At 35.6% G+C, this 67229-nt stretch overlaps 2 protein-coding genes across 2 annotated transcripts; both read left to right on the top strand.

Moving 5' to 3' along the window:
• Positions 1-37347: 37347 nt before the first annotated feature.
• On the top strand, positions 37348-60784 carry LOC135209493 (uncharacterized). The gene is made up of 13 exons (XM_064242148.1): positions 37348-37429; positions 50403-50498; positions 50964-51094; positions 53131-53314; positions 53450-53518; positions 53689-53825; positions 54713-54776; positions 55006-55058; positions 55764-55886; positions 56330-56456; positions 57055-57324; positions 57658-57830; positions 59527-60784. The coding sequence occupies exons 1-13, from the start codon at positions 37348-37350 to the stop codon at positions 59737-59739; spliced, it is 1722 nt and encodes a 573-aa protein (XP_064098218.1). The 3' UTR covers positions 59740-60784.
• Positions 60785-63167: 2383 nt separating this feature from the next.
• On the top strand, positions 63168-66357 carry LOC135209561 (uncharacterized). Its single transcript, XM_064242221.1, has 4 exons — positions 63168-63440; positions 64037-64864; positions 65114-65269; positions 65541-66357. Exons 1-4 carry the CDS (start codon positions 63336-63338, stop codon positions 66069-66071), a joined length of 1620 nt encoding a protein of 539 aa, XP_064098291.1. The 5' UTR covers positions 63168-63335; the 3' UTR covers positions 66072-66357.
• The last annotated feature ends 872 nt before the right edge of the window (positions 66358-67229 follow it).

The raw sequence follows: 67229 nt of genomic DNA, 5'->3' as shown, positions 1-67229 counted from the left end.
GAAAATATCTTTAAATAATAAACGAATATTATAGTTTACCTTCAAAGCTTAAGATTTTGTTGTTGTTGCTTTCACTTTGCCAATGAGATGCTTAACGTACCCAACGTCCTTAAGGACGGTCTGCAGTCCTTGAACGTGTCCTTGTTATAGTGAGAGTATGATAGAGGGCACTGCTTGAGGGCACACAGCGAAGGGGGTGTTCTTGCCCCAGAGATAATCATATGCAAATAAAAAACTAGCTGAATTTTTCAACAGGACAGTTTCTTTCATTTGTTAATCTCTCATCTCATGAATATGTATATGGCTGGAGTTATGTAGGCCTAAACATGTGTCTGAGAGAGAGAGAGAGAGAGAGAGAGAGAGAGAGAGAGAGAGAGAGAGAGAGAGATATCTTTTTTTACCTCAAATGGTTTGATGTATACCTCTCGTTAAAAACCAAAGCCGTCTGAGAGAGAGGAGAGAGAGAGAGAGAGAGAGAGAGAGAGAGAGAGAGAGAGAGAGAACAACCTTCTGTTAAATACCCGTCACAGAAAACCGGACAATTTCTGCCCTTCTGTCTCCAAGACGTCACGTAAACAAATATTCCTCGCAGTAATTAAACATTCTTGGATGTGAAAACCCCCGGGGGAAGGCATAGCATCTCAAAGTCAAAGAACTCGAGGGCAATGTCCGAAGGTCACCTGTCCAGGTTAGGGTAACCGGGGCGGAGAAGGAGTTCCTCAGGAGCTAAGCTTACAACCCGGTGCCATTTACCAAGCACGTGAATTTCTGTTGTCTTTGGATTAAGTAGGTCGGGATGATAAATTTTCTGATTAGTGGGTATATCTTATCTGTCCTGAATATGCATTGGATGCTGATATGAATACATCATCTTCATGATTATTGAAAGTATTTGGTGTTAACCTTCTAGAAGCTGGGTTTCGTTAAAGTTTGCTAGAGCCCCGGCTATAATTGGCTCGCCTTACGTAGTTACAAATGACCTTTATATATTTGCTGATTAAGTTATAATATCATACTGAGTTTTGAAATGTAATTGGATACACGAATTCCATTTTGACCTACCAAAACGGAGAAAGAAAATCTCAGATGATATTAAATTTTAAATTTCAGCAATGTTCAGCCACACCAAGGAAAAAGGTCGAATTTGAATTTAAGGGTTTATTGATAACTCAGTTTTTATACGAGAAGTACTGGTCACTGCGGTTAACCCTGACATTTCATAGAGCTAAACTACAACCCATGTTTTACCTTTTTTTTACAACCTCAATAGCTAAAACATAGCTTACAGATTACGGTAATTGGGTTTATTGTATTTCATTAAAGCTAGTATAACTACTAATTCTGTATAGTGTCACAAATTTACCTTATTCTTCATCCCATTATTAATCTACTCTTGAAATGGTCTTCATCAACTATAGAAACTTAACTGACATCAATGTTTTGTAGTCTGAAATGTTCAGAGAGCTTGCCTCTCAACTGATAATTATTCCATTATTATGGCGTTGTGTCGTAAAAATGCTCAGAGAGAGAGAGAGAGAGAGAGAGAGAGAGAGAGAGAGAGAGAGAGAGAGAGGTGGGGGGAGGGAGAGAGAGAGAGAAAAAAAAAAATTGAAAATTAAGCCTAACAACGTTCATGAAAATGGAAGAAATCACACATTCATGTCCAGATCTGCACAGGAATGTGGACCCAGCGACCGAAAGCCTAATGGGCTCTTCGTTGGCCCGGCGCTGCCCCATTCACAGCCCAAAATTTCGTTGGACAAAAATGTCAGATTCACCCCAAGTTCCGCATAATAATTTGGATCGATTTCAAAACCTGATCATCTCTTTCATGGGAGATTGTCCTGGTCCCAACAACAACAACAACAACAAGAAAATCTAACAATTATTCATGAAAAGAATATTTGGGCCTAATAGGTTTCATGGTCTCCGTGACCCCGATAGTTGTGACGCCATGTAACTAGCTTTAAATCGGATTCAGGCTTTCATTGATGCTCAGTAATGAGAGGGATATTACTCTGATACAAATCTAAATCCATAACCTGATCCAGCATCCAATATTTGCTTGAAGTTCAGCCATATCTTTTGGACAGACAGACAGACAGACAGACAGACAGACAGACAGGTAGTTAGAGAAATTCACAGACAAGCAAATTAGCTGACAGACAGACAGACAGACGTATAAAAGCTATAACTTCTCGACTTCCAGCTGAATGTAGAGAAACATCTGTGATTTATTGAAAGAATGAACATGTATTCGGATCAATTTATTTCATTCGTCTTGATTGAAACTTATGTTTAGACAACAAATAACTAAGTCTCAGTAAATGGTCTGTTCATTAAAGATTAATTTTGAAAACAACAACAATCTCTACAAGTCAGTCTTACATAACAACTTCAGGAAAATTCCAAGCAACTTCAGGTAACCTCCAAGTAACCTCAGGAAAACTTCATGAAAGCAACATCACTGCTCTAATTTCTTTAAGGCTCTGCTGAAACGTTTCAAATGTTTAAGACCCAAAGACTCTGCAGAAACATTTCTAATAATTAAGACCCAGAGGCTGTGAAAACATTTCAAATATTTCAGACCCAAAGACTCCATACTTGAGGTTCCTCACCATCTGAAAAGCAAATCATCAGATCTTCATTGGTGACGAAGCACGCTGCCCAAAGAGATACAGAGAGAGAGAGAGAGAGAGAGAGAGAGAGAGAGAGAGAGAGAGAGACGTATGGGACAAAGCCAGTCAGTCTTTGTGAGAGGGAAAAGAAAGCAGCCTCTGTCTGCCTGACTGATCAAGCGCTTACCACGTGAAACTTCAGGCCAAACAGAATCTGGTACCCCGTCTCTGGGCCTCCAGAAAGCGCCAATGATTCCTTTCCAAACACCAGCAAGAAGGAGCTCATGTATTATGGAGTTGGTCCCGTTCCTATGTCGTTTTGTATATTCGGGATATCTTGATCTGGACCGATTGGGTCTTTCGTTGATTCGTGCCTTTTCGTCTGTCTGGGTCGTCGTACAGGTACGAGAAATTATAGAAAGACTTGATCGGATTTCCCATATCACCAAAATCACTGGAAGGACTTGATCAGATTTCTCATATCATCAAAATTACTAGAGAGATTTGATCAGATTTCCCATATCATTAAAATTACCAGAAAACTTGATCAGATTTCACAAGTCACCAAAATTACTGGAAAGACTTGATCAGATTTCCCAAATCATCAAAATTACTGGAAAGATTTGATCAGATTTCCCAAATCATCAAAATTACTGGAAAGTTTTGATCAGATTTCCCAAATCATCAAAATTACTGGAAAGAGTTGATCAGATTTCCCAAATCATCAAAATTACTGGAAAGAGTTGATCAGATTTCCCAAATCATCAAAATTACCAGAGAGACCTGATCAGATTTTTCATATCATCAAAATTACCAGAGAGACTTGATCAGATTTCCCAAATCACCAAAATTACTAGAAAAACTTGATCAGATTTCCCAAATCACCAAAATTACTGGAAAGACTTGATCAGATTTTTCATATCAAAATTACTAGAAAGACTTGATCAGATTTCCCAAACCATTAAAATTACTAGAAAGACTTGGTCAGGTTTCCGATATCATCAAAATTACTGGAAACACTTGATCAGCTTTCTCATATCATCAAAATTACAAGACCGATTAAAGCAATATCTGGTTAAAGCTCTCATGGAAATTACCTCGAATTCTACCAAGCTCGAAGCATCACTCTCTAAATAAACTGAGGCAAAATTTAAGCAGAATTTAGGCAAGGCGTACCTTAGACACGGCAAAATGTAGATACTAAAATGACCTCGAATTTTGCCAACTTCGAAGCCTCACTTTGTAAATTAATCTGGAGAAAGAAGTAAAGATATACCACCCCCTCAGACACCCAAGCTGTTGAAAATACCAAAATAGAATCAAGCAATCAGAGGTCATTAGCATTCTGGTGTCACACAGGAGAGGAGAAGAAGAGGGCGAACGTTTGCTCCTTCCAAACACAGACATATTCTTCTTCTTTATTTGGCGTCTGGAGACCAGCTAGGCTTAAGGAGATGGGGCAACGGTGAACTCTCCTGTGATTGGCTGGAGGCCAGTGACGTCACGGGTCGTACGACTTCTTGTCTGCTGTTTATCTCCCCTACCCCACCTTGCCCACAGTCAGGCTCTCTCTCTCTCTCTCTCTCTCTCTCTCTAAGTCAGTCAAAAAAGAGAAATGTTGTTTGTCAGGCAATTCTCTTTACAAAACAGACAAAATATATATATTTTTTTGTCCTACGTAAGAGTCTCTCTCTCTCTCTCTCTTAGTCAGTCAAACATTTTGTTCTACAAAACTAAGTATTGTTTTATACAATATATACGAGACACGAATGACCTGTGTAACTTGATTCATCTGGCCCTGTGAATAATACTTTGAGAGGATATTTTGTCAATAAATTCAAACAAATCAAGTTACAGCCACAAATTCAGGTACAGCGAACTTTCACCTAATTCTCCAGATCATCAAGTACCTGAACTATTATGGCAATATTTATTTAGTTGATAAATTATGGACATTGTTTATATTAGTCTACTAACAACAACTGTTCGAATATCTTGTGGATAGAACTGACGATTCCTGAAATGCTATGTGCTATGACCTCCTAAATCTACGCACGAACACACGCACTATCTCTCTCTCTCTCTCTCTCTCTCATACACACACTCACAAGATGTGTATGAAGCAATTCTACAGACACAACAGAGGAGAGCAGACTTGTGAAGTCACGAGGGGATTTTTCAGAGATTTACTGCCTCCACGGTTCACAGAAGTAATCCCCAAGGATTTGGGGCACCTGGTGTCGCCCATGTTACTGTGAGATAGAGAGAGAGAGAGAAAGAAAGAGAGAGGGATCTGCATCTACGTAGCATTGACTCTTTTGGGTCAAAGCAATGCCCGTTTAGTAACAAAGAAAGAAGCAAGTGGGTATGCCCCATTCTGTCGACTTGTCTATTAGTTTTAATCTGTGCAAGACTATCTTCTTGACTGGCTGGGTCTTCAGACTTCCTTTGCATCTATCAGCTGTTTGGAACCTTTTAGGGTTCTTCCTTTATTATTTGTCATCTTCGAAATTTACAGGTATGAAACCTGAATTATGGAGATGTTACGTATCAAAACAGCTTAAATACTTCTATTTGAACCTTGAAGGACAAAATTAAGATTCTGGAATAAGTCTAAAACTCATAATACTCGTAAATTTGCGTTCTTCTAACACAATAAAACATTTGATAGATGAAAATAACCCCAATATGATTTAATATACAACGTTTCTGTTAAAATATGAGGTTATTTTTTGTAACTTTTCATCAGAGTTCACCTATTCACTAAATAAACAAAATCCTGAAAATCAATGTATAGCCAAAACTTCGCTCAAGAAGTATAGAAAGAAGTCAACAACAGTTTTAAGGAAATTGGTTTAGAAGCAGCTAAGGATCTGAGGGTCATTCACTGGGAAAGTATATCAAAATTAATGTTTATGGTCATCGCTAAAATAGTACTCATCCACGAAATATATAAACAGTGAATCAGTGGTACAAATACGTGCAAATCAGAACCCAGCACTCATTTTTCATTTAGGTAATTCATCACACACAGATGTACATACCTCGTTATATTCCCCACCAACCTTTAATGAACCTGTTACGGGCACTGCTAATGAAATTGTTTTTGTATTACATTTGCAGTAAGATGGATTGTAACGGTGAGAAATGTGGAGATCTATTTCAGTGGTCAAAAGGATGGACAATGGTAGGAGATAGCTAAGATTATACTGAGATGTGTATCGTCATATGGTGAGAATTTGGGACGAGAGGCTGGTGAAGGGAAGATTTAAAAGTGCTATATAAGGGAGTGTTCAAGTGATACGGAAACTGGACCTCACACTCACTTTCTAAATATATATATAAATGATATCAGGAACGGCCATTTCTTAGATAGTGGCACTCCCAAGAGCTTTGGATGTTCGCTATCTGGAACTTATATTTCTCTGGGGTTCATTATCTTCAAGATATTTGCAGTCTCTCTCTCTCTCTCTCCTTTATGAAACCAGAGCTATAAGCAACATCACTTTTGGGGAATATTGTTGTTCCATATTTTTCATACAGAATAATTTTGGTCACGCTTTTCATATGCCTATATAGTCCCTTGGAACGGGGAATAAATTGTCATGTTTCAGGGCAAGAAGATGCGTGAAGTGCATTACTCGAAGTCTATAGGCTTTCCTTCGTATTTGATTACTTCAGTTTACTGTGAGTTTTATCTTTGTTACGACTATAATGTGGAATAGTTTGCCTACTGCAGTTGTGGAATCTCCTGACCTCTATATACTTGAAGGAGGTGCAAATTCATTCCTGCTTTATGCTGCTGACGTCAGCTGAATTCAGGTGCATCTTTTGTTACTATTCTCTCTCTCTCTCTCTCTCCAAGTGAATTTCCCCTTTAGGGTGGCCTCTTGGGTTTATAGGCTATAGACTCTGTCCACAAGAGTTTTCAGCTTAAAATTCAAAGAAAAAGAAAGACAGACGATTGTAAATTAGACTATACAGTATGTCCATAATTATTTTTGCACATAAACACTTATTATATCCTTCTGTGATCTTCCTCTGTGTACTTAAACCATCTTATTTTCAGGAAGAGTCTTTGTTTTATCAAATAAATTGCTGTCAATAGCTCTTATGCTTCAACTTCTGTAAGAAACTTCTTCATAAGTTCATTGACGATCCTCTTTCAGAGCTTATTCCATCATTAGCAAGTTTTGTAATTATTTCAGGTTGTAGAGATTTTTTTTAGAGCCTTGGTACCTTAGTGAAAGTCGAAATAAGCTTTAATTTATTATATCCTCTCTCATGAAAGTCATTTTTACGCTTCTGTCTCTTCAACATGCACATTTATTCTGATATTCAAAATATGGTTCTGCTTATAATAATTGATGATGGGATTCAGTCCCGCTCGGAGACATTTTACGTTTGAAATAAGTAAATTATTGACTAAAAAGTTCAGCTTAATAACAGAGTTATTCTGAATAAAACAGTAAGAGATAAACGAATTAGCATTTACAAAACATTTGTGACAATATTAACGTATTAGTACAGGAAGTATAAATATATTGGTTTACCATAGATTACAAACTGATACGTTTTCTTTTCATAAAAAGAAATGAGAAAACAGCTGTAAGGTAAACTCATCTATATGAATTGAACTCTACAATAATGTTCAATTATTATTCAGTGTTCAGCATACGTTGTTGATTATGCTTGCGAAAGACCTATGATAAAGTTTTAGGTAGATATAGGGTACTATTCCGTGGCGGCCTAGACTATGGCAGTTGCGGTTTTTCTATGCAGTTTTACCTCCTGAACAAGAATTTTAAGTAATATTTATTTGGACGACTGTAATTAACCCCCAGGGACCAGTACTAAACACGGCAAAATACATTGGACGCCCCAATCCCTAGTGGATGTCGTATCCGCGGTTACGTTCCTTGCAGTCGGTGTGGAACTCTTCTGTAGAATTACCTCAATATGAGGTACTTTATGATTATTAGACTTGTGCGCTGACTTAAAAAGTATTCATTCATTTGATTTCCAACTACCCCCAATGGAAGCATACACTCCAAATTTATCACCTGAACCACTGACTTTTTATACATTTTGTTGTCATAGAGAAGACAACTGACTAATATTTTAACGTCATGTGATGTCAAGCTGTCTTTAGTCTGGGAAACGCTTAGGTAGGGTTACTTAGGCGGGGCTTGAACGGAGAAAGGTATTGGATTAACTCTAAAAATTGGAAAAAGGCTTGGTTTTGTCGTTATATTAAACTCCTCAAATAATGCAATTAACAAGTTTATGTTGCATGCTAGATTTTATGGCTGGAGCTAGAAAGTTTTCAAAAGTAGTCAGTCATTTTAGGTTGCTTGCATAGGGATTATCACATAGGCCTACACTGCATATTCCTCCCTTATTGAGGCGTTTGGTTAGATTTTTCAGGGAACTTATATAATCGTTTGTAATTACCAACTCCAAGGAACAAGCCTTCCAAAACTAACCTTGCAGACCTTCTAGTGAATTATTTTTTATAAGCAGTTATTGTATTGTTTCACATATACCAATGTTTAGATATTTTACATGTCTGGTATATTCCCCCAATATCTTATGACTCCATATTTTGAGTTAGTATTAGAGAAGGCAAAATGCTTTTCATTCATTTCCCCCTCAATTCTTCTACAGGATTTCACTCAGTATTGAACGTTTGAGGAACTGGATGATGTTTAGCTTTCTTATTGTCCATTAGTTTTGGAGAAAGCTGCACACCTGTAGAACCGGAGAGCTGTACATCGTCCTCAAAAGGTTTCATCTCGATGGACATACAACCTAATAGCACCGAGGGCCATGCGGATATTCAGCAAGCTCCTTTTATAAATACAAAAGTTGCGATTTGAAGGGTAAGAAATTTTTCCTGAATAGAATATCATTGTATTTATGCAACGTTAATTGACTGTGATGCAGGAATTGGCAGTGCTTGGTAACACAAAGGTTCTTTGATGAAAATAAAGGATTTTGATCATATTGTGACCTGTGTATTTCGGATGTCCACAACCATGAAGGGAATTTGCTGTTAGTTTGTGCTCTTGTAATGTGTGTTAGGGAGGCTAGCCGGAGTGCACACTGTGTTCAGGATTATATGCTTGGTGTTTTAGATAGGTAACATCCTTGAAACAGTTTTGCTCATTACCAACAGTTACTCTTAGCTTAATTGGTCTTTTAGGATTTATGTATGCCACACCTTAGCTTCCACCAGCAGAAAAGGAATGTAATGGTTTTTAAACTCTTAAAGCTGAATATTAGTACTAATGAAAAGTGGGTGTTTGAGCTAGTATCCTTTTATTAAATTTTTTTTGTTTAAAGCTACTATAGATAAGGTTGAGTCATTAAAACAAAAATGTTTAGGAAAAATCAGATTTTTTTTTATCATAGTTGAAGAATATTTTCTAAATACAATACTAAGATGATGATACATTCCATCATTACGGAATGATCTGTGAACACAGAGAGCATCGAGATGAAAAACGTGAGTTTGTTTTGGACGCAAACAAAATTCTACCATTGATGCTGGCCCATTTAAAAGTATCATCGTTGCTATCATCAAAATTGTTCCTTTCCCTCATCATTGGTTGTTGGAATAGTAAGTTAAGTACAAGACCACTTAGTCACATTTGCCTCGCCCTAAGGACCTTTGAGAAATTAAAATTGGAGTTGGATCACTTAGAGGTTCACTAATTGTTGATTAAAGAGGCCTAGTCTAACAGGCAACCCAGAGCCTATAAGTCTCTCAAGGTGATCACTAGCATAGCCTTCTCTCTCTCTCCATTCCATCAAGTCATCAAATCAGAGTCGGAGCTACAAAAATATATGTTTGTTCAAAGTAAAGTACTAATTGAATGATTCAGGTTCTTACAGGATAATTAATGGAATGGTAATTCACAGATCAATTAACTCTGATAACCCCCCGGTATTTATATAGTCTTAATCAGTATTAGTCAAACACCAATTATCTCCTCTCCAAAATACAGTCCCCTCACTAGGACACTCGGTCCCCTCACTAGAACCACCTGTTTAAAAGACAGGAGAACACACTCGTGAGCACACACAATTGTAAAGACCAAGTCAAAAGATCAAATGAAATGGAACATCTTTACAAAATGTCAAAAATAGTCAACAAGCCATCCCTTTGGCAAAATCACAACGATTCCTACCCATTGCAGCCTTGAACGTCACACACAGAAACAAATATAACTTTCGCAAAGCTATCCCAGCATTCTGCCTTTTCTCCACGTAGCTGTCTCCCTAGTTCTTGGCTAAACCAAGCCCTTAAGAACAGACATAGTTCGTACACGTACACATGAATTCACACTCTTCAGTAAATGGTCACAGCCAATTTCAAAGGCACCTTGAACAAGTCCTCATGGCACTCACATACCTACAGAACGAACGTTGACCTGCTAAGTAAGGTAAGCATCTTAACGTCACACCATCCCAGAAAAAGAGATATCAGCTTTCTTAAGACGTCGCTCGGACTCTGTCTCCATGGGAAATTAAAAATGGTAAGTCTGCACATTCCTCCTTTATATATATATATATATATATATAATATATATATAGATATATATACATAGAAATATATATATTATGATATATATATATATATATATTATATATATAAATATATATATATATAGTCTATATATATATATATATATATATATATATATATATATATATATATATATATACATTCTACATATACATACTACATACTCGTCCCAGTTGCGGATATGGACAGCATGAACATTCTTTCTTTTTTCTTTTTCTTCCTTATTATAAAATGCTTTACATCTGACTTTAGAACCCAACATCCATATATTATATATATATATATATATATATATATATATATATATATATATATATATATATATATATATATATATATATATATATATATATATATATCTATATATATATATATATATATATATATATATATAATATATACACATATATATATATATATATATATATATATATATGTATATATATATACACACACACACACATATAGTATATATATATATATATATATATATATATATATATATATATATATATATTATATTTATATTATATAATTTGTTACCCTTTTAAATATTCATTAAGTTGTTTTCTTTACTAGCACACACACACACACATATATATATATAATATATATATATATATATATATATATATATATATATATATATGTATGTATGTGTGTGTGTGTGTGTGTGCAAAGTTAATAATTAACCTGAATTTCCTGAAACCCAAACATTTCAAACCCAAAAACCGATACCTAGAAAAACGTGCCAGATTCAACGCAAAGAAAATAACTTAATAAATATATAATAAATATATATATATATATATATATATATATATATATATATATATATATATATATATATATATATACATATAGTCAAAGGCATAATTTAATTTCTCACGATAAACTAACCCATAAAAAACTCTGACGATAAGAAGATTCCACCAACAACTCGCTGATGCCCCAAATAAACTGTTTTCAGTAAGAAATGGTGAACAGAAGAGCTATCCCCTGAAATTGTGTAATTTTAACGTGCATGCATATTGCAAGAGTGTAATGCAGTCCTCATCAAACAGCCACATGGCGTTAAAATCAAATTGTCATTGACTAACTATATATATATATATATATATATATATATATATATATATATATATATATATATATATATATATATATATATATATACCCCTGAATTTCCTGAAACAACAATATTTCAAAAACTGCGTAATCCAGCAAGCACACGAACTCATAGCTATACCAGTAGCATACATAGAAAACGCGCCAGATTCCACACAAAGTAAACGACTTCTGAAATATTTAAAAGAGTAACTTTATACAACTGGGACGAGTACCTATGTCAGCTCTCTGCATGCCCTACTCTCTGGCTTACGTTATTCTTAATTTCCAATTCATATCAGGGGTGCAATGGGCCCCAGCCTGGGGTCTATGGTTGCACCTCTATATTCCACTAGCCTTATATCCGAGGGCTCTTTTCAAGGTGTTTACCGTTCCTTTGAGGGCAGCAATCTGTACCTCATTTATACTTGGGCAACTTGGTACAGCCTGGAGATATTTTCTAAGGTTTTTCTTTATAAGTCGTGTTGCCCCTACCACCACAGGTATTATTTCTTTTTCTTTCAGTTCCCATGTGCTTTCCAGGTCATTCTTCTGGTCTTAATATTTTGTTATTTTATGGCTTTCAGCTCCATCGAGGCCAAAGTCACTGGGTACTGTCACATCTATAATCTTTGCTGTTTTTTTCCTCCTTGTTCCAGATCACAATATCAGGTCTTATAGCAACTCCATCTATATCTCCGGTATGGCCTGGGACATGTGGATTGAGTGTACCATGAACAAAGAGTAGCAAAATGCCAGAAATTTTAACAATGTGGCCCAGATTCTGGTAGCTCACAATGCTCTTGCCAACCGGAAGGAAATCAGGAGGAAGAACAAGGAATGCTTTCCGAGAAGGATGCGAGAAGGTGAGGAGTGCGTGCAGAACCTGATCGCATGCATGAATGTGTCGCGGGAGGATTTTTCCCTCACCATGACATTAAGATACGAGAATAATGAGAATATTATTACTATATATATATACACTGTTGTCAGTCTTCTTGCCTGGAGACAGGGGTCGGAGAATGGTACTGTGCCATAGTTGACACGGTGGGTATGAAGACTGACGTTTATGCTGCCTGGGAAATAGGGTAGGCCTATCCTACCTGCTATTACATGATATTCCTTGTGTGTATGGGTCTTATTACTTACAGACCTTACATCTTGTTCGGGTTGCCCCAGGTCCCTCAGTGTGAGGCACCTCTAATGTCTACCAGAGAGTTGCTAGTACATCTTCCGGTATATTTTGCATCTTCCAATCTTGGATGGTCTGGGATGCAGTTTAGATATTTGTCGAGCTTATTCTTAAACACATCTACGCTCACTCCTGATATATTCCTCAGATGAGCTGGCAACGCATTGAATAGACGCTGCATTATCGATGCTGGTGCGTAGTGGATTAATGTCCTGTGTGCTTTCCTTATTTTTCCTGGTATAGTTTTGGGCACTATTAATCTACCTCTGCTTGCTCTTTCTGATATTTTTAGTTCCATGATATTTTCTGCTATTCCTTCTATCTGTTTCCATGCCTGAATTATCATGTAGCGTTCTCTTCTCCTTTCTAGACTATATAATTTTAAGAATTGTAGTCTTTCCCAGTAGTCTAGGTCCTTAACTTCTTCTATTCTAGCTGTAAAGGACCTTTGTACACTCTCTATTTGTGCAATATCCTTTTGATAGTGTGGGTACCATATCATATTGCAATATTCAAGTGGACTACGAACATATGTTTTATAAAGCATAATCATGTGTTCAGCTTTTCTTGTTTTGAAGTGCCGTAACAACATTCCCATTTTTGCTTTACATTTTGCCAACAGAGTTGCTATTTGATCATTGCATAACATGTTCCTATTCATCATCACACCAAGGTCTTTAACTGCTTCCTTATTTGTGATGGTCTCATTATTAGGTCCCTTATATGCATATAGCTTTCTTTCTCTGTCTCCATAATTTATTGATTCAAATTTATCAGAGTTAAAATACCATCCTATTTACCTCTGCCCAATCATATACTTTGTTAAGGTCTCTTTGTAGAGCGTTCCTATCTTCATCACAAGTAATTTCTCTACTTATTCTTGTGTCATCTGCGAAACTACTCACTACCGAATCCTTCACATTATTGTCTATGTCTTCAATCATAATAACAAACAGTATTGCAGCTAACACCGTACCATGCGGCACACCGGATATTACCTTGACTTCATCCGATTTCTCGTCGTTTGCAATAACTATCTGTTTTCTGTTGTGTAAAAATTCTTTTAACCATCTTCCTACTTTATCCACGATATTGTGTTTTCTAATTTTCTTCGCTAATATATTATGGTCTACTTTATCAAAAGCTTTTGCAAAGTCTAAATAAACCACATCTGTTTCATTTTCCGCTTTTCAATATTTTTGCAATAGGTTCTATCACGGTGGACTAACAGTTGGGTTTGTGTACTTTTTCCGGGTACGAAACCATGTTGCCTTTATTAAACAAATTATTTTTTATTAAATGTTTCATAATATTTTTCTTCATTACCCTTTCATACACTTTCATAATATGTGATGTTAGACTCACAGGCCTATAATTACTTGCCTCTAGTCTTGATCCACTTTTGAAAGTAGGGGTAATATATGCTAATTTGTGCTCCTCATAAATCTTGCCTGTATCTACACTTTGTCTTAATAATATTGCAAGTGGCTTTGCGATAGAATGAACTACTTTCTTTAACAAAATAGCAGGAATTCCATCAGGCCCTGCAGCAGCTCCATTTTTAATTTCATTAATAGCCTGCACAATATCAGCTTCATTAATATCTATGTCAGCTAAATATTCACTATTTTCATCCCTTACTTCTATATCATTATCTTCATTATCTATTCTAGGGGTGAATTCTCTCTTATATCGTTCTGCCAGTATGTTGCAAATTTCCTTTTTTTCATTCGTTAATCTCCCTTCAATTCTCAGAGGGCCTATTTCTATTCTTCTTTTATTCATCTTCTTCGCATATGAGTATAATAGCTTGGGGTTTTGCTTGATATTTAATAGGGTTTTTTCTTCCAAGTCCCGTTTTTCATTTTCTTTTGATTGTATAATCTTTTGTTCTGCATTTTCTATCTTACTTTTTAGTTCTATAACTTTCCATGCATTTTTTTCTTTTGCAAGACCTTTTTTCCACTTTCTGATTTTCTGGAACAAGATCCTTCTGTCTCTTGGTATGCATGAATGATGTTTACTTTTCTTCTTCGGTATATATTTTTCCACTATTTTTCTCCAATATTTTATATAATATCTCCGTATTTTAACCCTTATGTCATCACTTACGAAAATGTTATCCCAATCTTTGTTTAATTCTTCATTAATTTCTGACCATTTTATATTTTTACTGTAGAAGTTGTATTTTCCAGGTGATGTCTTCCCACTGGGAGGCAATTGAAGTGCTGATTTCCATTTTAGGGGTGTTGAAGAAAATTCCTGGTACTCAGCTTGTTTCTTTATTACTCATTACATCATGCCAAATTCCTCCCAGGCCTAGTCTCCTGGACTTGATTAATTCACCTAGTCTTCAGAACTCCTGGACTAGATCCCTGGACTAGATTCCTGGACTAGATCCCTGGAAATATTAATTTTATTTAATTTTGATTTCCAGAAAACAACACAAGTGAGTAGTTTAAAACAATAACAAAAAAATAACTCTTTATATACTATATATCGACTACAGATTATGGGAATTGCTTTCCTCATAATAGGATAAGTATCAAACATGGAGCAGCCCTGGAATCAATTAATTTACAGTAAGGTGTACGTAGATCATTTGATACCCTACTCCACACAGTACTAAATGTTTGTACACAATATATGTCAATGGATAAGGCTACCTGAAAGATTTCTGAGTAAAACTTGAACTAAAATGAGGTAAAATCAGGCTAAGGTGCCTTTTAACAGGATATAGTCTAGCCTAGGCTTCTTCAGAAATCTTTAAGGATAGCCTATGCAAAGTTTACATAGCTGATTTTTGACTAGGTTACAATAGGCCACAAAGTTAGGTTAGTTTAATGAGGGTACAGGCTAAGTTCCATGTAATTAAGTTTTCCATGAATTTATATACATATAGCCTAACTATTTTTACTAAAAATAGTCATAATTCCTCATTCAAACAGGATTAGTCTAGGGTAGGCCTTCTTAAATTACTGTATAGCCTAGTCTAAGATCATGCTCGGCAGTGGAAATTTCCATGAGAGAGGTAGGGGTAACCCCAAGATGCCCTGTGGTACCCTTTGGCACTGGTATTTGCAAAAGCTTTATAGTACAAACAAAACTTATAACTACTTTATTTTTACCACGTTAAGGGGTTGCAATCACGTTTGACTGGGCATGTAACTGCACTTGAATCCTCGTCTGCTACTGTTCTTTCATGATGGTGATTTGTTCCAACTAATGATCTAACGATAATTTTACGACTTTAAAGCTTACCTTGCAAGGGATAGATAATCATTTGCATTATTAATTCGAACTGGATATTGGTACGGCAGCCGTACCCCGATCTCGGTAGATATTGGTACGGCAGTGAATTGCGCATGCGGGAACCCTTGTTTACCGCCTCACGCATATCCAAAGACTATATACTGAAGTATATACACAGTCTTTGGGCAGTGACAGCAAGAAAAATGGTGACGGAACAGCATGAACGGCGGAATAATACATTAGTTTTCGCCGAAAAACAGATGTTTTCAGGCTTTAACGAGCTGAAGAAAGCCATAGACATCTATGAAGACTCAAACTTTCAAAAATTGGGTAATTCATGGTATATACGTAGGTCACGAACGATCGAATCGGCCCTGAAAAGAATTCCGAAGAGGAGATTCAAAGAGGATTATACATAAATATACACTACCATCGTACCTTTGGTGACTTTCTCGGCCCTTTATTCTGCCCAACATTGGCAGTTGCAAGGGCCGTTATAAACTTTACAATATTCTTTTAATTCACTTCATTGGGTATATTGCAGCTGTCGGAGAAGACGATAGAATTTACCAGGTAGGGAAATGGCAAAGTTAAACACAATTTTAGCATTATTCCATTAAAATCGGGATAATGTTGTTTTTGTAGTACAAAAAAGCGGTACAAAATTCACAAAAGCTAAACAAACTAAAAAAGGGGGGGGGGGGGGGGGGGGGGGGACATTTTGCTAACAGATGTTCAAAAAGCGTGACTGTCCCACCTAAAAGCCGAACTCTGGTTTACATAATACAGTATGATTAGCAAACTGATAAACGGATACAGCTAACTGCCGTATCTACAGCAAGTCAAGAGCGCAAATACGGCACCAATGACAGAATGTGCCGTACCCTCACCGCACTATATTATTTGTATGGCAGGAAGTCTGAAATTGACGCATGCGCAATTCACTGCCGTACCAATATCTACCACGATCGGGATACGGCTGCCGTACCTATATTATTAATTTGGTAAAATAGCCAAAATGAAGAATGGACCGGTTGACGTCCTCCTCACACGAGAGCATTCGTGATTCTTACATGTGTCTTTTAGTATTACCAAAATGCAGACGAAAGATTCAGGGCAGAGCTACCACACTCAAAGTGAAAGGAAAACAAAACAAGGGACTGGCCACACTGCCACACTCGTGCCCACAACAAAAACGAAAACATTTCACAGTTCCAATCACTCTCACAACAGTTGTGCAAAGATATTAGGGGAGGATGATGAATCACTTCCTAAATAAATCACTAATAATTAAAAGAATATTTTTCCCATTACAAATGACTTGGACTTCTACCTATCTGACTCAGCCTCACCCTACTCCCTCCGCACCTCAAGGCAAGACCTGCTGAAACAGAACGGACAGCTCTTGAAGCTGTTATAGACTTGGTTGAGGTCAGTCAACTTGTTGACCTATCCGAGTTGCTGGAGCATCTGTTGTTCGAGGAAAGTGTGGCATTATTCAATTCCAACAGCACCTACAGAAAGAGTCAGAAGAGCCAGATCATCCAGAGGCTTTCTTTGCAACCTATAGATATGCAGGATCCCTACATTGCACAGTGGGCCAGAACAGTAATTTTTTGGACAAAATTATTTTTTGCTTTCACATCTAAGTATTATTTATTATTTTCTATTATAAACGTTTAGAGTATTGTATTTACAAGCATATGTAATAATATGAGTGATAAGTTTACCCATTTTTTGTGCATTTGGTAAAATATAGTTAGAACTATATAACCTTTATATCTGATACCTTTATTCAATGCAGAAAAGATAAAAATAAAATTATAAAAAAAAAAAATAGATTATTTCTATCAAATGCTGTCTTTGAAGATTTTACAATATAAATGGTTTAATGAACGTAAAGAATAACATTTTGGTTATATTATTATACCATAGTAATATGAATATAGAAATAAAAGCATTTAATCCATTAAAATAATCTAAAATTACAAGAAACTTTAACTCGTATTAAGACTACATGATGCAAATCAAGGGTATTTCGAACGATTAAATTTTTACTTTCTTCAGGTAATTCAGTTTTTACAGGTCTGTACTTTTCTTAGAGAACTTACCAAGGGATCAGATGGACAAAGTAATCTTATCATTAAATCTTCATTTGTCTTTCTTCGTGATGTTTTAATTGTGAAAGATTCCCCAAACTTCTTGAATTCTTTATCCTTTGCTTCTTGTGCCTCCTCAGATAATATGGCTATTGGTAGATTGAAGTTGCATATCACTGAAGCACATTGAATTAACAACCGATGCAAGCTTTGGGGCATGTAGTACCAGTTATATTTTTGTACATAACATTTGGCAGTATCCGAGCATAACCTTTCAAATTTATCTGCATCGATATCAAGACCAGATGACATTGTTGGTAAAATCAAATAAAATTTATAAACAAAGGATTGATCAAGGCCAGTGATTTCGAATGCAATTTCTGCATTCTTGAAAAACCTACGAGCAGTATTCCCATCATGAGATGTAGCATTCTTATAGTCTCATTTTTAGTTTCTTTTGAGAATTTCATTTATGGATGAGTAACGAGAAGTGAATTTCCATCACCAGAAAAACACTTCTGTGACTCTTCAGTGGAACCAGCTGGGATCGATCTCAGAATCACACGGTTGGCTTTTAAGTGCTTTGCTATTGACCCACCGATGATCTCTATCGCAAATTAGTAATTGTAGTATAAGCAGTAAAGATTTCCTTATACAATGGCTCCATGACTTTCCTAATTTACAGGTTCTAGATATTTTCCTGCCCTAAACCAAGGTAATCCTTTGAACAACCTTAAAATCCAAAACTACTAGCAGCCCAACCCCTTCAACCATTTAGGCTGGGATTTGCCACAAACCCCTTGAAAACACCTTGTAGTATTAAGATGATGAAGAACCTACTCGTTGGCAGCTCTTGTCATCTTATGTCGATTGGTTACTTAGACTCCCCGGTTGAATGGCGCCAAGATAGGGGAGGTAGCGCTTCAGTTATTTTGCCCACAAAGGCTCGAAGTGCAAATTTTGGTGCAAAGAAAACAAATATTTTCCCTTTCTACGCAAGTTCTAGTATAAGAAAATCCATAAGAGACACGAAGCAAATGCAAGCGAACAAAGTGCCGCATACTTGTCTTTGTTAAATCAAAAATATTTGAAGTACTTTTGTATATATCTGTATAACATGGATTAATTGCATGTTATGCACAATATTTGAAATGCTTAGTCACAGAAATAACAAGCAGTAAACTTGTTGAAACACTCTTATAAACTAATGAAACACAGACCTAATATCACAGATGGTACATGCACACAATTCTGATGTAGACTAATCACTAGCATACTGGGAGAAAATGTACTTAGCCGATTGCGTCTAAAAACCATAACGCCAGTCTAACCCATACTCCTTAATTAATAATACAATATACGGTTCCCTTTCTAAAAACTATTCTAATTCACGTTTTTAATATAATTTTGATAAAACTGAACAATCATTTTTTGGGGTTTTTGGGAATGCTCTGAAGGATGGCAATTCCATCAGCAAAAGATAGACAAACGCAAAATGGTACCCAATACAAGTGGTTAAACTATGTGCACAAGCTGCCATCCATTATCCTTGCCAGACATGGCAATGCTGAAAGAAATCATCTGTGTGAATGACCCATATAGAGAGGCAGCCCGGACCATTGAGATACAACGAACGAGATACCAACTGTGACCCCTACTGGTATTTAGTAGACTTGTAAACTGTGAAACTGACCGTCTGCCGAAAACATATGGGTGGCTTAATTAACAACCACCACTAATTGCTTGTTAGATTTTGGGTCTAGATCCAGTATATGAGATACCAGATGAAACTAATATATAATATATCTGCAGACTCTACTGATTATAGGAAGACCAGTGACAGACATTTTGGAGGGTGGGTTCCCCCTGACAGACGCACTGAAAAAGGGGGTTTGATTGGATCTAGATCCAACTTGGGAGATACCGAGTAAAATTTACACCAGAATAGTACTGCACATCCTAGAGTATTGTGGTGGAAATGAAAGATATTTAAGTGGGTGGTTACCCCCTGACAGACGCCCCACAACGAGTGGGGAGGGGGAGGGGGAGGGGGAGACAGGATCTGCATTCAACATCAACATCGGAGATACCAAGTAAGATTTGTACTACAATAGCACTTCATATCCTAGAATGCTGTGATGGTAATGCCAGACATTTTAGTGGGTGGTTTCCCCCTGACAGACACACCCTAACAGGTGAGCAGGGGAAGGACAAGCCTTAATAATTAATGTCTAGACTAGTATAGTAGGCTACTATTGACCCGTATTATACATTATCGTGATATATTTAATAAATATTTTTATCCTTTCTATATCCTTTGTATTTATTTAATACAAATATTATTTCTTTGTTTCATATTAATAACAGTCATCTGTAGGCTCATAATAATTCGATCATATTACAACTGGCTTCAGTTACAGTAGTCGCTTTAGCTTTGTCTACGAGATGAACATTAATGTAGCGGTGGCTGGCTGGACAGGCCCTATGGTGTAAGGGACCCAGTTGACCTGCCTAATTTAGCAGAGAGGTTGTAGTTGTTAAGGATAGCAGATGACAAATTAAGGAGAGCAAAGGTTGCCAGTGGAGAGGCAAAGAGATTGCCAAAGGTAACATGATATGATATTGCCAATGAAGTTCATTTTATTTTCTTATTGCATAATCCTTGTCATTCCACAGACATGTCATTCTTTAGTAACTGCTTAAAGCAATTTTTTTCTCTCCTTTTCTAAATAATCAGCAAGAATATGGGTGGTGACATGATCAAGACTTTTGTGTGACTCACTTCTATCTATTCTTTTTAAAGGAAGTCTCCCCCAGATGGAAATACAAAGTATTTGAGAACTCACTATCCCCATAACACCCTCTGCCATCACTAAGAATGACCTTTCAGAATTGGCCACTTCACTCTTTCCTAACAAACTTCATGGTGCTCTTTGGTAAATTTTCAACACGTGGTTAAGAATGAGTCTTTGAATGAAGTACTGTGAGTGGTTACTGAATATTTTATTGGTATTAATAATGAGAGGAATTCTGAATTCTAAGGACTTATTTGTATTATATCATTCTAGCTATTGTAAGTGAATAAATATTTTTTTTATTCCTTGCTAGTTCTTGCAGACAAAGTTTTCTTGTGTTGCTTTGAAAGAGGTTAGCCAAGTCAAGTTTTGTTGAAGTTAGTGAGACCAAGATTTGGTCTTCTTATTAAACTTTCCTCTCTTCTTTCCAGGTAATTTTGTCAACATATGAAGGTAACGTCCTTAGGAAACAGTCTTCTGAGGTGAGAAGGGACTTCCCTCCAGTTCAAGATTGGATTAAAACAAATGGTTTTGTTAATTTCTTAAAGGTGTCTACTCTGTGGGAATAGTTGTCTTGCAGACATTTTCCTCCATGTAATTTGTACTTGAATTGATGTCCTAAAGATTATAAACCTTTTGATTTTCTCCTGTTCCTTATGACAGACAAGGCAGGTACTTGAATAGGCTACAAAACTACCAAAAAGGCAGAGGGTTGCAATGGATAGGATCTCGGTCGCTTGTTGAGATCTCTGTCTTAACTGTCATTTGTTTCTTCCACTTTACTTTCATGTGCAAGGTGCTATTGACTTCTTTTTACCTTCTACACCTTGCTAAACCATCAAAAGGATCTGTTAAGTTGATGATGTGCTTTCTGTTATGGGGAATCAACCACCAACAGCATATTAACTAACAGAAGTTAGTGTTTGGTATTCATGTGCTTTGAAAAATACCCACATATAGAGCTGAGTGGTGTCATTTTTTTCCATGTCTGTCCAGTTTCTTGTTTTACTCAATGTATTATTTTCAAACTTCCTTTCTTCCTAGAATTTGTTCAGTTGCTCCATACTTTACTTGAGAGGCTTTCTTGTTGTTACACCTTTAAAACCGTTACTGTCAATTTGCCTTTCAGCACTGAATGACCTCTCTGGTCCCAGTGCTTGACGTCAGTCCCTAAATCTCGTATTCCATAATTTATTTGAAGGTGCTGCTGTGTGTATCTACATTGAGTATGCCCAGTGTTCTTTATTTTCCTTAAAAGTTACTGCCCTGTCAAGTTGATTACCTGTCAGCAGAAATTCAGTTTGGTACACAGGTAATTGCATTACCTTAGTACCTTTCAGTAAGAGACTCCTGGTAAGGTGGTATTGCTAAATAATGAACAGTTCTCATTATCAGATATTGTTAGACGGAGCAGATGCTGCCAAGTAGTGTGTATGAATGAGTGCATTAAGTGGAAACTATAAGCGTTATATATTTTCATCATGGTCTTGGTAATAAATTTTCGATCTCGATCATCTGCCATCTCTTCTATGTTTATTACACATCATTTGGTAGCCATTTATATGTTACCTCTGCCATGGAGACTTGCACCATTAAGGCCTGTCCACACGATCGGGCATGATTGGCGGACTTCCCCTCTTAACGGGCACACTTGACGGGCAAGCCGTCAAATTGCCAGATGGGTCTTGTAGCAAAATCACCATGGTGGTGCCCGATGGCTTGAACTTCGAACCATGCAGACGTACGTTAACCATATACATTTCTTTGACTAAGCCCTTCTCTGCACCATATTCTCTTCTTTTTCATCACACACAAAGCAATTATCATGCTACACCATCTTCTTCTTTGCGGTAGGAACCATGTTTATCGTATCGCACTGAACACACTACTGGCATCGTCGGGCACGCCAACCTCTCCATCGCCTCATCCGTGTGGACAACATTCACGGGTAAGTCCGCCAAAATTTGCCCGTCAACCCCTGGAGCACGCCGATCAGGCCCGCTCGTGTGGACAGGCCTTTAGTCAGTGCCCTTTCAGCCTTGTCAATGTAAATGCTCATTCATTTTTGTAATATGATGTTAGTCTCGTGAATATTCTTTAAGCGTTTTTATAAGAAAAATGGGAACGTTTCCTAGATACACTGTGCTCTATTCCCACTTTGCCCTTTTACAGCTTCTCTTGGTTGTAACACTTAAAGTAAAGTTGATATAAATATATTGTATACAGTAATGTCAACAAAATTTTGAACATAGCTATACAGGGGCATAAAAAGGTGTAAATTTGATAAATGTGCAGTGAATATGTATATGATATCTTGGTACTTGCAGTTTTCATGATTTTTTTTATATAAGATTATTGAACATGTAGAAAGAGTGAACAAGGTATAAGAAGAGCAAAACGAATTGCATAGTAGGTATTTTAACCAGATTATTGAGTTCCTTTATGTACCTCTAACAGGGCTGGCCCAAAGTTGTCCAAATTAATGGAAACTTTTAGATTTTATTAAGTAACAGCTCTAGAAATTTAAGAAATGATTAAATTATAGCTCTTTAGAATTGTGATGGGGATTCTGACAAGAATTTATATTCAATTACAGCTGTAAAATTGTTTGTAATTGGGTTAATTGGCTATGGAAATTGTGGGGATGGGACCATTCGACGCGGCCGATTCACCGCCGACAATTAACCACCGCCAGTTCGCGTCGAGGACATTTTGCCGCCGCCTATTCCTCATGGAGGCCTATTCGCCTTCGCAAATAGGTCGTTTGTTTACATTGTTTTGATTTATGTTGTTTGGTTGTTAAATGTAATGAATACACTTTTTCAGAAAAGGTCGTTTTGTTCAAGTGTTTAAAAACAAAAAATCCAAATTATTTCTTTACCTAATATTTTTTTCCCAGTCTCCCTCAATCTTCAAAATGGAAACAGACATTTTTTATGTACGTTTTTGACAAATCATCCAAGAGTGATCCAAACATCAAATTTCTCAGAGGTATAGCCCATAACTATTAATTGAACTAAAGTTTTTATTCCTTTATTTTTGTTTATTTATAATTTTTAGAATTATTTTTTGGTGTAAACCAATAGAATTTATTACAATGTTGGAATATCTTGAATGATTTTTAAAATTGTTTCCTAAACTAAATTTTATTTTGTTTTTTTTTAATTTTTTATGTTCATTTGTACTTGTAGTAGTAAAGATAAAATCTACAAGAAAAAATTAAAAGCTGTAGAGGGAAAAAACCCAATACACACTATATTTATATTTCTGGTGGCGAATAGTCTCTGGTGGCGAAATGACCCAAGTGGCCAAAAGCTGGTGGCGAACTGGCGGTGGCTAAATGTCGGAGGCGAATTGTTTCCAAACTTTACATTTCTTTATCAATTATATTTTGAACACAAATGCAACAAATGTTTCTTTACAGTGTACATATAAGGGTAGATCATGTGGGCTATACATAAATGTCCAACTCTAAGATTTCTCAAAATTGCTTTAAAGTTTGTGTGTTTTTGAAATGATGGATTCCATATTCCGAAATCGTGCTTGTTTTATTTTTATTTTTTTTTTTTTTAACACCTGGACATGTGGACTTCAGTACTTAACTGTAATGTTATGATTATTATTTTTTCTATGTTACCATCTAACTGTGAACTGCTGTTAGCTGTGAGATATTTAGAAAATATTCAAGTTACTTAAAAGATTTTGCTAATTATCAGAAGGTCCAAATCCCAAAGTGTGTCAAATTGAGGTGCTGCTGTATAATGTTCATTATTGTATATATGTTATGCCTTGTATTGATGAGAATGGGTATCATTATCAGTAATTCTAATGGATGATCCTGTTGAACATGATTCTGTCATGAAAAGAATACCATATTATGTATAGTATAGGTACAAAGTTAATTGCAAAGAGAAGGAATATAGTAATATCACATTTGTTCAACCAGTTAAACAACGCTCTTCAGATACATGGTTATAGCTGAAGGAAAGTAGTCAAAACGGCATTATTGTTATATGGAAACCTGTACTTTGCACAAAAATTATAAGTTGAGTATTTCAAACGTTCAGTTTCCCCGAGTGCACACAATCCTGACAACATATAAAGTTATAAGAAAATACATAGCTGTCATATAGTTAAAGCTGATATAGTAATGTATCACAAATGGGGGACTACTAGGTGCATATGGTTATGGTAGTTCATTCTTCCCCCTGTAGGTCTGTTTTATAATGCCACGTTTGTCCCCAGGCTAATAGTGTTAGCTGGTCACACCCAGAAACTATTGTAGGAAGTATCTTTACCTCTGATAACATTAAAAAAAAATGTGTACAGGTATTATGTATTAGTCAAACGACAAGGAGCAACTCCATTAGGGTGCGTTCACACGGTCGAACAACGTCCGACGGACAAACATTGTTACCAATTAACAATTGGTAACAATTGTTAATTGGTAACAGCCATGTTCATTATTGTTTTAGTGAATCTTTCGCTCGTTTAATCCTCAGAGCCATGTGAGTTATGGTCTTACTAAATTTCATTCCTCACACTCGACCCTTTCCCCACTCGAGAGAAAGTGAGAGCCAGCAATACCAAGTTTGAGGCACTGTAAGTGATGGCTACAGCTGAAGCTCGTAAAAAGTCCACTATTAGACTACAATATCGTTAAAAAGTGTTCCACAGCAGTAAATAAAATGGTAGGCTCTGGATTTCCGGGTAAAACGTCTTCCAGGTCATAGAAAACTATGAAAATCATTACTAACAAGATAAGTTTCGTATTGGGCAAGGTAAACCAGTCCTGTAGGAAGAGGATTCAACCCCCTAAACTAAGTGTCGACACGAGAAATTTCACAACGCAGTTCAGGTAATGCTAGAGAGAATATCCACTGATACCATGCAATGTAAAAACATCATACAAACACAATAAACCAATAAGTAAAGGACTAATGGTTATGTATACAGTATAATGTAATAAAATTACTAGTTTACCGAAAACTTTTATTGTAATAGTATAAATCTCTCTATGATGTTATCCTTATGACTCATGTATTTACTATACTGCATATGTATACAGTATTGATTTGTCAATTGTCCTGACTTAAACCTTCGGAGGCTACCATACATTTTAGGAAAATTAACTCAGACTAGCCTATACATAATACTTCAAACCATAGGCTAATATAAAGGTACCTCAGAGGCCTAGGCTACTATACTTCATATCCTATTCTTAGTTGGAACAGGTACTTGACGTAGGAGACGGTCGAATCTTCATTGTTGTAATAAGGGATGAGGGAAAGGCTGGCTCCCGGTTTTTTTTTTAATATTTCTTCTTAAAAGTAAGTTGGTACATTGTAAAAGCAGCTTATTCCTAGCTGTCCTCCTTCAATACCAGTTAGAACCAACACCGATTCTTATACTGGTTCTTACATTGGACCCCTATACAGGTTCCCTGTAATATAAACAGTTCATTTAGGATGGCAATCTCGTGCCAAAGAGCATGCAGTCGTTAGGCCTTTAGGCTATGCTACTCATGCCTAACTCTACTGTTACACGTCGCAGTTAGCCTGACTTTATATGCATAACATGGGTGGAATTTACTCTAGAACTGACATTTTTATAAACATATGGAAGACTAATTCACATCTTAGCCTACATTTAATTGATGGTACAATTGCAACAACCTGCAAGCTCAACGTGGTGCAACTTACGTAACAGTACTATTACAATTATTGGCAATTGGCAGTTATATCAAAGTAAAAGTATAAAGAAACACTACCAAATGTTATGGCAACATATACATTATAAACTACGACAAGTGCATACCATTTACAAGGGAAAAATAAGTCATTTCAAATGAATATAAGGGGAGAGACATTCGTTTCCCCTCAGCGTTGCTGTACTCGTCTCGAACAGAGAGATTTCAGCTTTTGCAACTGCGCACTTGGTTACAGTTACGTACATACACTCGATCATAGACAATCTCAACTTCGAGTGGCTAACTTAACATCTTGATAAGATGAAAACCAATTCGGTTTTCCAGTCCACCAATTTTCATGAGTACTGTCATGAATGCTAAATGAATGATTTCCATCATTACATCATTAACCGCTATACATGTTTCAAACAAAATGTTTTAAGCCAGCACTGCAATGGCCCGAGAAGGGAATGTCTAAACAGAAGGAATAGACAGTTATTATATTTAAAATAGACTTTAAGGCGTTTTCTAATTTAATAGGAGATTGCCAAGATGGGGAAATCCTAAAGATTCCCCCGTGTGCTTTCCCAGACGCATTCTCCTAAATGTTCGACCCTTTAAATGTAAAAGAAAACTTACATAAATGCAAGGGGGGACGTTAGTAAAGTTACCATCGGACAGGCTTTTGAGCTCATGTAAACGCTTTTGGCTGTGATTTCATACTTTGGCAAAAGCAAGCCCGACATATGTAGTCTTATATTATAAGGTATGAAAAACCTTTAGTCTTTTGCATCCCGAATTTCATTCTGAAGCATATTGACCAAAAATTCTAGACCACTTTCTCTGAATACCTTATAAGAATATCTAAGGTGTTTAAGAGACACATTACGACATTCTCTACTTCCAGATTCTGAACTTGCAAGAATGCCTTTGATGTCTTCACAAAGAAAATGGGTCTTTTATATAACCATCAAAGAAAACGGAACACTAAGCAACGGACACTAAAGATTATATATTTCGAGCGTCTTAGCCATTTGACTTTGGATTTCTACCGTGCAAAATTCTTCACTTAGAGCTCCAATGAATAATTACTTGTAAATATAAACTAATAATGTTATTTTATATTAATCTATTGTAATATATTTATAGAAAATTGACTTAATTTTCAAAATGGATTTGATTAAAGGATGATTTAGAGGGCCTCTGCGACTGCTATGCAGAAACGATTTATGACGTGTTTATAACCATTTACAAAAACGACGCTTTAAACTTTGCAACAAGCACTGCTATATAATGAAATATTTGATGATAAAAATGCTAAAATGTTAGGAAATACACTGCTTTCTATGCGACTTTAATTCTTTGATCATCATCTCAAATTAGTCGCATCTACTTCAGATTTTTTAAAAAATATACTTATACCATTAGATTTTGTTCACTGAAATACCTTTGCCAGCACCATTTTAAGTAAAACTTGTTAACAACATTAATATATCTTCTTACTTTACATTTTTACTTATGTAGTAAAATTTTGGCAAATCTTAAATTATTACATTTTTAGGCTTAACCTATCAACATTAAGCACCAAAATACGTAGTTTTGTAATTTCAAATTAAATTTCTTAATTCCAAACTTAAAAGTTATAATTTGATGCAGCATTCAGCTTACAAATTTTTGTCCTCAATATTTATTTGCAAAGCACTGAATACTTTACTATATACATTTTCAGCTGTCTTTGTCCAAATATGAGAATTACAGGAATTCTACAAGAACAACCAGACTAAAAAGCTTATTACCTTTATTTCCTTTTGAATTACATGTTATCCCTTTGGTCTCTGTTATAACAATAAACAAGCAATTACACCAAGACACATACAGTCCGGGCAAAAGCAGACAAGTGACCCAAATGCCTAATTAGTCTTATGGCCAAACACCATTCAATGTAAGTGATTGAGTCAGGTAAATCAGAGACGTGCAAAGCTAATATCCTCCTGGCCCATTCTTCCTCCCCCAGCAGGACAGCAGGTCGGACTAACGTCAACCTTCACCGTACAATGGACCACCAGACCAATTAAGTTCTGTATAATATACCTAGCAAAAATTCATCCCACTGCCAATTATTAAGAAGAAATGCCCTGCACTTGATTGTTACATTTCTTCAGGCGTTTGGAAGTTAGAATGTCATTCAAATGTTTCAGCTTCCAGGTTTTACATGACTATGGAAAGCAGTTTTGCCCTGATAAACAAAATATGGGCCGCTGGACTTGTAGTAATTTCATATTGCTCGTCAAATATAGGACTAACATTTCTACATGTTTTGCTCCTCAGTTAAGTAACTAGACCGAAAAATGACTAAAAATAAAGATTTCTGTTCAATACTGAACAGTGCAACAAGTCCATGAATATTACAACAAGCCTACACATTCGAATTACTATTTCACATATTCACCAAGGGTACAAGACACCTAAAACTGCAGCTCTCTATCGATCACCAGGACAGGCTTACGAACAACTGACCATTACGACAAGCTTACCAATGGAGAAGCAAATCCATAGTTATGTAAATGCACATATATTTAAATTTAAAAACAGCAAGGAGAGCTTTCGGGAATCTGTACGATTCCCCTTATCAATCTGACACGTTGATATAACTTTACAGCGAAGTAAACAAAACAGGAGTAAAAAATTAAGTGACTTGTTTATGTTTATAAACAAGTCACTTAATTTTTTACTCCTGTTTTGTTTACTTCGCTGTAAAGTTATATCAACGTGTCAGATTGATAAGGGGAACCGTAAAGATTCCCGAAAGCTCTCCTTGCTGTTTTTAAATTTAAATATATGTACATTTACATAACTGTGGATTTGCTTCTCCATTTGAAGACTCGTGCTACTATGAGTATTTTTTAAGCTTACCAATGCTACAGCCATGACCTTAAGAATATTGGTAGTGGAAAACTTCACTGTGAGCTCACTGCTTTTAATTATGATATCATACTTCAAGACCTGGCTTTACAGTGTTAATGCCAAACTAAATTCATTTTTTTTACTCTGCATTTAGGACACTTTAAATCTTAGCTTTTTATCTTATTCTACCAATAACCATCACAATTGGTTTTCATAAAAAATACAGTAAACTGTCGTCAGTTTACGTATTGCTTCATATTAGTGCCGAAACGTATTGTTGTTATTAAGTGCCAACATGTTATATTGACAGTTAATACCTCTCCTAAGCTGAAACACTTTTTAAGTAAAAACATACCTAACCAGCAAAACTTTTGTATCTAAAAATCTCCACCAAAGTCACGTTACCAGACTAAACCTTTCCAAAACAAAAACCTTTTACAAGCAAAAATATTGGGAAATCATACTTTTCAGGTAAAATGATTACACACTTAAGACCTTCAAGCACAAGGCCTAAGATCTAAGACACTTTTCAACCATAAAACTAATGAGATACCTATAAGACAAATCTCATGAGTCCTAAGAAAAACTCACTGACGAACATAATTTTAAACAAAAAAAATCTCCCAAACCAAATAAAATCAAATAAACAGCCTTTCTGGTCAAAAATATTACTGACAATTTGGCAATTACTTAATTTACAACCATCATATACCTCTAACATACTTCATTGTCAAAACGCATGAATTAAAGCGTTTCTACCTCAAAACACAAACTAGGAAGCTCTCCAAGTCAAAATTATTACACAAACTAAATTTCTACCAAGCATAATAACTAACACTTCCACTAAATATCACAAACTAAAACTTTTAGCAAAAACAATAGGCTAAAAGTCTCTTTAGGTAGAAACACCAGCTGGGACATCTTCAAAGCCAAAGTATCAAAGCTAACAGACAACTTGAAAGCCCAAAGTATCATCTTGAGAGCTAAAGTATCAAAGCTAACAGACATCTTGAAAGCCAAAGTATTAAAGCTAAAAAACATCTTGAAAGCCACAGTATCAAAGCTAACAGACATCTTGAAGGGCAAGTTAACAAAGCTAACCGGTTACCTAAAGGCAAAACCATGAGTGTTCATAGGTCTCCTACAGGGAAAACAAATAACAAATAGAATACATGAAGGTAAAGGCATCACATTAAAATCATAAATGAGTACTTATTACTAACTATAAAAATTACTTTATGGAGAATAAAAAAAAACTAGCACACTTTCTAATGCATAACTTTTACTAATGAACACGCCCCCAGAATGCAAACAATACAGGCAGCATATTTTCTGAAGGTAGGATACTACTCAAAAGCAGACCTTCTTAGTTCAAATTTCATAAATTAGCAGACTTCAATAAAAGTGTCACATAATAAAAAACTTCATAAAAGCTGATGTGTCAAAACAAATGTCCTGAATGGAAACTTCAAAGTGTACAAAATTAACATACTCCCTGAAATGTGAAAGTCTCACAGAATTTCACTCACTTTCTAAATACCAAAACTATCATAAACTAATAGAATTTTCAATACCAAAATCTAGAAAGAACAAGACTTCCTGAGCCCCAATTAATCTCAAACCCATTTTCCTTGGAATCCTGACCTTGTTTCAAACACTAGCAAACATATCCAGTGTTTTAATCTTTATGTCATGTCCTCAGGTGATACTAATCATGAATAATCCTGATTCAACCACAGTGCACTAACAAAACAATCTCAAATTATCAGAAGCAGAGCCTGAAGGAGCCCAACATTACTGTAAGAAACTAGTACCTACAAACTGAATCTCAAACTTCATACTGCAAACAACATCAGACTTAGCTGATACGAACTAACGCTGAATGGCAAACTCAGCTCGCACAAATTTGTACTAGAACACCAGATTCCACTGTCACCAGCTAATTCATGAATTAATAAACTTTTATGTCACTTAAGTGATTAATGCATACCTAACTCTACTGTCACAACAAGCTGCTCAAAACTAAAGCCACTGTCTTCAACATGCTCAATACCAAATCTACAGTCATCAACAAATTGCTCAGTACCCAATCCACTGTCATAAAAAAATTGCTCAATACCAAGTTCAATGTCAGCAAAAAATTGCTCAGCACCAAATCCATTGTCACCAACAAATTGTTCAGCACCAAATCCATTGTCACCAACAAATTGGCTCATAAAAATTCACTGTCATCAACAAATTGCTCAATAATGAATCTATTACCACCAAGAAATTGCTTAGTACTGAATCTATTCTCACCAACAAATTGCGCAAAATTAAACCATTACAAACTGTTGTGAATCCCACATAAATACTGGACAAAGTATCATCATGATGGACCTTTAGCAATCACAAGCTATAGACAAGCTTGTGAAGCTTTCCTGTACACTAAAATTTGCAACCACAAAGTTAAGAGAACATTAAGCCCAACTACGTACAATGATTAATCAAATTTATTTTCAACAATACCTCATTGCTTAATTTATCATTCCGAAACTTTACTATTGTAAATTTTTGCTTGACATTCGAAGTACCAAACACAAACCACCACCATAAAAAATGACATATTCAACCCTTAACTCCCAAGATTCTGTAGGCTTCCTGAACGACATTACTAAATGAATATTGTCAACTTGGACCTTTATAATAGTAACTTCAGGAGATCAAAACTTACAAAACTTCTACACAAATCCACTGGCAACTCGATAAACAAATTGAACATCAATGTAAAAAAACCAGGAAAATTTTAACCTAACATCACAACCAGTGTCTCATTGCCAAGACTAAGCATCTCAGTTGTAAAATCATTAGAGCAAATTCTCAAGTTATCAACACTCAGTAAGGCAAGCCAAGAACATTTTGGAGCAATGAAAAATCTATACAGGTTACGCGTCTCCATATCTGAAAAAAAAAAAAATCTCAAATCATATATTCTTCCAGCAACAAATTGTCCCAAAAATAGCACCGCTATTACTTAAACACTTCACATCAAGGACATGCATTTCCATTTCTAGGGGGCAACATAAATCTCAGTACAGTACACAAACACTGTATATCACTTCCACTGTCTACTGTAACTGTAGACAAAGTCTGCAGACTGCTGAAACCTATGAACACTCGAAATCAATTTAAACTTTTCAAAACTAACATTAAATCGTTCCATAACTTCTGTAAGGAAATGGCAATTATCTTCTCCATAGAAACCAATTCCTCTACATTAAAACAAGGCTTTACATTGGAAAAAATTCATATCAATTAGAAAGGTAACCTAAAAAAAAAGTGCAGTTTCCTCATTCCATTAAATGACAAGAGAAAAAAATTGTTCTAAAATTAACCTTTTGAGTGCAGTGAAGTCTCAATACTGTATTACCCTATACAGCTTCGCAATACAAGCATGCAATTTCTTAAGATATTTCCAATATAGGCGAGCAAAACCACTACTACACATTACCTTGTCAAAAGAGCTGTCAAACAGTTTTGTTTCTCTTTTATGCAAAAGCTTTCCATCAAGATTCTTCCTGGATTTACACACATCTGTTTTTGCCTAATTACTGACTATGTTATGAACTTGCAAGATACCTCACACACTTCTAAAAATAGCCTTTGTGATATTTATCCCTCCTATATTTCAAGTACACGAATGTAATGTTAGCCTAAGACAAGAAGGTGTTTGAGCCCCAAGCTGGTACCCCCTTTTGAAACAACTGTGTGTCAAAAATATACTTAAAAGTATTGTCATAAACTCAACCAAAAGGATAACTTGGAATTTTGTAAATGTTCTAAGACTCCCATTTTATACTTTTAAAGACACCTGGTGAGATATAAATCAAATTCAGCGCTTAAGAAATAAGTTTCATGTAAACTAACATAAAAAATAAGTATGTAATTCAAATAAAAAAAAGCAATAAAATTATCAATTCTGCACAAGAATATGAACTTTCTCATCTTGATAAGTGATCCTCTTCTAGCTAAAATTTTCTTTACTGTGCTGTGTCACCAAATATTATACTACCTTGGTCAGGAAATAGTATTTTAAAAAACAAGACCTAATAATTAACTTCAGTAAAATGAGTCATTTTAGAAGATTTTTCTTGGAAATTAACAAAGATATAGAAGTCTTGCACACAGAGCATTTTTGCATCTAACTGTACAAAGTAAATTTATTCAATTATCCCTAAAAAAAAGAGAAGTCAATTTTTCTTGCAAATATTTATAAAGACAGATCAAATAATCGTACACACGTTTACAAATAAATTTACGCAAAGCTCCAAGGAAAGAATTCTGTCAGATAATAAATCAATTATACAATGGTTAGCAAATAAAAAAAATATATACATCATAACATGTCCTTTGCTCAACTGTTTCTTGTTTTCCACGAGATTAAATAAAAGAATCTAGCTGTACAAATCAAAAGGCTTGCCACACTATTTCATAAGACAATGCATGTCAAGCAAGCAATTACTTAGGTACAAATACGGCCATAATAATAATAAACGTACTCCAAACCTCGTCTTAATAGTATTCTTACCACAGGCCCCCTTGTACTACCTGTATATAATAATTCTCTTACATCTGGAAGGGTCTAATATTTGGAAAACATCTGAGCAAGCACAAGGGAAGTAAGTATCTTAGGGTTTTCCCATCTCAGCAGCTGTCAACTATGAAAACACTCCTCTGAGTTGACTTCCAAGCTGATAACTGGTTATTCCTTCTACCGAGGCATTCCCATCTCAGGACATGGCAATGCTGACTCCCAGTTTTTTATTTTCAGTCTCCAATTTTTACTGGTTTAGTAGATATATGAAGACTTCTGTACTTTAATTTACTCCCCTTCAATAGTAAGCCATAAATTATACAGCTTTCTTAAAAATTCCCAGGTTTATAGATTAATATTTAAAGACATCGCTCTAATACTCACTTTGTCCTGATCGCATAAAGTGCACTCTCCATTTTCAAAAATTAAGAAGAGTTAATAACTCAAAGTTTATGATGTAAACTTGAGAATTATGGTCATGCCATAAACCAATCAACAATTACTGTAGTTATCTTTCTTAGCTGAATGAGGTTTAAGATAATTGATGAGAACTGAGCAATAAGTAGAAGTACAGATGTCCTCGCACAACAAAATCAATGTACCATTCTGCATTACAAATTTTTTCCATCATACAAATAAAATTTTATGTGCTAATAGAACTCTTGATTATATTAGTAAGATTCAATAAGAATTGTATGAGACATGCTAAGAATCAAAGCTCAAAAAACAACAAACATTATTTATACTTTAAACCATAAAGCAATAATGCCTTCATATGTTAAGAAAATTTATGAAACCTAAAAGTCTGCATGAACAGAAAGGAATTCTTTAAATGATTAACGCTTAAAATTTGAAAAGCATCTAGAATATTTCATTAACATACAATACAAACACTGACTGAAACTACCTTTATCCTAAGAAGAGACAAAACTTTTCCAATCAAAATTTCTGTTTCTTTTACAACTATTTGAAATTACAATAGTCTCTTGAAATTACCTGTCCTTAACAAGGCTTCGCACAGTCATTCCTAAGGTAAGCACTTCTGTAACAAAGTCCACCAACAACTAAATATATCAATTATTACTTTTAATAAATTTCATTAAGTTTTATCGAACTTAGTGTTTGATGCATTTAAGGCAGTTTTAATATGACTTCCATATTTCATGGGAAAAATTAATGCTTCTAAAAGAACCTTACGAGGAACGAGATATGCATGACTTAGTTCTCTCCTGAAACAGCTTAACAATAATTGCTACTCATATGGAAATTATCATAATATACCTAAGAAATGTATTTCCTTCCACAAAAAAGGACCTGGAAAATATCAAATGTTCTGGTGAAGAAAAATACAGGCTAGTGCTCAAAATGATCTTAACATTAAAAGTATGGACCTTCTTCAGTGAGTTTGCTTATTGCTTCTATGCAAAATACCTTTGTTAATGCAGTTCGTAATACCAAACTTCCCTTAACTATCCTTAAACATACACTTTCAATATGAATTTTTTATATCTAAAACCCAGTTTTCAATAATACCAATATCCCCTTGAATTTGAGTTACTTTATAAGCCAGAAACCCTTAACAAAATTAAAATTAGCAGTCCTTGCATTTAGAATTTACATACGTAAAATCCAAGCCAACAATAGGAAATGACTTGTAAGGTGGCAGCATCAAGTTTCAATATCAATTCATATATACAGTATCTATAATGTACCTTTATCAACAGTACCAATCTCCCTTGAAATGATCCTTCCAATTTGAAAAATTCCAATGCCAGCAGTGTCTTGATATATGAAGAGATGCCATTATAGTACTACTCTTGATAAACCTTATAGCAGTATGTATCTAAATAATTAATTTATAATTACTTTAATTTAAATGTTTTGCAAGTTACATTATTTTTCTGGCACCCTTCGTATAAATTCCAAGACAACCACTCAATCATTTTAAAACTGACATATTCTCCAATTGTTAAATTAAATCTGCGATATCCTTCTTGTAGTAAACCAAGACTTTACATATCCCATGTTTTCTCAATAGTATTACAATAATGCTGGAACTATAAGTTATTTAAAATCATGACAATACAATCGCACCAAATGGCGTGAGCATGAAGCTAACTTTAACAGCAGGTAAGATTCATACCAAAATAATATTTGTTGAACAATAACAGAATTGGAGAAAGCGCGTTTCTGTTATTGGAGAAAGCTCGTTAAGGCAGAATCATGCGGTTTCTTCGGATTATTCCATCGACCAAGTTTGGAATTTCTGAAAAAATGAGAAACAAGTTTATTACATCACGCAAACTTAAGGATTTCTTTGCTTATGATAATACAATGAGACAATAATTAGTTGGAAGCATATGGATTATATACAATGTACTAACTATAAATATGGCTAATACAAACTAATATGTATACTTAAGTTTATTGTTCAATGGTCTATACTCTGTTTTTTTTTCATCTGTCCATCCGCCTGTGGTGTTTTTGTATGGTAACACTGCATCCCGGGCTATAGATAGTTACATTCAGCTTACATTCAACGATTATAATAATATCCTATTTCGAATATTATCGGTGTAATTCGCATACAGTAAATTATTAAAACACTTTTCAGTTGCAAATGTACACCCAGATATCCTTTTATTTACCTAAAACTCACACATAGCGTAACTATCTACAGCCCGGGACGCATTGTTACCATACAAAAACACCACAGGCGGATGGACAGATGGAAAAAAAACAGAGTATAGTTCTCAGCAAAATGGAAAATTGAATAGCATTTCATGGTGGCTTACAACTCACGCTCCAGGTTACTCCTACCTAAACACTCTGGTTTGTAATAATTACAAACCAACTGACTAATTAGTATGGGTTTTTTTCTGACATCACAACTATACACTGTAATGTTCCTTACTAGACAGAATAGGGTCAGGAGATATGTATGAGAAGTGCATACATATCAATAAGTAGGAAAAAAAAAAACTATGTAAATGCACATACCTCATCAATTAGGAGTAATTGGCCGCACAATATTGTTGCATAAAACACAAAACTCCAAGGTGTGTTCCTATGACTGGGATGTGTTCAATCGTCCCCAACGCCCAGGGACCTGAAAACGAAATTAATTATTGATACAGCTGGAATATGAAATTTAGGCCAAAGACCATGCACTGGGGCCTTTGAGGTCATTCAGCATTGAGAAGAAATTGAGAGTAAAGACGTTTGAAAGGTGTAAAAAGAGGAAAACCTTGCATCTGCACTATGAAACCTAACCCACAGCAGTGGGATCAGACAGTAGTATTTGGAGGCAGAGACTCTCAACCATTAAAACCTAAAATGTCTATCCTAACCCTTATTGTTTTCTCAGTTCAGCATGTTTCAGGAGTGCAAAAGTAGGAGCAGAAAGCTTGCTAACTATAATGGATAGGTTACATGTGCTGGCTGTACAGTAGGTTACATGTTTAAACCAAGGATAACACATAACGAAGTAATATGGAAAGATTTTTGTACTAGATATAACCTTAAGAATGCAGTTCCTAGCTGCTGTTGTACATTTCAACATGACACTTCAAGTACAACTTACCTATTACACCCTCAATGTTCACACCTGTAAATATGAATGATATATAAAACATCAATGATCACAACAAAAATTATTTATCTATCACTAAAAAATCATGTAAATATTGCTGCACTGTTATCAACCCTTTGTTTTACAGTGGAGTAATGAGATTTTTCTAAGATTATCAAACCGAAATAAAAACAAAACTTACAGAGTTCAATGACCGATTCTTGTTTTATTGTGATGATCAAACAGCATTCCATCTGGCATGAATTTTCCTATTTTTGGCTGCTGAAGTGGGAGCCCACTCACTTTACAACGAAATAATTTTGATGCAAACTGAAGTCCTTTTAATACATCTTAAGGACAATCTGATACAACTCATGTCATCTCAATTTAAGCAACTCAAAACTAAAATATAATTTCTCCAAATATTTACAATACATTTTTTCCACTAAAATTGTTGCATTTGCATTACGTACAACTTTTTATTCCTTACAACTTGAATATAGTTAGCATACTTCAAATATCATGTATATTCTACAACTTTAACTTAACTTAGTACATAATGGTAATACATAATGGTAATTTTGTTATATTTTCTTATGACTCAAATTATTAACCAGTAGAGTACAACCAAACTCTTACCCTAACTGGTTGATGTTGCAATTCTAAACTTCTATGGCTATAAGCAATAATCTTATTGATCCACCAGTTTCATTCACATAAAAAAAGTCCAAGTTTTACAAATAGTTTCTAAATTAAAACTTTATTGCTTACTTCAGTCCGATGTCACTTTGTCAATTTACCAGTAATCATCTTAAAACCATTCAACTGTAATAATATACCATCTAATACACTTTTCCTTATTGAGGGACATCCCTTAGTTCTCTCTTAACAGATTGGGTTTGGTGGTTTACTAAATAATCTTCTAAACTTAGCATTCTGAAAGCATGTAGAAATGTTTTAATTATACACAGTGCTTTAACAGTCTACGCTATCATGTGTTTTTCTTTTGTTTTTTGTGAGATGGTAACTTTGGAAAACACCGATTGAATAAAAGACCTGGGGTTGCATTGAAATGTCTTTAAAGATGTATTGAAACGTAAGTCTTGAAGCCACATCTTGTCTGTAAAAAATATTTAACTATATCAATTATTAGAAAAAAGTTTGATACATATACAACTAAAGTGAAACTGTACCACCTAGGTAACTATTAGTCATGGAGTAGAAATTATGACTTTCCTATGTTTCAGCATTCGTTTTTAATATTTCTGACATTCATTTTGAGATAATGAGATTAGGTCTAAACATTACCTCTATGGACATATTGCCATTTAAAGAACTATGCTATGAAAAACACCTAACCTTCGCTTTCACCTAACATATAATTACTTTTCGCAAATAAATATAAGAAAGGGATTGAAAATAAATCTGTGTAAAGTTTTCCATATCTATATTGGTCTACTTATGAAGGGTTTACAGTCTCTGTAATATTTACTAAATCCTGTTCAGTTGCTACTTTTGTCATAAACAATTTCCATGATAACCTGCTAGTATTGTATAATTTATAATTAGCTTTTGTCACAAAATTAAATTAGCGGTTTGGTTGAAACAAATCACCCTTAAAATGAGTAAGTATACTAGAGATAAAGTCATAATAACACTAAATAGTTAAGCCATAGGCACAATGAAGGACAATCAAATTTCACAATACAACAAGGCGCAATAAATAAACTATGAAATACAGCAAGCCTCCGTGATTGGAAAAAAAATAATGATCAACATTTATGTATACCTAGTTCTGTTATGTAACATCCTCTCGATCCCAGTCTGCTTGATAATCGTAGCCCAAAAACAGGTGGACCACAAAGAAACGGAGGGTTCTCTTTGTAGCAACTGCTCGAAAATGACCGTATGACACGCATGTAGGGGTTGAAAAACGGCGACCAACACCCCAACCAGCTCACCCGCTCCATCCCCACCACCGCCACCAACACACAAAATCACCCAGTGAGGCGTAGACTAACAGAACGCGCTCTTTTTTTTTTTTTACCGGAGCTTGGCGGGAGAATATGTGGCGTTGTTTTGAGGGCGATCCTGACGCTGACGTATTGCTTCCTCCTCCTCTCGCGAAGAGTATAATCTATGGTTGTGGTGTCATTTTGTTAACTTGGCTGCGAAAAAGGGATAATAGACATGGATTAAAATAGACATTTTGAAGTAACATAAAGTAAAGTTAAACTAAATAATGAGTAAAGTAAACAATTAGGGGAACAAAAAACTTAGCACCTCATAAACAGTGTAGTGTGCCCGCAACTGTTTGTGGAGTGAGCGATTAGGAACCAGAACCAGGAACCTTGTGTAAATGTTGTTTTCAGTATTGGTTCTCAAAGATAATGCATATTAAATTATATTGTTTTTGTAATTTTTTCTTACATATGATGTCTTGTGTATCAATTGCTGAATAGGATTATTGCTGTAACTGGAGAGAGAGAGAGAGAGAGAGAGAGAGAGAGAGAGAGAGAGAGAGAGAGAGAGAGAGAGAGAGATTCGGAAAAAGCAAATTTTCTGTCAATTGTATATTTTACGATCCATTTTTCCCGACTATCACCGGAAATAGACGGAAATCTGTACAATATACAAGTGAGACAGAAAGCTGACGGGATATGGATATTCTTTACTGTAAACGGTTGAGAGAACCATTGTAATTCTGTATAATACGTAGAAATAACGAATATAATCGTGTTTTGGTGAAATTTGCCATATACACGCACTCAAAACAATGGACGCTCTTGTTTATTGATTTTTTTGATATAATATTGATGAAACCAAAAACGACATTTATTTAATATATATGTTGCAATCAAAACACTGAGTAGCCTCTTGTTTTTGCGAAGTTCCTGAACTACAATATACTTGAGATAGATTGAGTTAGTGATCCTTGTTTTCACTAAAATTTCTGAACTTCAGGTAACCTTAAACAATAACAGTAAGCTCAGACTGCTAAGACTTGTGACTGAAGTCTGAAAACAAGGTGACCTACTACGCATGAGCCCATTGGTAACGGTACCAAGATTAAAACCAAAGGTTTTTTACCTATGTATGGGTTCATAAAACGTAACAAGATAAAAACAAAAGTGGAAACCAAACTACGGGTTATGGGGTTTTCATTAAAAAAAATTACGGTACAAGGGATCAAAACCCAAAAATGTGGGACCAAAAAAACTTTACGTTAATGGGTTCATAAAATTACGGTTACCAAGATAAACAAAATGACCAAACTAGTATGGGTTCATTAAAAATTTTAACGGTAAAACAAAAGGGATAAACAAAAGGGTTGGGGGGGACCAAAAAACTACGTATGGGTCATAAATACGGTACAAGATAAACAAAGTGACCTACTACGTATGGGTCATTGGTATGGTGCAAGATGTATGGGTCTGTATGAGGTGAGAGCAGCAACTGGGCATGACATTTTTACGATATTCATCTTTCATTTTTATCCCATTTATCATTTCACCATACCCTGCACCCCTTTAGGTCAAAACAAGACCATTACTCTGGCCCCAAGATACCCAAAGGCCAATTTCTGGAGGATTTCGTAAGAGTTACGTAGCAAAGACCATTTTGGTTAATCGTGACGGGCACGATCCATTAAAATAAATGGATCCTGGCGTGAAAATAAAGATGATACATAACACTTTCCAGAGCAAATGATAAAGCGCCTCAGTGGCGTGGTTGGTATGTTATTTCCTTTCCACCTCGGTGTTCGCGGGTTCGATTCTCGGCCATTCCATTGAGGAGTGAGAGATGTGTATTTCTGGTGATAGAAGTTCACTCTCGACGTGATTCGGAAGTCACGTAAAGCCGTTGGTCCCGTTGCTGAATAACCACTGGTTCCATGCAACGTAAAATCACCAAACAAACAAACAGAAGAAATGATACGTGTTGGTATTCTCTGTATAAAATGACAAGCAAATTACGATATGGATCAGGAGGACAGGTGCTCAACTTGATCCTAATTTAGACTTTTGTTCGCCTTTGCAGAGCAACTGCGAAAGCACGGCTATAATTTTGCAGAGCAACTTCCTGGTAAAAGATGGGCTGTTATTGATTGGCACATAAAAGCGGACAACGGAGAGAGAGAGAGAGAGAGAGAGAGAGAGAGAGAGAGAGAGAGGAGAGAGGGAGAGATAAGAGCACTAACTGAATTTGAGACAGATAGACAGAGAGTGAGTGAGTCACAAAGAGTTACAAGGATTAGGATGTCTCAAAGACTTATTAGTCCATCCGAGGAGACATCATGTGCTCACTTATCTCTATGACTAGGTTTTACGAGAGAGAGAGAGAGAGAGAGAGAGAGAGAGAGAGAGAGAGAGAGAGAGAGAGAGAGAGAGAACTGACGTTCTTTCTTGGACGGAAAATACGTTTATACATAACAAGTGACTGGTTATACAATACGCAGGCATATTTCTTGTAATACACTTATCAATTCTCGTATCTAAATATAAAAAATAAATATAACAAAATTCTACCTTTTAGCGCCATGCAAGATAAAGTATGTAAATTGAAAACTTAACATCTATAGGCACTATTTTGTCCCGAGACGAAATGAAGAAATTAAATTGAATATAAACACCATTAAACTTTCTATTCGACGCCGTTGATTTTTTATTCGCTATTTCCAAATACATTTCATTTAATTTTTTTTCGAGAAGCAGTTATTATATAATAAGAGAAACATGACAAAAATATACAACTAGAATTTGTAGTGAATTAAATCACTACTTAGAAATAACTGAAAAGTCATTTTCTAAAAAGTGCATCTTTTAGTGGAATATATAGAAGACTGCATTTACCTTCAAATTATATTTGAATAGCTCTATTGATTATTTTATATGTAAGGCTGTCTTTGCTTTAAAATTTTATAATCACTGTTGCCAACTTCTGTAGTGAGACTTACTATTTTTCAATAAATACTATACTTTTGATTATACACACAAATTAGAGACAATAAAAATGGTCTATTTTATTTCATAAGTGGTTGATTTATATACAGTTAATTCTGTCTTCACTAACATTAGTTCTATTAAAACCTTGTTTATAATTTCAACTTATTCTAGTAGGTACTATTCCTTTACCGAACTCTAAAATATGATTTTTTTTTTTTTTTTTTTTTTGCTTCTTAATACTGTCTCCCAGTTAACGCTAAATCACAGTTCCTTCTCTCTTTCTTCAAATAATATAGAATATAACCAAACCTATCGCAACACTCATAAACTCTATTAACGTTAACAGTGTATTTCTACCGTCCGAAATGGCGGTAACATCATGGAAAACCACAGCGTAGCCCAATGGCGCTATAGCGGTTTCAGACGCAGCGGAAATATCCATCTTATTAGGCATTCTGTTTGCAAAAAACGCCTCCGAATTGCAGTCATTACATTCGGTGACCAGGAACGCGTTCGGGTTATCAGTCATGTTTAAAAAGGGCAATGGTATTATCAAAATATCGTACACCAGCGATTTTTTTTTATGTGGATTCATTTTTGTCCTGTTCTGCATTGGAATACGTTTTATTTTCTCTCAGATAGAACCTCAGATTGTCCAGTTTTAACTATTTATAAGTCTACAGGTGTCGTGTGTGTAGGCCTATGTATATACATTTTTTCAAATAACATATGCATACGGACAAGCCTCATCAACTTAATCAAAAGACACATGGTTACATTAGTCATACACTTGCACATTAGACCTACAATCAAACAGTATTGGTGTATACCTAAAGCTTTAGTCATATTAACAGTATTCCCCAACCAGGAGTCATTGTGTCCCGAACTTACCCCAACGGATGAGAATAATAGGTGCAGTTCAGGCACTCCGCCCTACGACGGACAGGAAGTAAAGGAGAGAGAGAGAGAGAGAGAGAGAGAGAGAGAGAGAGAGAGATAGCCTCCGCCCTATGACCAACGAAAGCGTTTTGATCTCTATAATGTATTCACGTTCGTTGCATCCAGATGCGTTCGTTTTGACACGGATGACACGAACAGTCATGGATGAATTATGGGTGCATGGAATGAGATTAGTCTTATGTGAGTTATATGCAAACTGCATTTCCCGGCGTCGAAGACGTTGTACCTAGGCCTATTCTAACCCCAGCAGAATTAAGGTTCCCATGGCTAGTGGTTTGCGCAATCTCGTTACTCCTCTTAGTTACCTATTCGTACATCTATATATCTATCTAATTATCTATTTATTTTTATTAATACAATGATAAATGTTCGCATTACCTATTTCTTAAGCTATTGTCCAGATGCGTCGCAATCATTAATATAAAATTCAATAAAACAATAACACATAGGTCTAAAAATGTTTTCCCTCATGCACGGTCATTACTTTCCATCGATACTCCAATTTGGCGAGAGCTTTAAGTGCTATGGGTGTGTACATCAGTTTGTGCGTGCGTGCGCGCGCCTGCGTTTGTACGTGTGTTTCTGTCGTAGGTTATATATAGGGCGGGGTCCGTTTTGTTTTTGTCATATCAGTGTTAGTTCTGTCAGTGTCAGCGTCAACTACGATTTACTTTTGATTACAAATAATCGGAGCCTCTTGATTCCGGTAAGTTTAATGAATTTTAAGTACGTATGGATATGAATGTATGTTTTGACAGAGAAAATATAGCCTTTTTTTATTTGAGAATGAAGCTTTAGCAAACATATTAGGGGTCAGATTGTATTATACTCAAGGATGCTGGACATGTTGGAAGACCTATAGACCTACTTAGACGAGAGCCAAGATAACTGAGGTTGAAGGAAAGTGGAAATTTTGTGGAGGATAAAGCACAGGAAAGACGTGAGTGGTAAAATCTCACAGAGGCCCTTTGTCTCACACTGCACTGGAGGCGATGATGATAATTATTGTTGCATTTCTTGAGCAAAAATAAATTTAAAAACATTATTTCTGATGTACTTTATCGTGAAATGTTCTCCTGGATACCATCTCATCTAATACAATAGCACAATTCGCTACAACAACGCTCCGTGGTGAGGAGGCACGAATCTAGAACAGGGTTGCGAATTGGTGTTCATTTCGTTTCGAACACGGCCAATTTAATTGGCATAAGGCGGAATATCTGCCGAGAAAACGTGACAACTACTCATTCTGACAATCTCTTGGTCTAACTGTTACCCATTCCCACTCCCATAAGTCCTCCAAGTAAGCTGGAATTGTCTGTAAAGCTTACAAGAGCTTATGTGACCAAAAGCGTTTGGCTTTGTTTAGTAATCTCTGGAGTATAAGATCTTTAGTCTTTATTTACTGCTTACATAATGGAGTTAATTATTTTCGTTACTAAATCTGAGGAACGTAAGTACATTTGCCACATGTATAGAATAGCTGTGTTATCGAGATACTATATATATATATATATATATATATATATATATATATATATATATATATATATATATTAAGAAATCAAGAAATCACAAAGTACACAAAAAGTAAGCACGTGATTTGTTTATTAGCTGAAGCCACAGGGAATTTTTCCTGTGGCTTCAGCTAAGATATATATATATATATATATTATTATATATATATATATATATATATATTATATATATAGTGATACAGGGCACAGGGAACTACTCCAAAGCGACATAATCAGAGGAAGACGGACGAAAACCACACAATCACTTGGTGTCTTTTTTATTACTTTTTGCCCGACGTTTCCGTAATTCTTTACAGGACTTACATCTTCTGGGCTTGCACATAAGAAAAGATAAAAACATAAAAAAGTTAAAAGTATAGTCTAAAAGTTCATTTAAAATACATTAGAGTAAAAATAAAATAGATAAAAATAAAAACACAGCCAACCTAGAGGTGAGACAGCAAGGAACTAAATGGAAGGAAACCACCACTCCAATATCAGGAATCATGCAAAACAATGCAAAACCTATATTGACAACAAAGATTTCAGTGTAATCGGTCATACTACCAAACCACAAGTGTTAACAATCCTTGAGTCGTTGTTTATAAAACAACTCGTACCATCGTTGAACACCCATACATCTGCGAGTCAATTGTATTTAGCATAAGTTCGTACTGTGTGGTTTCCTTCCATTTAGTTCCTTGCTGTCTCACCTCTAGGTTGGTTGTGCTTTTATTTTTATCTATTTCATTTTTACTCTAATGTATTTTAAATGAACTTTTAGACTATAATTTTAACTTTTTTATGTTTTTATCTTTTCTTATGTGCAGCCCAGAAGATGTAAGTCTGTAAATAATTACGAAACGTCGGCAAAATAATAAAAAAAAGACAACCTAGTGATGTGTGGTTTTCGTCCGTCTTCCTCTGATTATATATATATATATATATATATATATATATATATATATATATTATATATATATATAGTATCTCGATAACACAGCTATTCTATACATGTGGCAAATGTACTTATGTTAGATCCGGTTATATATATATATATATATATATATATATATATATATATATATATATATATATATATATATATATATATCTAATAAAAGGAGCCCATAAAAACACCAAAATGTAGAGAGAAAAGTACTATATTTCAGAGACTGCTGTCTCTCTCTTCAGGTATATGAATGAGAAAAGTTTACAGAAAAGGTGGTATTTTATACCAAGAGATTCGTCCACAAGTAAGCCAATTTAGGTCACCCCCGCTGAATAATCTTCCTTTAATCTTCTTAAGCGTTGGTTGAATGAACACTGCGTCGATGATGTCCGATGTCCAATTCCCTTTTGAGATGTTCATTACCTGCTTCTCTTTTATTAAGGCCGATTCCATCATTTGACTCTTGTACCGGCAGTTGCTGCTATAAATTACACGTGACATATTCCAGTTTATTCTATGGTTATGTTCATTTATATGGTTGAAAATAGCCGAGTTCTGTTGTCCATACCTAACTGACCGTTTGTGTTGTATTAATCTCTGGGGAAGTGATTTACCTGTAAATCCGATGTAAGATTGGTCACAGTCCTGGCATGGGATCTCATATACCCCAGAGTCTTTGGGCGATGTCTTTTGTTGGACGTTAATCAGGGATTTGGCTAAGGTATTTGGGTAGGTAAATGCAAAAGGGTTGGATTTCCCAAGGGTGTGAGTTACTCTCTTAATCGTCTCCAGGTGGGGAATTTTATTTTATTGTTGGGTGTGTCTCTGGTCTTGTCTTTAGGGGGTCGGTAGAAAATTACGTTTGCTTTTTGAATTGCTTTCTCAATTATATGGTCAGGATACTTTAAAGATGAAAGTTGCTTGCGAATTAGTTCAAATTCTTTTTCCAGGAAATCTGGGGAACAAATTCGTAAGGCTCTTAAAAATAGGTTGCTAGCTACACCTATCTTCGTGCTACGCAGAGTGATATATGGAACTCAATCTAATCTTCGCCTCCTCACTACGGACCACGTATACAGGTATCCGATTTCATTCTGTTCCGACATTGCTGCCTATAATAGCGTGACTCATTCCAACAGACTTTTACGCAAGTTAAATAACCTAATAGATAATAGCGCATGGAATAATCTTGAACAACAAGACAAAGTTTTTAAACTTATCCAACACCCCCCTTACTGTAAATCAACATTTAGTTAAATTTAGGCTTATCCTTTGCCCTTATGCCAGACCGCAAAAACAACCTAGACTTCATAGTGGCTTTGATAAATTCATATCTGACAAAAACTACAGCCGTGAAGAGATATGTTTAAAAGGAGTGTTACTAAATGCTTTAACTGACCTTCATAAGAAATATCCTGTTCCCCGCAGATTCATGATAGCCATCCACTCGCTAAAAAGTTAGATGTTATAATAAGTAGATCCGACAAAGACGGCAAAAATTGTAATAATGGACAAAAAAGACTTACTACCTCGACAAAAAAAATCAACCAGCTCCTTAGCGACACAAATACTTACGAAAAACTGACGAAGAATCCCCTCCAGAACGTTCCCACAGAATTTTTTCGGAAAGTAAGATTAATTGGCCAAGACAAAAAGAGAGTATTGAACTATTAGAGAAATTTAAAGTAATTAATCCTAAATTACCCTACTTTTATGGTCTTCCAAAACTCACAAAGACAATCTTCCATTCAGACCCATCGTTTCATGCGCCGGAGCTTTCAATTACAAAATTTCTAAATGGTTAGCTGGCCTCCTTTCTCCTTTTTTAGGCATTTTTCTCCCAGCCACATCAAACATTCGGAAGACTTTTGTCACAAAATTCAGAGAAGACATTATTACCACTTCACAACATAAAACTTTTAAGCCTGGACGTAGACTCCCTATTCACAAAAGTACCAGTACAGGACGTTCTTCAGTTTTTAAGGGAAAAATTATTATCCCCCTATTCAGATCATTTCCCTTTGGCACTTGACAAAATAATAAAGTTAGTTGAATTATGTGCATCTAATAACGTATTTCATTCGGGGAATCATTCTACAAGCAAAAAGGGTTTCGGGTGTAGTATGGGTAGTCCTTTAAGTCCTATTTTAGCCAATCTGTACATGGAATACTTTGAAACTACAGTAATAAATGCAATAAAACCCAAAAACATGCGTGGATGAGATACGTGGATGACATACTAACATTTTGGGATAATAAGTGGGGTAATTTTAATGAATTCCTCTCAAAATTAAACGCATTAGTGCCCAGCATCAAATTTAAAGTTGAATGGGAAACAGACAACAAAATTCCTTTTCTGGATGTTTTAATAATCAGAGACACGACAGAATACAAATTTACCACATAAGAAAACCAACGTTTTTTTCTCCACTTCATATATTCACTACTTTAGCTATCATGACAATAATATCAAAGATAGGTGTAGCTAGCAACCTATTTTAAGAGCCTTACGAATTTGTTCCCCAGATTTCCTGGAAAAAGAATTGAACTAATTCGCAAGCAACTTTCATCTTTAAAGTATCCTGACCATATAATTGAGAAAGCAATTCAAAAAGCAAAACGTAATTTTCTACCGACCCCTAAAGACAAGACCAGAGACACACCCAACAATAAAATAAAAATTCCCCACCTGGAGACGATTAAGAGAGTAACTCACACCCTTGGGAAATCCAACCCTTTTGCATTTACCTACCCAAATACCTTAGCCAAATCCCTGATTAACGTCCAACAAAAGACATCGCCCAAAGACTCTGGGGTATATGAGATCCCATGCCAGGACTGTGACCAATCTTACATCGGATTTACAGGTAAATCACTTCCCCAGAGATTAATACAACACAAACGGTCAGTTAGGTATGGACAACAGAACTCGGCTATTTTCAACCATATAAATGAACATAACCATAGAATAAACTGGAATATGTCACGTGTAATTTATAGCAGCAACTGCCGGTACAAGAGTCAAATGATGGAATCGGCCTTAATAAAAGAGAAGCAGGTAATGAACATCTCAAAAGGGAATTGGACATCGGACATCGTCGACGCAGTGTTCATTCAACCAACGCTTAAGAAGATTAAAGGAAGATTATCAGCGGGGGTGACCTAAATTGGCTTACTTGTGGACGAATCTCTTGGTATAAATACCACCTTTTCTGTAAACTTTTCTCATTCATATACCTGAAGAGAGAGACAGCAGTCTCTGAAATATAGTAATTTTCTCTCTACATTTTGGTGTTTTTATGGGCTCCTTTTATTAGATGGAATTCTGTTGTTACAGAACATTTTTACCAGTCATATATATATATATATATATATATATATATATATATATATATATATATATATATATATATATATATATATATATATATATGTTATTTTTCCTGGCAATACATCGACACTGTTCAAGAGCGAATGTTAAAAGGAACTAGACCAATAGGGTATCTATATGGTAAATATTGGTACGGCGTAACAACTCGCCATGGCACTTGCATAACAATAGGTCATAAAATTAAATCAACTTGCCCATACAATCCGGTTTCCTGTGTCCCACTGACATATCAACATTGTTTGAGGGCGGAAATCAGGTTTCAAAATCTGGAATGCGGACATTTTTTTTTTTTTTTGTTAAAAAAAATTGCACTCGCGCACCAGTTACCAAAATCTTGTCTATACACACAAACTTGTATAATTGGAGACTACTACCGCGCCATTCTGGTTCGGTAACTACTAGGCTAATTTACGTGTAAAATGGGCGCCGTGATTATTACCACTTCCTTGGGATGGATATAAAAAGTAATTAGAATATAGTAAATATCATAAGCACGAAAAAGACATAGACGTAAACAAAAACATAAACAAAAGGTAGAAAAAGTTTCGGTTCAACGACGGGGGAAACCAGACGGTGTTAGTAGTCTTTCGGTTCACCCAAAAACCACCGAAATATCTTCTTATTTTACTTTCATTGAAGGATTATGAAGCACATTTAGTATATAATTACTTGAAAATCTTTTTCCTCAATTGTATATACCTTAAAAACTCTTTCATTACCCATATGAGCTCCTAAAGTCATACTGACGTTGTAAGATTGCGGTAGCCGAGAAGTCACTGTAAAATATAGTAGTTTCCCATGAATTTCTTTCCTACAAAGAAAACTACTAGAATTTTATGGAAAACTATTATAAATATTGAGAGACCCAGTTTGACTCACGAAATTTGACATGTAGTAAAATGAAATAGAAGATTACACCCAATATCTTTGAAAAATTGCCAAAATGCTTTAACTTAGAATTGAATCTCTTTATACGTACAAGAGATGTATAAAAATCTTATTGGATTGTTTTCTTTCACAAATTAGTAGTTTACTCTCGAATGACTGTTCAAAATTCTGATTGTTGGTCAACAATCTTATCGAATACTCCATGTCTACTCATTCTTAGCATTTTAAAATTAATGTGACTAAATCATGAAGAAATAAACCGCATTAATCATAAATACTTTATCTATGCACTTTTATTCTCACTAATATATTAATTTGATCATTCACCGTTTTTATAAGTGACATTTTCTCCAACAGGTGGGATAATGTTCACCTGGAGAATTTTGGTCTTGGTGGCAGCATACCTGACCTTAATTGCTGCCCATCCCCACAATCATCGCAATTACCACACAGGTGAGCTTCAGAAATGCCTTCAGGTGGGATTGTTTCAAGAACTTTAGCTTTATCCTCGTGGCAGAGAGCGACCTCAGTTTTCTTTCAAGAAACGCCGAGTTTAGACTTCGAGTTTGAACAATTACTTGCATTTCAGTTTTGTAAACTACAGAGGTACTTTCTAAAACTAAGCTGAAATACAGAAGGCATTTCACAGACAAAACAATGAAACTGTGCGTGTAAAGTTTAAAGTTACTGAAGACTCTAAGGGCCTAATTCCTCTGAGCTGAATTTAAGAAGGTATTTCATAGATGAACACTGAAACTGTTTCCTGTAAAGATTGCAGTCACTGAAGACTCTAGGTGCCCAATTTCTCTGAGGTGAATTTAAGAAGGTAATTCATAGATGAACACTGAAACTATTTCCTGTCAAGTTCACAGTCGCTGAAGACACAAGACTAGGCCTAATTTTTTTTCTTCTTCGCAGGAGAATGCATGGAAATGAGGACATCTGCCAGAGCTGGACGTACCCAGTGGATCAGTCATCCTTTTAAGTGTATGAAGGATATTAAACTTCCCAGAGAGGAACGCCAGGCTAAGCAGATTTGTGGACGCAAGGTTATTTGTTCAAACAATCTTCTACTTGCTTCGGAATATAGAAATCTTAACCTCTTTCTCTTGATTCCTGATGTTGATGAACTTTTCTCTCGTTTTCTTTTATTAAAAGACTGGTCTACCGTATCTATAAAAGATTAAATATGACTTTTTTCGCGTCTCCTTTTATTAATAGACTATTCTTACTTGTCTCTTGAAGTCCTCAGGCAAAATTTTGGAGCAAAATATTCGTCTCCCTTTTTTTTCAAATGTAAAGTCTTACTATTTTATTATTGTAAATTTTGTATTATTACAAATAATTCATTATACACTTTAATTTCTGTCCCTTCTTTTGGTCTTCCAAGAACTATTTATAAAAAAGATTTCCATATTGATAGAATTTTGACGATGAAATCATGACTTTTCCAAGTATTCACATACATGGGCCACTTATAATACCAAGAGTCTAGCGTCCTCGTCTTCTGTTAAAGATGCTCTTCGGCGCTACTTATCTAGATATTTTGTATAATTACCAAATGATGAATGTTCTGTTCAGATAAATTATTTTTCCCTACAAGATGGAAATGATATTCAGCCTCTAGTACATACCAGTGTTACAGGTATTCTTTTGGTAATTTGCAGATATATATATATATATTCAATATATATTATATATATGATATATATATAATATATAATATATATATATAATCATATATATATATATATACACACACACACACAACATCACACAAACACACACACATATATATATAATAATATAAATATAATAAATATATATATATATATATATATATTATATATATATATATATATATACAATATTTATATATATATTACATATATATTATATATTATTATATATATATATATATATAATATATAAATAAATACATATATATATATATATATATATATATATATATATATATATATATATATATATATAATATTTTTTTTTTTTTTTTTTTTTTTTTTTTTTTCAGGCTCATGACTATATGCTGAGTTTTTTCAAGGGAGACAAGATTGACAATTTGAAGAACAAAAACTTGGAAGGTGAGTATAAAATCAAACAACTTGTTAAAAAAAAAAAAAAACTGAAAGAAAGGAGAGAGAGAGAGAGAGAGAGAAAGGACTCATCCACAACTCATACATTACGTAGATCCTCAAATTTACATTCACAATCACATTTACACAAATGCACTCGTCAGAATTTTTATATGTAATTTATACAAACACGTATTCTAGAAGCACTAGAGCCATATGAGAATAAGTCATCTTCAAATGACTTAAAAATTTAATTTTTGCTACAGTTCAAATAGTTTCAATATGTTTTAAAATGTACGAAAGACTCCTGCGAACGACGCAGTGAATATGAATGGAGGTACAGCAAATGGAATGAAAGAGGTTGCAGCTAAGGGAACGAAGGGATGCTGCTCAGATCCTCAAGTAATGCCGACAGTACACCACGTAAGGTGCACTGACGGCACTACCCCATTAAAGGGGTACGGTACGCTATGATAGATTATACTTTAATGCTGCGTCTTATGACTTAACAGAAATCCCGAATTCAAGATGATCTTGCTAATGAAACTGAATCGTTTGGTTGAATATAGCATGTAGGCCAAAGACCAAGCACTGGGCCCTATGAGGTCATTCAGCGCTGAAACAGAAATTGACAGTTAAAGGTTTGGAAGGTGTAACAGGACAACCTCGCAGTTGCACTGTGCATCAAGTGTTAGGAGAGGGTGGAAAGTAAGATGGAAGAAAGTGAATATGAAAGGAGTTACAGTAAAGGGAACGAAAGGGGTTGCAGTTAGGGGCTGGAGGCACGCTGCAAAGAACCTCAAGTAATGCCTGCCTACAGTGCGCTTTGTGAGGTCCACTGACGGCACTAACCCCTCTATGGGGGAAACTGAATCTTCAAATCCATCGTTTATGTTTGAGTGTCTAATGAATCTGGCTGATAGACGACTTAGCGAAATCATAGAATTTGAATTTGCTTTGTGTTATAATCTACATAAATGCCTCTCCTTTAGAAAAGTATTCAAGCTGAGCTACTATTTCATTTTTGCTATAATTCAGAAGTGAAGACGAAGAGACACGAATTCTTCGCAAGGTGCATGGTCGATCGGCTTGACCTTGGAGCCCCAGACGGGTCACTGGATGCAGGGAAGGTCATCCAGAACAGCCTGAAGATGGATTCGTCTGATGTCTCAGTGAGTGTGACTTTTTTTTCCCTATAGCCCCTCTTTCTTGAAGTGGCGGGTTCATATTGGTTTATCACCTGGAAATTATAGTTTGTCTTTTTTTTTTTCTTTGCTTGATAAATGAAGTGGTTTTTTCCTATTATTTCAGGCGTTGATGAAGATGCAGACGATCATCAATATTTGTGCAACAAACAGCACCGGAGAGAATGCAACGGAGGTGAGAGAGAGAGAGAGAGAGAGAGAGAGAAATGAACATTCGGATACTGTCATTGCTATGTAACAATTTTGAAGTCTGACCGTCAACAAAAACAACATCCTTTTAGTAAACCTGCACATAATTTATTAACATAATGATAATGAATCTTTTCGCCATCTTTCCCCCAAAAGCAATTCCTTCTCCTGAGGAGCTGCGTACGACAGCTGGTGCAAGAACATTGCACACTGCACCACCAACTGCTGAGATCTACTTGGAGAGAGGAAGAGACGCGTCAGTTGCTTGTGCTAACGTCAGCACTGATCACCAGGTAGACCGCTATCTTTAGCATTCCTAAGAGGCAGATATCAGTGTTTTCTAGTTTTCTAGGTCTGAAGCAAATCTTTGTTGATGTTATAATATGGAGAAGTTATTTTTTTCGTTAATTTCAAGATACAACACCCGGCTCAAGTGTGATCATTACTATTTTTTTTATTAGTCTTAAAATGTAGTTTGTTTTTTAATCTGAATATCTATTTATTTTTCTATTTTACATGTGTTTGTCAGTCACTTATATTTCAGAAGTCTCCCTTATCGGATACTATATATGAAACCATTTCCCAATTTTATTACGTTCAAAAACTTAATTATACACAAATCGTTACCAGAAATAATGTATAACACTTTTCGTAAACTGATTAGTAATTTATTGATTATTTTTAGTGTATCTTGAGTTTCTTGATAATTTTAAACGTACTTACTAGAGTCATTATTCAATACAATATCAATCATCAGTGTTCCAATAATATTTCTATCGTCATTCTTCCAATGACATTTCAATAGTCATTATTCCAATAATATATTAATCGTCATAGTTATGATAATATTTTAATCGTCATTGTTCCAATAATATATCAATCTTCATTGTTATGATAATATTTCAATCTTCATTGTTCCAATAATATATCAATCGTCATTGTTATGATAATATTTCAATCGTCATTGTTCCAATAATATTTCTATCGTCACTGCTCCAATAATAATTCTATCGTCAATGTTCCAATAATATTTCAATCGTCATTGTTCCAATTATATTTCTATCGTCACTGTCCCAATACTATTTCAATCGTTAAGGTTCCAATAATATTTCAATCGTTAAGGTTCCAATAATATTTCAATCGTTAAGGTTCCAATAATATTTCAGTCTCGTCTTTCCAGAATCTGCTGCTTGAGGAGCTTTTCGATACTTGTATGTCTGAGCATGCAGTCAAGTCAGCATCAGGTAACTAAAAGGAAATCTTTTGTGTCAGAGAGAGAGGAGAGAGAGAGAGAGAGAGAGAGAGAGAGAGAGAGATTTGTAATCAACATTTGCAGGTTCATGACACGTACTATACGTATTAACACCTTCTTGAAAGATAAATGCATCACAATCAGGTTGATTGTCCTCTCTTTCTCTCTCTCGTTTAAAATAAATTGGCTTTTAAAAATTAACTTAATTTTCTGTTCGCCAGGCACAAAGGAGCTCTCTGTTCTTGCAAGTTCAAACAAGGGTCGCTTTGCACAGGTAAGCCACTTAACAAAGGAAATGTTCATTCAAGACTGCCAGCTCACAGTAGATAACTATAGTAGTAGTAGTAGTAGTAGTAGTAGTAGTAGATATATTTAGAAAATAGTCTACTGAAGAAGGGGGAAGCTACATAAATAAAGGAAACTTCCTTTGAAAAAATGATGTTTGCAACTTAGAATTGACCTAATATGCCATAAGCGGTAACAGTCTCAAAGAGGTTAGATAAACAACCAGGAATTATCTTAGTTTTCCGACATCTAATCCATTTTAATCCGTATAGAAAAAGGGAGATTACCTAGGGTCATAACCAACCTTAGCAAAACCTGAATGTTCCCTTGGATTTGGTTTTAGGAACAATCTCTTTGCAGTCAAGAAAAATTAGTTGAATTCAAGATATTACAAAAGGTATTTGTTGAATTCAGAATGAACTTGTAACTGTATAAAGTCAAGAAACGTAAGAATAATTTGCATGATAAAAAAAATTACATTTTGTAGAGTTAGCTGAAGTAAGGTATGGTTCTTGGAGCAACAGCAGAAAATTTTCAAGAATTATACCAAAAATTACTGTGGGTGACCCTTCCCAGAAGAAAATTTATAGATTTAACGTCCACAATAAATCCTTCGATAAAGTCAGCTACTGATACCAATGACCTCGAAATTAAAACAAAACTATTAAATGTTAATTATGATCTCATTTTCCAGACGATGATCTCGTCCAAGATCTGCGTGGCAGAGAAGATGAACTGGTTCTCTCAAGAGACAGGCTTCAATGGCCAGTTGTACAGAGACTTCGTGTCCAACTTCACCTGGGAGTTCGCCCCTGAAGTGAGTATGGTTCATCTCAGAGTTCTGACGTAGGAGAAGAAAAAAAAAGTCACAACAGAGAGTTACAATAGACAAACGAATGAACTGGAACATGCTGGAACATGAACCATAGCAGGAAGGGTACCCTCACTGCAAAATTGAACAAATTGGGGCTCTGTACAAATCTCATAGAATAACGTTTATGTATGAAGCTTACAGAAAATATGTGTTGCTTATAAAAAAGTTGATATAATAAACCTTTATAAAGCAATAAAAGACGTAACTTTTGATAAATATATATCAATTCTTGTAAGCACTATTTCTTCTATATACAGGTTAATCAATGAACACTACTGTTCCCATATTTCCAGTGCTTCCCTTTGTGTATCATATAAGACCACACACCACTGTGAAATGTTTTGTACTCTACTAAATCAATTTATTTCCTTTTCCTATCACTTCAGGGAAGGAAGGAGGTCTTAGGAGCAATGGAAGAGTGTGACACAGAGCTGGAAGGCAGCGCCTACAACCAGGTTCACCAATGGGAATCCTGCCTTGCTCCTAGGGTGGTGGAGATCTGTGGGTTCAACAGTAAGTTCAGAACCAGAAGTCTTTTGAAAGAGTTAGTTTTTGGTCCTAAAAATTTTCAGAATTGGTTTCAAAACTTAACCTCATTCTAATGACGGATAAAGTGAGTTTTAGAATTCAATGCAGGTGCGCGGTTAGTAGCCTACAAAAATGAGACTTGTCAAGAAACCCTTTTAGAAGACTGGCATCATTTACAGTTTTAAAGTGTTTTGGACGAAACCGGTCGAGAATAATGTACTTTCTGTGTTCGTCTATATTAGCAGGGGCTTCAGTGAAACAGGCAAAATGCATACATTTGCAATGTATGCGGTATATAGGCCTAATCTTATAGGCGTACTTTAACCCGCATTCGTCTGTATTAACAGGGGCACATGGTTAAAATGGATGCAAAATGTATACATTTGCAGTGTATACAATACATAAGCCTATACCCTAACCCGTGATCTCGTCATACGATTAACCTGACCTCTGACCGTCCTTTGTCTTTGTTTCTTTCCAGAGGCTTTTGGTTCAGTACATTCGCAATATGCGTTCACAGATCTATAGGCCTAGTCTAACCCTTGACCTAACCCGTGACCTCTCTTTTGCCATTTCCTTCCAGACAACATCACGAAGTTCTTCTTCCCGTTCATCAACGCCGACATCCAGAAGGCGGCTCTGGAATACATAGAGGATCTAACCGATGATGAGGATGATGACGACCAAGAAGAAGAAGACCTGGACGACTACGAGGACGACTTCACCTACGACGACGAATACGACTCCCAGGTGGATAACAATGATGATACTGAGGATGATAATGAGGATGATTATGACAATGATTACAATAAGACCTACGAAGAAGATGATGGTGAAGCCGAGACTGTTGATGGTGAGATACAACCTAGTGCCAGTTTAGAGAGAGAGAGAGAGAGAGAGAGAGAGAGAAGAGAGAGAGAGAGAGAGAGAGAAAGTCAATGAAAAAGAGAGAGGGTGTGGGATGGAGAAACAGAGCCGAGAGAGAGAGAGAGAGAGGGTGAAAGAGAGAGAGGAGGACAGATAGACAAACAGACAGAGAGAGACAGAGAAAAGAGAGACAGAAATTCAATGAAACAGAGAGATAGTGTGGGATGGAGAAACAGAGTCGAAAGAGAGAGAGAGAGAGAGAGAGAGAGAGAGAGAGAGAGAGAGAGACTCATATTTCCTCATTCTCCTTCTCCCCAAGACGGCCTCCTCGAGATGAACCTAAAGCCCGCGAAGACGGAAACGGAAAAAGACGCCATGTTGGTCGATGGTGAGGACGACGACGACGCCGCCGAAGACTTGACGGAAATTGAGGAATTGAAGGATAAGGAGTCGGTCGAGGATGACGCCGAGGAATTTATGGCTCATTTGAAGGTAATAATAATAATATGTTTTGTTAAAGATGATGGCAGCATCAGTGGAATTGATTTTATATATGGTCTTTTCAATTCTTCTTATTATTCTCTTCTCATCAGGGCTGATATTTGCTAATAGCTGGCCGATGTTCATATCTCGGTTAAAGAAATGTCTTCTAAAATTACTAATTTATTGATTTAATGATATGATAACAAAAGTGGCGTATGGTAACCGTAGGGTTAACAAATCTTAGTCTGGACGTTGTCTAAGGGCGTAACGGAATTCCAACGTTTCCAACCGTATCTTCGGTTCATTTTCAAGGAAGGGTGAGCTTGAACTGATCGGAATGGGTTGTTGTTTAAGATTAAGATTAAGCTGGCCTTGTGCCAGCACGGGAATGGGGTCGTTCGGCGGTATTTATTGTGTCCCGGTTGTTCTGTCTGGTGAGAGCCGAGTTCTCATTGGCTGAACAGGGGATCAAGTCCCTGAGTCAAGCCGTCTTCCAGAGGTCGATGCCCACACTGATCTTCGCGTGCGGACGCTGGAGACTGGAAGGGTAGAATTAGGAAGGTCATTGCCCGTAGATGGGGGCACCTGATTGGTCCGTTCTATCGGCTCTGGTGTGCTGGCGGGCGGCGCCCTACGCGCCACGGTCGGCAGGCGCGAAGTCTCTTGAGTGGTGTTGAGGCTGGGTCTCTCCTTCCCGATGTGTAGGGCCTCCAAGAGGCGGAGGCGACGGTGGTCTGCTGCCTTATCGATAATTCCAATATTAGGAATTATGTCCTTTCGAGTTATCCTGTTATTGTGGGCGTTTTCAGCATGATTCTGGATGGCGCCTTCCTGAGCGTGGCAGGATATCCTCTTGGAAAATCGCATCGTTGTCATACCAATGTAGGCGCCGGGGCATTCCCGGACAGGGCATTTGTATTGGTAGACAACGTTAGTTTTCTTGAGAGGGTCCTGCACCACGGGGGCTGGATTGCTTTTCATAATCAGGCCACTGGTCTTCTTGCTTTTGTAGTAATTGACCAATTTAGAATACATTTCTTTAACCAAGATATGAACATCGGCCAGCTATTAGCAAATATCAGCCCTGATGAGAAGAGAATAATAATAAGAATTGAAAAGACCATATATAAAATCAATTCCACTGATGCTGCCATACTCTTTAACAAAACATAATAATAATAATAATAATAATAATAATAATAATAATAATAATAATAATAATAATAATAATAATAATAATAATAATAATAATGATGATGAAAAAAGTTTAATAGTATAATAAACTTAAAAATAATAATGCAAAAGTATTAATAATCATAATAATAATATTGAAAAAAAGTTTAATAGCATTGAAAACCCTAATAATAATAATGCAAAACTAATAATAATAATAATAATAATAATAATAATAATAATAATAATAATAATAATAATAATAACAAAGAAGGGCATTTATTATTATCAATTATTATTATTCATAAAGATTTTGAATATTTAAAAAGCACAAAAATATTCGTAAGTCAAAATCTCTCTCTCTCTCTCTCTTTATATATATATATATATATATATATATCTATATATATATATATATATATATATATAGTATATATATATATATATATTATATATATATACACGAGTATATATATTTAAATTAAATTACTATATTTATCTCAATATATTTATTGAAATTATCTATTCCCAGAAGAAACAAGTCAATTCCCCAGACCCCAAACAAGCGAGCACCGAGCAGAGCACAAAACTCCCATCAACAGCAGAAGTCTCTGAAACAGAAGACCTCGTCACCACGGAGGCCTCGGAATCGCCAGCGCCGTCGGCCTCCTCGACACAGGCGCCGCCAGAGGGTGGCAATGACTTCGAGGGAGAGATGTCTGTTGAGGAGACTGTTAGTCCTTAGGTCTGTTAGCACAGACAAGGGTCTTTGGTGTAAAGAAAAAAAAAAATAAATAAAAAAATAACGGCGACCCACATTAGGGATTAAGCCGAGATGACTAAAAGTTAGAAATATATTGAAAATTTATTTGGTTTATAATTGGGAGTTTAAAACAGCGACCCTGACTAGTGATTGGGCTAAGAAGAAGACTGAAAGTTAAGAGAGCAGAAAATTTATTGAAAATTTATTTGGTTCATAACTGGGAGTTTTAAAACAGCGACCCCCGACTAGTGATTGGGCTAAGAAGACTAAAAGTTATTTGGTTTAAAATAGAGGTTTGAAACAGCGACCCTGACCAGAGCTTAAGCTGAGAAGATTAAAAGTTAAATAAAAAACATATATCGAAAATTTATCTGGTTTAAAATCGATAATTAAAAACAGCGACCCCACCAAGGGATTAAGCTGACAAGCAGGGGATGTAAAATTGATATAGATTAATTCAGAGAACATAAATGTAAAATTCCAATAATGAAAACTTATTGGTTTTAAATCGGCAAATGTAAATTTGCCTCATTGAGTTAAAAACAGCTACCCCGACTAAGGAATGAGCTAAGGGGGGAAAATATGACGTGAACTCAATGTAGATTAATTCAAGGATTAAATTTTGTTAAAATTAAAAATGAACATCACTTTAAATTTGTGAATCTAATATTTATATAATGATTCACTGTAAGTATAAAGAACGTAATTTAGTACCAAATCAATTATGAAATATAAGAAAATAAATGAGAGATTTTATACTAATTTAGAGAACAGATAAAAAATACGAAATATAAAAAAAATAAATTAGGGATTTTATACTCATTCAAAGAACATATAAAATAATAAAAATATTTTCTTGTATATTATAATATTCATCAGACGATTCTGTATAGAAATGGTAAAAAAAAAAATCAAAGTAACTTTTTCAAATGTTCTATTTTTCGATTGCGTCATTATCACAGCAAAATCACTATTTTTTTTAAATTTCCTTTTTTTAAAACTAAGTCATTATCAGAGGAAAGTCATATAATCCAATTTGTCCACTATTTTTACGAATTACGGAGTTCATTTTCCAGAAAAAAAGTTCCCCAACTATTTTTTTTTCCAATTTTTCACTATTTTAAACGAATTTACGTCATTATCACAGAAAATTCACAATTTTTAAAAATATTTCTCTATTTTTCAATTACTAATTCATTACCACAGTCACTATTTGTCGACTAGTACGTCATTATCACAGCCATATCGCTATTTTTTTTCAATGTCACTATTTTTCGATTGAGTCTTTATCAGGGAAAAGTCTTATCGTCCGGGATAGCGACAATCACTCAATCTGTTTAAGTAAATTTGAGTTGTTGAATTTTTTGAGTTTTTACAGTCAAAATGACGCATTTCAGTCATCACAAAAAAGTAAGCAATAAAGTTAATATATACTTATTATCATAAGTATATATCAGCAGACATTCTTTGTAAAACTTAATACTTTTTAGAAGTGAATTGTAAACACTTATATTTCATACTTCAGAACTCACGCCTATGGGATTATAATTACTTTGAATCGAAAGTAAATATCTGTAATTGTGGGTCAGTTAGAGATAATATTCTGTCTAAAAACACAAAGCTTTTTTCACCCTGTAACAGAATATTTTGGTCATTAAAAAAATCAAAGAGATGAACCTTTATATCAATGCAAATACATTCATATCCAAACCTTGTAAATGTGAACATATTTACGTCAATACAAATATCTAAATAAACTTACTTCTGGATTCTGTTCATCAATGGAATTCATCTCATAAATTTTTAGTCGATACACATACATTTATATTGACAGTTGAAAAGCTCTATTTAAAAGTTTTCAGCTTTTTTTTCAGAAACTTCCAGACATACTAAGCTTAGCTGAAACCAAACTTTGATTACTGATAGAAGAAAATGTTATTTCTCACAAAATCACTCATTATTATTATTATCTCACAGAAAGTAACAAATTTCTTGCCAAGAACTTCTGTTTCATACAATTTACATGTAGCTAACTTGACATATTATGTTCGCGGCAAAGTCAAGAAAAAAACGTGATTATCGATAATTATCAGTACCTATAATACTGAATTCATCTCTTTCTGTATAGTCAGTTGTTTACCTGCACTGTTTGAAGTCACGATAACCTCCTACAGTTACCAGAACGTTTTTAAAATTTACGTATCAATAAACTTTTAAACCTAAAACCAGTCTTTCAATACATTCCTTTCGTCATATATGGGGACCAATTTCAACATAGGTAGGGAATGATTTATGGATATTCTGAAATGAATTTAGGTAGGGAATGATTTATGGATATTCTGAAATGAATTAAGTTTAAATTCAAAATCAGAACTACTGGTGAAATAAAATACAACTTTGAATCAGTCTACGACTGCACATAGATTTCCTAGTCACTCTTCACACGACTGATGTACCGTGTCTTAGCCTAGCCACCATGACGCGATATCTCCCAATCTTTTATGCCTGAATAAAAACCCTATTTTTATGCAGCCCACTTTTCACATCGGATATTTTAGCTGACAGCATCTTGAATTGCATTTTTTTTTTCATTCAGAGCCACATGGTCCGTTTGCACGCTGCTAGTGTTCTATAATTTCAAAATATTTTATCGTAATCAGTCTATATATCAGCAATCTGCACTCTAACTTTTGATAGTCTTTTTATGGCAATAAAACGAGGTTAAAATTAGTGCTCTCTCTCTTTCTCTCTACAACTTCGGACGTCGACATCATTAGGATTACCTCATCATTTATAAAGAGTCTTCTCGAACACCATAGATCCTTCTCGAAAATATACGTGTGTGCGTTGTTTGGTGAAATGTTGCACAACGTTACGTGATTGGCCTAAAAACGGTGATCTCGGACGATTTATAGGTTCCCAGACCTACTTATGATTTGCTATTTATATTTGTTTTACTCATATATTGCTAAATGTAAAGGTAAATGTAGATAGAGCGAGGGTATTATCCCTTCTACGTAACGTGGTTTAACACGTTCCAACAATGACGTCACTACTCCTCCTCCCCTCCGCGGCTCAGGCTGTAGTATTGAATGAAACGTATCAACAGTGTTGCCAACTGTAGGGTAATTACCCTACACGTAGGGTAATCTGGGTAAAATCCTAAGACAGCGGGACCATATTTTCAAGTGTAGGGTAATTGTATCAAGGTAGGTTTAGATCAATATGCTTATTAGTATTCTTGTTATTGTATATAAACATACTCTAAAAATTTATTTATTGTCATAGCCGCAGAATGGTAGGGTCATTTCAGTTATGTAGGGTAATTTCTCGTCTCCTGTAGGGGGGGCTCAGGGTTAGAGGGGTTGGCACCACTGATTACATACTCTCACTTCACTCAGTCTCAGTCTCAGACTGACTCAGTGCTCCTCGTTCGGTCAGGTAGTTTGGAGAAAGAGTGATATCTCTCCTGAGTGCATGTTCGTGTGTGTGTGTGTGTGTGTGTCCGAGTGTGGGCGCGAGCGTCTAAAACTATAAACTCTTGGAGAAGAGTAAATTATAGTAAATAATACCGCAAGATGGCTGCTTTAGCCATGGTGCTCGATCATATGATCGGTTGTGTCAACAAGGTGTTCCTAAGTTACATGGACATTCCTGAAGATACGAGGAAAACCAGCTTTGAGGTAGGATAAACCACGATGTACTTCAGACTGACATTCAAATTACAATCACTCTCTTGGAGATATTTTATTTATTTAATGACGGGTTAGCTAGGCGTATCGAAGCTTCAATTATTATACTTTTCTTAATTTCTTACGGCATGAGGTAGTTATTTTTATTTAGTAATAATAATAATAATGACGATACTACATTTTTGGTACTGTTGGGCGTCTGATCAGCTGATTCATACAACGCTTGGCTTGTCAATATGCTTAAGAGAACGCCTATGCTTGGGAGCATTAATTTTGTTTGTCATACGTTTTTGAATCCGTCACGTTACTCCTGATGGACGGAAGACAAATAGTTGACGATAATAGCCGCAGTACTGACGGAAAATGAAAAGAAGTAAGGCCTACACATGACGCAACAACATGTAACTAATAAAATGGGAAGGTTGCAACTGTAAAGAAATTTTACCTTACACCTTATACACACACAGAACAGATTCAAGTTTGCAGACGAATGATCAATAAATTGAAGAATTAGGTCCTAATTTTAATACAGAATATAACCATTTTATGCTCGTCTGTATTTTAAGATGTTTACTTTATTGTTCCAGGGGCTGGTTCCACTGTTCAGATGCCAAGGATGTTCCAGCAACTTCAGTGATGAAAGCCAACCCAGAAACCTTTCATGTGGGCACGCACTCTGCACTCCTTGCACAGAGGTATTGCTTGCAGGTGAAAAGCCTTGCCCTGAATGCTTTCAACAACATAAAAGAAACAAGGTTGGCGAACTACAAGTGAACTTCCCGTTATTAAAAGTCATTCGATCTGTGGGAATCAAAGAAATTAACATTGGCAACGTTAATAGTACCATTTTGTCTGCTGACTTTTCCCAGCATCACAGCAGGCAAGACCTCAGGAAGTGCGTCGTCCACGACAGCCCCAAAGTGTTGTTCTGCCTCTCTTGCAGTTCGTGGGTTTGTGAAAACTGCATAGTACTAGACCATCCTAATTCCCCTAGGGGCTTCTGTAGGGTCATCCAGCTCACAGAAGCCATAGATAAGATCAGAACAAAGTACGAAGAGGTTGCTTCACAGGTCCTGAAGGAGATCGAGACTATGAAGGACGACTTCGAACTGGAATTTGGAATGCACGACCTCTGTCTCAAACACTGCACTCAGGAGAGATCTCACGTGCACTTGCTAGAACAACTCAACCCTCTGTTGCTGGGCAAAAGGGAGGAAAATGACGAGGAAGTGAGGAAGGCCAAAGGCCGTTTGAAAGAGTTGGCTGATTCATTTCGGGCCACAAATGCTCCTGAGGAGATGACGGTGATTTGCAAAGGGCTTCTCGACTTCCAAGAGGAACTGAAGGCCATCATCACCCAGGAAAAAGAAAGACTGACGTCACCACGTCCAATAATGGTGGAGCATCTCAGAATGGTGAGAAAGAAATGATCTCGAATCATAGTCCCCAAGACAAAAACATGCATTGCATAAAAAAACATACAGAGTCCATGCAGGTAAAAGTACAGTTAGGCATAAGTGATTATAACAAACTCAGAAACACACACACACACACACACAAACAATAAGACTGGAATGTAAATCACAGGGGAGAAAAAGGTAGAAGACTGTAAGAATGTACCTTTCTTTTCCAGGATATCAAAAAGTTGTACTTTTCTTTTCCAGGATATCAAAAAGTTAGCCGAGGGAAGGGAACCACTTTATGCAACGTTGCAAGAGAACGGAAGACACAGATGGGCTAAAGTTGCTCTCAAAGACCAGGCACTTTTGGTCTACGCACTGAATGAAGGACAGCCACCTAGCGATAGTGTTACACTGCCAGTAAGTACAAATGCAACCTTTTTATGGGAAGAACAGGCAAACAGTCAATATTTAGAAAGCTTCTTATAAAGTTACTAAAGCACAAAAGGTCTATCGACTTTAGTCTTTGCTTAAAAATTATTTAGTGTGTCCAGTCTGTCTAAAATTACTGAAGTTTTCATCGTACAACTAAAGCAATAAAACTCACAGGTAAATGATCAAAGTAATAAGGAGAAATATTAGTTATGTTTCGTAACAACATTTGTTCAATCATGCCATCTTTCCTCTCCAGTACAAATTCATGGAAACGTTGCTGGAAAATCGCAAACAGATGGTGTTTCTGGAACTGGAGGCAGACGGAGAGAACTTGCAAGGAAGAGTGTTCATTCAATTACAGGGGGAAGGCCCCATGCAGCAGCAAATGCTGCTGATGTGCTCTGGGAAAAAGGACGCCTCCTTCAGGAACACCAGGTTATTCAAGGACGAAGAGGGATATCTGAGCGGGGGGGTTTACCACAATGCCGATGGCTCCAAGGGCGGGACCATAGTTCCAGATCTCGGACACTGTTGGGCACCTACTGTGTACAAGGGGATGAAGACTTCGGGTGCAGTCGTTGGCAGCAAGACTTCCACCAAGTTCCACTTCATCCTCGGTAGGAGTAAAGGCCATATTTACGATGTTGTCGGCTTCGTAAGGCAAGGTCTTCACGTCTTAAAAGCTGCTGCTAAGCTGGAACCAGTTACGAAATGCTACGTCAAAGACTGTGGAATCTTTATACCAGTCAGGACAGTGACTAACAATGATAATGAATCTACCGAGTGATTTTATACAAAAACAATTCTCAGTATCTGTATAACATCTTTCTCCTTATATGTATATATAATTGTTTACAGTTGTCCTGTAATATGCAAGGGGCCTGTGTAGATAAAATTCTGTATATTTTTTTTTACATACCTGGCAGACCACTGGATTATTTCAGATGTGATATTAGTCATTAGAATCTGTTACACTTCTATCCTTTGGAGAAGAATTTTCCATGTATATTTTGGATTTTTTTTTTACTGCTCTCTCAAGTTGTTGATTTTTCTGAATACATTAATAAATTAAACTTTGGCTTTTATATAAATTCCAACAAAAGATCATTAGTCTCTCTCTCTCTCTCTCTCTCTCTCTCGTCTCTCTCTCTCTCTCTCTCTCTCTCTCTCTCTCTCTCTATATATATATATATTATATATTATATATATATATATATATATATATATATATATTTATATATAAATATATATATATATATATATATTTATATATATACATTCACTAAAAGGAGCTCATAAGAATACGTAGAAGTAAATACTATATTTCTTGGACCATACTGTCTCTCTCTTCAGCCAGGTAAAGAATGAGTAATTGAAAAAGTGGTACTCATATCAAGAGGTCCACAGGTCAGTCGTTGAGTCACCCCGGATGACAATGTCTCTCTACTCTCTAATCTTCTTAATCACTGGTTGGAGTAAGATTTTTATCTATAATATCCGAGTCCCACGGTCCCTTTGAAAGATCCATTGTGTTTCCTTTTTTGAAGCTGATTCTACCATCTGGCTTTTGAACCGACAATTTTTGCCATAAATTATACGTGACAGAGCCGAGTTTATTCTATGATTATAGTTATTAATGTGGTTAAAAATAGCTGAGCTCTGTTGTCCACACCTAACTGAACGTTTAAGTTCTATTAATCTCTGAGGGAGTGATTTACCTGTAAAACCGATGTAAATTTGGTAAAAGTCGAGGCGAGGGATTTCGTATGTGCCCATGTCTTTGGGATTTTAATCCTTTACATGTGCAGCATTTTTAATTCATTGTTGGAAGTCTCTCTGGTCTTGTTTTCAAGGGGGGTGGGGGCAGTAGAGGATTATATCAGCTTTATGGATCACTTTCTCAATTATAAGTTCAGGTTACCTCAAAGATGAGAGCTGCTTATGT

Source organism: Macrobrachium nipponense, chromosome 38 (assembly GCF_015104395.2).
Source record: "Macrobrachium nipponense isolate FS-2020 chromosome 38, ASM1510439v2, whole genome shotgun sequence".
In the NCBI taxonomy this organism is placed as follows: domain Eukaryota; kingdom Metazoa; phylum Arthropoda; class Malacostraca; order Decapoda; family Palaemonidae; genus Macrobrachium; species Macrobrachium nipponense.
The sequence above is the reverse complement of the archived record's forward strand: the minus strand, read 5'-3'. Positions and strand labels throughout refer to the sequence as shown.

What these genes read in the sequence shown, in the direction of transcription:
- LOC135209493 (XM_064242148.1), top strand. Translation starts at nt 37,348, where the DNA reads ATGCAGTTCCTAGCTGCTGTTGTACATTTCAACATGACACTTCAAGTA. An exon ending in AGCAGATTTGTGGACGCAAG is followed by an intron (nt 51,095 to 53,130) that starts GTTATTTGTTCA and finishes CCTCTCCTTTAG; the next exon opens with AAAAGTATTCAAGCTGAGCT. An exon ending in AATTTATGGCTCATTTGAAG is followed by an intron (nt 57,831 to 59,526) that starts GTAATAATAATA and finishes ATCTATTCCCAG; the next exon opens with AAGAAACAAGTCAATTCCCC.
- LOC135209561 (XM_064242221.1), top strand. Translation starts at nt 63,336, where the DNA reads ATGGCTGCTTTAGCCATGGTGCTCGATCATATGATCGGTTGTGTCAAC. An exon ending in CGAGGAAAACCAGCTTTGAG is followed by an intron (nt 63,441 to 64,036) that starts GTAGGATAAACC and finishes TTATTGTTCCAG; the next exon opens with GGGCTGGTTCCACTGTTCAG. An exon ending in GCGATAGTGTTACACTGCCA is followed by an intron (nt 65,270 to 65,540) that starts GTAAGTACAAAT and finishes TTTCCTCTCCAG; the next exon opens with TACAAATTCATGGAAACGTT.